A 72,089-nucleotide genomic window follows, 5' to 3' on the forward strand; every position below is an offset into this window, starting at 1 on the left:
GCGTTTTGCTACCCTCCTTAGTCTTTTCTTGATTCTGCGGTATTGTTGGATCGAAGCGGCTCGGACCGACATTACTCGTACGCTTACGAGAGACTGGTTTCATAAAGATGACTGGTGGGTGTCAGTTTCTCCAACTTTAGTTGAATCGTAATTGACCGAGGAGGTCCTTGGATGAGGTTAAATAGCAACTCATATATCTCCGTTGTGGTGTTTGCGTAAGTAAGATGCGATCCTACTAGATACCCATGGTCACCACGTAAAACATGCAACAACAAAATTAGAGGACGTCTAACTTGTTTTTGCAGGGTATGCTTGTGATGTGATATGGCCAACGATGTGATGTGATATATTGGATGTATGAGATGATCATGTTGTAATAGTTAATATCGACTTGCACGTCGATGGTACGGCAACCGGCAGGAGCCATTGGGTTGTCTTTATACTAACGTTTGTGCTTGCAGATGCGTTTACTATTTTGCTAGGATGTAGCTTTAGTAGTAATAGCATGGGTAGCACGACAACCCCGATGGCGACACGTTGATGGAGATCATGATGATGGAGATCATGGTGTGACGCCGGTGACGAGAAGATCGTGCCGGTGCTTCTGTGATGGAGATCAGGAAGCGCATGATGATGGCCATATCATGTCACTTATGAATTGCATGTGATGTTAATCCTTTATGCACCATATCTTGCTTAGAACGACGGTAGCATTATGCGGTGATCTCTCACAAAAATTACAAGACGAAATTGTGTTCTTCCCGACTGTGCACCGTTGCTACAGTTCGTCATTTCGAGACACCACGTGATGATCGGGTGTGATAGACTCAACGTTCACATACAACGGGTGCAAAACAGTTGCACACACGGAACACTCGGGTTAAGCTTGACGAGCCTAGCATGTGCATACATGGCCTCGGAACACATGAGACCGAAAGGTCGAGCATGAATCGTATAGTTGATGTGATTAGCATAGAGATGCTTACCACTGAAACTATTCTCGACTCATGTGATGATCGCACTTGAGATAGTGGATTTGGATCATGCACCACTTAAATGACTAGAGAGATGTACTTTTTGAGTGGGAGTTCTTAAGTAATATGATTAATTGAACTAATTGTCATGAACATAGTCTAATGGTCTTTGCGAATTACGATGTAGATTGCGCTATAGCTCTACTGTTTTTATATGTTCCTAGAGAAAATTTAATTGAAAGTTGATAGTAGCAAACTTTGCAGACTGAGTATGTAAAACTGAGGATTGTCCTCGTTTCTGCGCAGAAGGCTTATGTCCTTAATGCACCACTCGGTGCGCTGCACCTCGAGCGTCGTCTGTGGATGCTGTGAACATCTGACATACACGTTTCTGATGACTACACGATAGTTCAGTGCAAAATACTTAATGACTTAGAAGCAAGGCGCCGTAGATGTTTTGAAACGTCGCGGAACATAAGTGATGTTCTAAAGAAGATGAAATTGTGATTTCATGCTTGTGCCCTTGTTAAGAGGTACGAGACCTCCGACAAGATTCTTTGTCCACAAAGTAAATGAGAAAAGCTCAATCGTTGAGCGTATGCTCAGATTGTCTGAGTACGACAATCACTTGAATCAAGTGGGAGTTAATCTTCCAGATGAGATAGTGATGGTTCTCCAAAGTCACTGCCACCAAGCTGTGAGAGCTTCGTGATGAACTATAACATATCAAGGATAGATACAATGATTCTTGAGCGATTCGCGATGTTTGACACTCGGAAAGTAGAAATCAAGAAGGAGCATCAATAGTGGATGGTTTGTAAAACCACTAAGTTTCAAGAAAGGCAAGGGCTATAAGGGATACTTCGTGAAACGGCAAAACAGTTGCTGCACTAATGAAGAGACCCAAGATTAAACCCAAACCCGAGACTAAGTGCTTCTGTAATAAGGGGAACAGTCACTGAGGCGGAGCAACTCTAGATACTTGGTAGATAAGAAGGCTGGCAAAAGTCGAAAGAAGTATATTTGATATACATGATGTTGATGTGTACTTTACTAGTACTCCTAGTAGCATGAGGGTATTGGATACCGGTTCGGTTGCTAAGTGATTAGTAACACGAAATGAAAGCTACGGTATAAACGGAGACTAGCTAAAGGCGAGGTGACGATACGTGTTGGAAGTGTTTCCAAGGTTGATACGTTCAAACGTCGCACGCTCCCTCTACCATCGGGATTGGTCTTAAACCTAAATAATTGTTATTTGGTGCTTGCGTTAAGCATGAACATGATTGATTGTGTTTATTGCAATACGATTATTCATTTAAAGAGAATAATGGTTACTCTATTTTCTTGAATAATCACCTTCAATGGTTTATTGAATCTCGATCGTAGTGTTACACATGTTCATGATATTGGTGCCAAAAGATAAGAGGTAATGATGATAGTACCACTTACTTGTGGCACTACCGCTTGAGTCATGTTGGTATAAATTGCATGAAGAGGCTCCATGCTGATGGATCTTTATACTCACTTGATTTTGAATCACTAGTGACATGCAAATCATACCACATGAGCAAGGCCTTGTTTTCATTGAGATGAAATAAGATAGTAACTTGTTGGAAGTGATACATTTTGATGTATGCAGTCCAACGGGTGCTGAGGCACGCAGTGGATATCATTATGTTCTTACTTCACTGACGATTTGAGTTAATACAGGAGTATTTACTTAATGAATCACAAATCTGAAATATTGCAAAGTTCAATTCTGTTTCAGAGTGAAGTTCGTCATAACAAGAGGATAAATTGTCTATGATATGATCATAGAAATGAATATCTGAGTTACGAGTTTTGGCACGCAGTTAAGACAATGTCGAAATTGTTTCGCAGTTCATGCCACCTGGAACATCATAGTGTGATGATGTGTCTGAACATTATAGCCACGCACTATTTGGTATGGTGCATGCTATGATGTCTCTTATCGAATTACCACTATCGTTTATGGGTTAAGCATTAGAGACAACCGCATTCACTTTAAATAGGGCACCACGTATTTCCGTTGAGATGACACAGTATAGACTGAGGTTTAGAGAAATCTAAACTGTCATTTCTTGAAAGTTTGGGGTTTCGACACTTATGTGAAAAAGTTTCAGTCTGATAAGCTCGAACCCAAAGCGGATAAATGCATCTTCATAGGATATCCAAAACAGTTGGGTACATCTCCTATCTCAGATCCGAAAGCAAAGTGTTTGTTTCTAGAAACGGATCCTTTCGCGAGGAAAGGTTTCTATCGAAAGAATTGAGTGGGAGGGTGGTAGAACTTGATGAGGTTATTGAACCATCACTTCGACCAGTGTGTAGCAGGGCGCAGGAAGTTGTTCCTGTGGCGCATACACCAATTGAAGTGAAAGCTGATGATGGTGATCATCGAGCATCGGATCAAGTTAGTACAAGCCTCGTAGGTTGACAAGGTCGCGTACTACTACAGAGTGGTACGGTAACCCTGTCTTGGAGGTCATGTTGTTGAGCAACAGTGAACCTACGAGTTATGGAGAAAGAAATGGTGGGCCCAGTTTCCGACAAATGGCTGGAAGCCATGAAATCCAACAGAGGATCCATGTATGAAAAAAAAGTGTAGACTTTGGAAGAACTACTTGATGGTCATAGGATTATTGAGTAAAGATGGATCTTTAAAAGGAAGACAGACGATGATAGTGATAAGTCACTATTAAGAAAAGCTCGACTTGTCGCAAAGATGTTTCCGACAAGATCAAACAATTGACTATGATGAGACTTTCTCACTCGTAGCGATGCTAAAAGTCTGTTAGAATTATGTTAGTAGTTGTTGCATTATTTATGAAATATTGCATGTAGGATGTCAAAAAATTGTTTCCTCGATGGTTTCCTTGAGCAAACATTCTATGAGATACAAACATGAGGTTTTGTCGATCCTAAAGATACTAGCAAGTATGCAAGCTCGAGCGATCCTTAAATGGACTGGTGCAAGCATCTCGGAGTTGGAATATACACTTTGATGAGATGATCAAGGATTTTGGGTTTGTACAAGGTTTATGAGAAACTTGTATTTCCAAAGAAGTGAGTGGGAGCATTATATAATTTCTGATAAGTATATGTGGTTGACATATTGTGGATCAGTAGTAATGTAGAATTTCTGTAAAGCGTACAAGGTTGTTTGAAAGGAGTTTTCAAAGGAATACCTGGATTGAGCTACTTGAACGTTGAGCATCAAAGATCTATGGAGATAGATCGAAAGCGCTTAATGGAAGTTTCAACAAGATGCATGCCTTGACAAAGTTTTGAAGGAGTTCAAAATAGATCAGCAAAGAAGAAGTTCTTGGTTGCGTTGTAAGGTGTGAATTTGAGTAAGACTCAAAACCCGACCACGGCAGAATAAAGAGAATAGACGAAGGTTGTCTTCTATGCCTTAGCCGTAGACTCTAAAGTATGCCATGCTAAGTACCGCACCTGATGTGTGCCTTGCAGCAAGTCTGTTGAGAGGTACAGAGAGTGATCCATGATTGAATCACTAGCAGCGGTCAAAATTTATCCTTAGTAACTGATGGACTAAGGAATTTTTCTCGATTATGGAGGTGGTTGAAGAGTTCATCGTAAAGGGTTACATCGATGCAAGCTTTGACACTAATCCGAATAACTATGGGTAGTGAAACGGATTCGTATAGTAGAGTAGATATTTGGAGTATTTCCGAATAGCACGTAGTAGCGGCATCTATAAGATGACATAAAGATTTGTAAAGAACGCACGGATCTGAAAGTTTCAGAACCGTTGACTAAAACCTCTCTCATGACCAAGACGTGGTCAGACCCCATAACTATATGGGTGTTGGATTCATTGGAATCACATGGTGATGTGAAATAGATTATTGACTCTAGTGCAAGTGGGAGACTGTTGGAAATATGCCCTAGAGGCAATAATAAATTAGTTATTATTTTATTTCTTAGTTCATGATAATCGTTTATTATCCATGCTATAATTGTATTGATTGGAAACACAATACTTGTGTGGATACATAGACAAAACACTGTCCCTAGTAAGTCTCTAGTTGACTAGCTCGTTGATCAAAGATGGCCAAGGTTTCCTGGCCATGGGCAAGTGTTGTCACTTGATAACGGGATCACATCATTAGGAGAATCATGTGATGGACTAGACCCAAACTAATAGACGTAGCATGTTGATCGTGTCATTTTGTTGCTACTGTTTTCTGCGTGTCAAGTATTTGTTCCTATGACCATGAGATCATATAACTCACGGACACCGGAGGAATGCTTTGTGTGTATCAAACGTCGCAACGTAACTGGGTGACTATAAAGATGCTGTACAGGTATCTCCGAAGGTCTTCGTTGAGTTAGTATGGATCAAGACTGGGATTTGTCAGTCCGTGTGACGGAGAGGTATCTCGGGGCCCACTCGGTAATACAACATCACACACAAGCCTTGCAAGCAATGTGACTTAGTGTAAGATACGGGATCTTGTATTACGGAACGAGTAAAGAGACTTGCCGGTAGACGAGATTGAAATAGGTATGTAGATACTGACGATTGAATCTCGGGCAAGTAACATACCAAAGGACAAAGGGAATGACATACGGGATTATATGAATCCTTGGCACTGAGGTTCAAACGATAAGATCTTCGTAGAATATGTAGGATCCAATATGGGCATCCAGGTCCCGCTATTGGATATTGACCGAGGAGTCTCTCGGGTCATGTCTACATAGTTCTCGAACCCGCAGGGTCAGCACACTTAAGGTTCGACGTTGTTTTATGCGTATTTGAGTTATATGGTTGGTTACCGAATGTTGTTCGGAGTCCCGGATGAGATCACGGACGTCACGAGGGTTTCCGGAATGGTCCGGAAACGAAGATTGATATATAGGATGACCTCATTTGATTATCGAAAGGTTTTCAGATTTACCGGGAATGTACCGGGAATGACGAATGGGTTCCGGGAGTTCACCTGGGGGGCCACCCACCCCGGGGAAGCCCATAGGTATTGGGGGTGCCGCACCAGCCCTTCGTGGGCTGGTGGGACAGCCCAAAAGGGGCCTATGCGCATTGGGAAGAAAATCAAAGAGAAAAAGAAAAAAAGGAGGAGGTAGGAAAGGGAAGAAGGACTCCACCTTCCAAACCAAGTAGGACTCGGTTTGGGTGGGGAATCCTTCCCCCCTTGGCTCGGCCGACCCCTTGGGGGTTCTTGGACCCCAAGGCAAGGCTCCCCTCTCCCTCCTATATATAGTGGGGTTTTAGGGCTGATTTGAGACGACTTTTCCACGGCAGCCCGACCACATACCTCCACGGTTTTTCCTCTAGATCGCGTTTCTGCAGAGCTCGGGCGGAGCCCTGCTGATACAAAATCATCACCAACCTCCGGAGCGTCGTCACGCTGCCGGAGAACTCTTCTACCTCTCCGTCTCTCTTGCTGGATCAAGAAGGCCGAAATCATCGTCGAGCTGTACGCGTGCTGAACGCGGAGGTGTCGTCTGTTCGACACTAGATCGTGGGACTGATTGTGGGATTGTTCGCGGGGCGGATCGAGGGACTTGAGGACGTTCCACTACATCAACCGCGTTCACTAACGCTTCTGCTGTACGGTCTACAAGGGTACATAGATCACACATCCCCTCTCGTAGATGGACATCACCATGATAGGTCTTCGTGCGCGTAGGAAAATTTTTGTTTCCCATGCGACGTTCTCCAACAATTTCTCGTCCTCCGAAGGCCATCATTTTAGAAGATTCTTCGTTCTCAGCTTTCAGCTTTCATCCTCAATTCTTCTCAATTGTTGTCTCTTCGTTCGTCTCTCGATTATCCGGTGCTTTGTTAAAGTTTTCTTTCAGGTGGATCATGATCTCTGCGTTCTCATGTTTCTCCATTGATTCTTGGTTTTCCATTCAACTGTGAATTCTTACCGGTGCTTCCTTCAATCAAGCCTCAAGTGATGCTTATCTCTCTCCTCAATCATTTGTAGAAGAATAAGTTGTATGCTATATCCGTTGATTGTCATCAGTTTAACTTGATGAAGGATAAGCATAACATAATTCTTATTTTTGTTCATAGTAATCTGAATTCTTCTCCGGAGTGGCTCATTATGTCAATTCCTTTTTCTCAAGTGTTCTTAGCTTTTCTTTTGCGGAGTTCCAAGTTTTCTCAAGTATCTCTTTGTGAAGTTTCATCTAAATCTTGGCTATTCTCTTCTACCTTCATGTCGTTGCATCATTCATTTGTATACGGAGGTCCTTCATGGTGGTTCATCAAGGTTTCAATCCATTCTCAATTGTTCTTCAAGATTCCTGTTGGAGAACGTGAAGTATCCTTTCTCTTGCATTTATAAGTGCATTTGTTCTTCCTTTATCCTTTGAGGTGGTATTACAGCATTCTTGTTAGTGTAGGAGTCTCGAAGAGATTTTATTTCAAGAATGAGATAACTAAACCCACCAATTCTATGGTCATGAGATATTTCAACCCATGATTTCTTCATTGAGCTATCTTGTTTTGGATTCACCTAAAGCTTTTCCTATGGATTGTTGCTATCATGGTGCTTGTCATTAATCCTAGTTCTCAATGTATCCTCTTGGTGTAAGAAATTGTTCATATCTTGTTTCTCCCAATCAATCCTTGTTTCTTTTAGTGGTTGGTTATCACCTCATATTTGTTGAGATGATTTTCATAAGCCCACTACTGTCTTGTTCTTTTCGTTGTTGTTATTCCAACAACTCCATTCAATTCTTCTTGCAAGGGTGCTTGCCAAGTTCATTTGAGATAGTAGTTTCCATTCTTTTATTCATTCTCTTCTTCCGCTTGAGCTAGTTCCTATTCTATTGTTCCGGAGGCTTTGTGATGTTTCTCTTTTGGGTCTATTATGTTGTTCTATCAAGATCATGGTGTTCCCTTGTTCTATTTAGTTGTTTGTAATGAATATTGTCTATTTCTTCCATCTTATCGAATTTTTTTGTCCCATTTTCCTACCGAAGTGCTGCCGAAGTTTTCCGTGAATTCTGGCTTCTTTCTCATGTCAGTCCTCATCTCTTTGCAATTTCAAGGATCATTGGTTTCACTCTTTTGTCAAAGAAGCGACTAAGTTTTTACCTCGTGTTCTTTCTCATCCTCTCCCCCTTTCATTCTTGGATCTCGGGGCGAGATCCTCTTGTAGTGTAGTAGAGTTGTGACAGCCCGATGCCGACGTTCCAGAAGATTCCCCTCTCTTCCCGTTTTCGTCGTGTGTCTATTTTTATTTGTCGCATCATCATTGCATCATGCGCATCATCTGCATTGCATAGGCATCTCCGTTGCCGCCAGTTTTCAAACGTTGCATCCGTTGTTAGCTGCCGGTTATTGTCATTGCTCGTTCCGAGCCTGACCGCACCCGCACGCACCCGCGGCATCGTTCGAATCTGGTTTTTAAAGTGTGCGTAAAACTTTCCCTGATCGGTGTGAAACTTGGCATGCGGTCGTAAGTAGTTATAGCTAGGCCGCCTGTCGAATTTCGTCGCGATCGGAGTCCGTCTGGTACCCGAACGGTCGACCGTAGCGGCACCGTATTCGGTCTACCGTCGGACGTTTGTCGGTGTTTTAAAATACGTTGCCGCGCCGCCCGTTCTCCCTCTCGTCTCTGGTTATCCCCTATACACGGCCGCGTACCCATACCCGCGTTCGGAATCGTTCGAATCCGACCGCATGGTTGGATCCGGAACGCGATTCCGGTTAAGCGAGCCCCTCTTTTCTCTATAAATACCCCCCTCCATCTTATTTTTTTAGACAGCCCACTCTCTCCTCCTCGTTTTCCGTGCAGCCCCCACCAAACCCTAGCCTCCCACCTCTCTCTCCTCAGCCCCAGCCGCCGCCAGCCCGCCAGGCCCAGATCGGGCTCGGCCGAGCCCATCCGGCGAGCCGCCGCCGCAGCAGCGCTCCAGCACGCCCGACGGAGTTCCCCTGCTCGCGAGGGGTTGCCTCGACCTCGCTAGGCTGCCCTCGTCGCCGGCCTGCCCCGTTACCCGCACCTGAGCCACCGGCCGAGTCCTTCAAGCACGCCGCCATGTCCGCCTTCCTCGCTGGCCAGGAACCCTCGTGGTCGCCGCTCGCTGCCAGCCCCTTGCAGCGCCCGCCTGCCGCCAAATCCGGCGAGCCGCCGCCCGGATCCGGTCGCCGCGCCGCCCCCCCCCCTGCTGGTCCCGCTGCTACCACGCCGGTCTCTTGCGGGAAACTCCTCCCCGTCCAACGATAGGCATGAGCGCCGCCATGTCCCGTGCCCTCGGGCACAACGTGAACGTCGAGGAGCTGCCTCTCCCCGACCGACGCCCCTCGGCCTCGCCGCCCAGGGCCTCGCCCGCGGCCCAGTGTGTCCCTGCAGCCCCGTGGGCCTTCGCCCCAGTCCAGCAGCAGCAGGTGCCAGGTCGCCCCAAGCCAGCCCAGGCCTCGGCCGGCCTCCTCCCAAGCGCCAGGCCAAGAGGCCCAACCAAGGTGAGCCTGAGGCTACTCCCTGCCCAGAACATTTTTTCTGCTATAATGCGCCTAAGGTTTCGGCCCAATAGGTTAGTAGGATTTTCGAAATTCATAATAAATTCCAGAAATAGACAGTTATTAAAACGTTCGTATCTTTTTATGCGTAAATTGGATCGCGACATGTAGCATATGGATTTCGCGTAGTTTTACGCGTAGATTACGTTTTTGCAACATGCATAATTGTTCGACGTTGTTTGACGTGTCGTATGCCTAGAATAACGTGCTGTTTTAATAGGTTTCATCCCGCATTTATATTCTCGTGCAAGACCACATTTATAAATGTCCATGTTTTAGGAATCATTTTTGCATGTATTTTAGACCAGTCATTTCTATTTTTTACGTGTAGGGTTTGCCGGTAGTTTATTTTCCCGTGTATAGGTTATTATCTCGCATTTTAGTGGGGCTTTATATTGTGTTGCAACCCCACATATTTTATATGTTTCCGGGGTAGAAAAATCCATGGGATGGATTTTTCTGTGCAATTAGTTTTAGCATTTGAGTAACTTAGTTCGCGAGATATTTTGCCGTGATGCCCTTTTTGTTCAATTCGTAGGATTTATTCCGTGCGTCGGTTGACGGAGTTGCCAACTAGGAAGTTGTTCTTGGGTGTTTAGACTAGCCTTTGGTATTTTTAGTTGCAATAGAAATGCATGTTTAGATGTGTTTTGATTTCCCTCAAGTTGCTAAAAAATAGTGCTGATTTGCACGAGCTAAAATATTTCTAAGTCTGGAATCTGTTATATTTTGTTGTTGTTTTGCTTTGCTTCTATCTTTAGATCTGTAGCTCTTTTGAGGTTGGTCCAATGGAGTTAGTTGTACCCCTTGTGTTTCTCTAGCATGCTGTAAAGTTTCATGCCATTTGGAGTCCTGTAGCTATAGGTTTTCCTGCTGTCAATATAGCTTCAGATCGAAACCTGCACTTTCATTAGGTGTAATTTTCACTAAGTCTGAAATAGTGAGTGGGATGCCCTTTTGTTACTTCTTTCCCTAGTGATCCATGATGCCATGCTAGTTGTTGTTAGTTGTTTGTAGTAGTGCTTCTTGCCCTCTTCCGTGTCATGCCTTGCTTGACTTTATCGGAGTTGTGTAGCCCGTAGTTGTGGGGCGTAGAATATGCTATGTGGCTGATTTTGGCAGATTGTAGTGTTTTCTTGTTTTGCTCGTAGATGTTGAACCGTAGCTCCGATTTGATCATGTCCTACATGGAACTTGCTTAGAATCTCGTGTAGTTTCATTTTCTCTTGCTGGTTGTAAGTTTTGAAGTGCTCGTGACCGTCGTTGCACACATTTTGCATTCATGCCATCATATCTTGCGGTGCTTGTATCTTTTGAACTGTAGCTCCGTTGGAGATGTTCTTTATGTGTAGGTTGCTTGAAATGACGCGTAGAATCACGTAAACCTATTTGTTTTGCTGTTTAACAAACAATGAAATGCATTAGTTCAGATCTGGACAGAATTGTAAATTAACATGTGAGGTCGTCTCAGAGGTGCTATATGTCATTTCCGACCTCATTTAAAATGCCTAGATAGGTAGTCTAATTACGCTTCACCTCTTGCCATGTTTAACCATATTTAATATTGTCGTGTATCTAATCAGGATAGAACTAAATAATTAACGTGGAATTTCGTCAATATGCAACTCGTTGCATATTGAACTTCAGTTAATGTGTAGTGTTTGATTGTGTGAATTGTCATGCCGTGACTTGCATGTATCCAGCTGCTTATGCATCATTTGTGTTGTGCATCCTGTGGTGAATTCCGTGTGATGATTTGTGTTTCTGGTTTGCTTCGTCTCGATAGAGCTCCGCACGCTTGCCGGATTGTGAGGACCCGTTCGACTACGTCGGTTCGTCTGCTTCACGGAGGCGTTCTTCTTCCAAGCGGGATCTCAGGCAAGATGATCATTTCCCCAGATATCATTGCCATGCTAGTTATTTCGATGCTACCGATTATGTCTCGTTGCCTACCACATGTTAAATATCAGCCTCTCACAATGCCATGATCACGTTCTACCTGTTCGACCTAGCAAACCACTGATTGGCTATGTTACTGCTTGCTTAACCCTGTGTAGCGTTGCTAGTTGCAGGTGCAGATGCTTCCATGTGAAAACATGGGTTCCTTGTTATATCAACATATTAATGCTATTTAATTTAATGCACCTATATACTTGGTAAAAGGTGGAAGGCTCGGCCTTTCTAGCCTGGTGTTTTGTTCCACCTTTGCCCCCTTAGTTTCGGTTACCGGTGTTATGTTCCATAAATGAGCGCTCCTAACACGATCGGGGTTGTTATGGGGACCCCCTTGATAATTCGTTTTAGATTAAAGCTGGTCTGGCAAGGCCCAACTTTGGTACTACATTTGCCTAATAACCTAATAATAATGCATAGGGACCCGCCCGCACCCGCGGAGTAATTTAATCAACCCCCGGGCCAGTGCTCCTCATGAGTGTTGGTCCTACCTGAGCTATGTCCGGCGCCCCTCTGGTCACCCGGAGGTTTAGCGATCCCGACGTCTAGCTCATCCGCCGTGTCATGAGAACGAGGTACGCGACTCCTATCGGGATCGTCGACACGTCAGGCGGCCTTGCTGGATTAGTTTTACCTTTGACGGAATATCTTGTGCATGAGGATTCCGGTGATGCTTTGGGTAATCTCAGAGTTAAGGTTTTCCACTAGGGAATCCGACGAGGTCGCGAGCTTCGTGATTGAGGATTTCTATGCGGTTTGTGGTAATTTGTGATGGACTAGTTGGAGCACCCCTGCAGGGTTAAATCTTTCGGAAAGCCGTGCCCGCGGTTATGTGGCAACGTGGAAACTTTGTTTAACATTGGTTCTAGATAACTTGAAGTTAATTTAATTAAAACTTGCCAACTATGTGCCGAACCGTGACTGTCTCTTTCGTGAGCCCCTGCTCCGGTCGAGGACAGGGTGGGGTTATGTCTGACGTAGGTAGGTGTTCAGGATCACTCATTTGATCATTTGTAGTTCACGTCCGCTATGCGTAGTTCTTCCCCCTCTTATTTCTGGTACTCGTAAGTTTAGCCACCAAATATATGCTTAGCCGCTGCTGCAACCTTACCACTTAACCATGCCTCACCCATTAAGCTTTGCTAGTCCTGATACCTTTGGAAATGAGATTGCTGAGTCCCCTGTGGCTCACAGATTACTACAACACCAGTTGCAGGTACATGTAAAGGTTACTTGACGCGAGCGTGTTTATTTTACATTTGGAGTTGCTGCTTCTTCTTCTTCTTCATCGATCTAGGATGGGTTCCAGGCCGGCAGCCTGGGATAGCAAGGATGGACGTCGTTCTTATTTTTCTCGTTTGTTTTCGTCCGTAGTCGGACCCTGCTCTTACTCTTGATGATTATGTAATGTACTAATGTGACTCTGATGTAGCTTGTGGTGAGTGTAAGCCAACTCTATATATATCTCTTCTTTCAGTACATGTACTTGTGACGATATCCATTCGTGCGACACGACGAGATGCGCTTCTATCCCTGACGAGGCCCTCGTGCCAAATTGAGGATAGGGTCGCATCCTGGGCGTGACATCCTCCTCCTCCTCTTCTAACAGTAACTTAATTAACACTAAACTAATAGTAACCTAATTAACCTAAACTAACAATAACCTAATTAACATTAAACTAATAGTAACCTAATTAACCTAAACTAACATTAACCTAATTAACACTTAGAGTAACCTAAACTAACAGATGCAGTGAAATGAAAAAAAGAAAAAAAGAAAGAAAATGAACTCACCAGGGAAGTTGCCGTGGGAGGGGTGTGGCCGCGGGGAGGGGGTGGCCGCATGGGAGGGGTTTGGCCGCCGGGAGGGGTGTGGCCGCGGGGAGGGGGTGGCCGCAGGGAGGGGTCGCCGCGGGGAGGGGTGTGGCCGCAGGGAGGGGGTGGTCGCGGGGAGGGTCCGGGGTGGCTGCGGGGAGGGGCCGGGGTGGCCGCGGGGAGGGGGTCGCCGCGGAGAGGGGAGCGCCGCGGGGAGGGGGTCGCCGGTGGGAGCGGGGGCGAGTGACAGTGAGCACGAGGAGAGAGAGACAGTACTGTGTGGGGGAGAGAGAGACAGTGAGTGCGAGGGGGAGAAGACGTCCGTTACACGGTCGGCCCCTTTGTCGTCCGCCCCCCCAACAGCAAAGGGCCCCACGGCAGACGGCAAAGGCCGACCCATGGCAAAGTTAGCCTTCCGTCGGACACGGCACGCATGGGACCCACCTGTGCTCTTTGCCGTTTGCCCTTGATCCCTTTGTCGTCCGCTGGCAGACGACAAAGGCCCGACAAATAGTATTTTTGCCATCAGTCAGCCCTTTGCCGTCCGCCTTGTGTTAACTGACGGCAAAGAGGTTCTTTGCCATCAGCCAGCAGACGGCAAATACACGGCTGACGGCAAAGAACTGGATTCCAGTAGTGTGGGTTTCAGGCCTCTAGGAGAAATCAGTTGGACCGACTTTCCCATGTCAGTGAGATCGAGTTGCTATGATAATTAACTCCTTAACAGAAAATCGAGAGAATTTCAAGATCCCAATTGTACAAGATACCAATTGAGAAAGAAAACAAAAGTAAAAGAGAAACATTAGGTAGCAAATTTTTCATTTTTTAATTTATACATATATTTAGATGAGAGTTGAATGGTTCCAATGGAATATAAAGGTCAAATGTGAACCATACAACAATCTCTATCTAGATGTGCGGCGATGACTAGCTCACCTACATTAGAGTATTTGACTTGAGAGGAGTCAAGGAAGGATGTTTGATCGTAGGTCATACTCATCGTCAAGCGCGAAATGGGGTTACCATTTTTTGATTAAGCATATCAATGTCTTGATATCACTTGAGTTTCTTTACCTCGTGAATTGGTGTAAATCTTTATCAAGGATATGATTACATATCTTCAAATGACGTTGATGACATGGCATGTAGGTGAACTTGTTGTGGATGCTCAAAGTTGATGAAGATCATCTTGAGTTGGGAGCTATCCATGTCGTTTTGGTTCACTTTTCACCTACTATGGTTAGTCGCGCAAGGTAGAACATAATATATTCAAATGACATAAGTGAAATTCAATATCATAGAATTATCAATGATATGATTTTGTTATTTTATTCCTCCATCTCCGAAGAAAAGGTTGTTGATACTTGGCCATGTCAAGATAGCTTTTGATGTGAGTTGATTGCAATATTGTGGAGTGTATTTCTTCCAAGTACATACAAAAGGTTAGATCAATACAAGGGAGCATAGTTTCCAAGATATAAGATAGTCATATCAATGGCATCATGGAATGGGCAGTCAAGCTCATGTCCCTGCATGCACCCGAGTGAGTCTAGCTTAGTTTTGAAGCATCAATCATGTTCCCTTGTATATCGCACAGTCGGAAGCGTTAAGAAACGCGGTTGATGTATTGGAACGTCTTCACATCCCTTGATTCTCCCACGATCAGTTCCGATCTAGTGTCGAACGGATGGCACCTCCGCGTTCAGCACACGTACAGCTCGACGATGATCTCGGCCTTCTTGATCCAGCAAGCAAGATGGAGAAGTAGGTGAGTTCTCCGGCAGCATGACGGCGCTCCGGTGGTGGTGATGATCTACTCCTACAGGGCTCAGCCCGAGCTCCACAAAAATCCGATCTAGAGGTAGAACTGTGTGGTCTAGGGCTGAGTTGCATGTGGCAAAAGTTGTCTCAAATCAACCCTAAATCATCACTATATATAGGAGGGAGGGAGGGGAGGAGGAAGCCTCAAACTCTCAAGGATTGGCCGAAAATGGAGGTGGAGGAGTCCTACTCCAATCCTACTAGGAGTAGGATTCGTCCTTTCCACTTAGAAACCGTTTCACTACAGGAATCAGCTATTTTGGCGACATGTATAAGCTTTGCCGTCAGCAAATCATCGGGGCAGACGGCAAACAGGAAGTTTGCCGTCATGGGCAAACAGCAAAGCGATACTATCGCCAAAAATCATGAAAAGCAGACGGCAAAAAAAACCACACGGCAAAAAATAATTATGCCGTCAACTATATGGGCAGATGACGGCAAAGAGACGATTTTTGCCATCTACTTACGCTACAGATGACGGCAAAATAGATATCTACAACTACGTCTAACCGGTCTAAACGACACGCAGTTTTGCCGTCTTGAATTAGCAAGGGCAGAAGGCAAAATTTAACGTTGCCGTGAGGTATGGGTACAGAATAGGGAAAAAAACCCAAGTGGCGCACCGGATAAAAAAACACACCAGCTAAAAAAACAAAGCCCTCCCTCTCGCGACTGGCTCCTCTGGTGAAAACAATAGCTAGGTTTCCCTCACCGGCCGCCGCCTCCACAGGTGCCACAGATGCTGCCACCGGTGCCCTCCCCGGCCGCCGTCGTTCGTCTCACAGCCGCTCTATTCTCACCGGTGCCCAGCCCGCCGCTCCATTCTCACTGGTCGGGCCTCCCTCCGTCGCCGCCAGTGCCCTCCCTGGCTGACGCCGCCGGTGCCCAGCCGCCGGCGTCCCTCTGCGTGACATGGCGGGAGGGTGGGCCACCCCACCGCTCCATTCTCGCCCCACCGCCGGTCGGGCCTCCCTGTCTGCCTCCAGTCAACACCAGCGCCCTCCTTCCATTGTTAACGCTCAGACTTGGCCTCCCTCCTCCCTTACACAATCAGATGGTACAAACTAAGGTTCAGCAAATTAGTGGAGTACCTTTACTTTTCTTGTCCTTGTTCCTTTGAGTGATTAGGATGGTTTGCCGCAAACTAAGGTTCAGCAAAATAAGGTTCAGCAAACTAAGGTTCAGCAAATTAGTGGTTTTACAATGTTCGGCAGAAGTCATTTGGGGTGAATGGTGGTCTGCCTCCTCTGGATTGCTTACATCGTTGTACAAAGAGTCATTTCATTTATCTTTATATGTAGGAGTTTTTTTATGACTGGAAGTTTCTGTTTGCATGTACGAGTTTCTCTTCTAGGCTATATACGTGACCTTGATATGCCATTTCTCCCAATACTTTTCTGAAATAGCGAAAAAGTAAAACTACTTACTCTGAGGATGACAGGTTCTCTATTACTAGCAGGTTGCGTATTGTTCTCGTATTGCCATCATAGTGTTGCGATTTTTGTGATAGTCTAGTTTCTGATTATTTCACTTATAATTTTAAGACTTTTTAGGCGCATGCTATTTTAATTCTCATAATATATCATCGTGTTCTTCTACATTCCCATAGGGACGTGTTCCTGAAAATCCCAATTAAAAGCAACCCAAGGTCCTGGTGTTCCATTAAATATGTTGAATTTGAACATTTATAAATGGTGTACTAAATGTAAACTTATTTCTTATGTAGGATAGGACTTGAATTTTGTAGTTGATTGCCAATAGACTGCCAAACATGGTGATGTCTCTCGACAATTTAAGGGGCTTCTCCTTAGCCACGTCATCGAGTGCTTTTATTGGATCTAGCTTTGTGATCAAGAAGATTGGCCTGAAGAAAGCTCGGGACGTTGGGGTAAGAGCAGGTTGTGCCTCTCTCCTATATCTATTTCAATGTTTTTTTCATCGCAGACAAGGTTAAAGATAAAGTTTAAATATTTCTACTGCTTTTATCCATTAATAATTAATCTACGCTTTTTACCCTCATGATTTATAGGTTCTGGAGGCTAATCATACTTATATGAACCGTTATGGTGGATAGGAATGGTAACTAGTAAGTATCACTTACACTGAGTTGTTTCTTTATGTGGTGGCGTTAGAACAAAGGCACTCAGTAGAGATAGTAACCCAATTTTCTTTTCTTTGTGGTGCAACACCCCACAAAAAAACTGAGTTTTGTTGCCACACAAATATCTTCGAATAGATGTATATTTTGGTAGTTTTTACGTCGGGCATTAGATGTCAGGTGAGGATAGTGTCTGTGCTTGTACCATTGATTAGAAGAAGGATGGATCACCTCCTTACAATACTAGAACACAGGAGCCTAGTTTCACTATGGTTTTATTTGGAATGAACAACATTTTCTCATGATATTATGTAGGCTTGAAGTAATGTTTATCGCTCTCTATTATTTCTTGAAGTGATTCTGGGTGAGGTGGCCAATTTTGCAGCATATGCATTTGCTCCAGCAATACTTGTTACTCCTCTTGGAGCATTGAGCATCATATTTAGGTTTTCCACATGCCATCCTTCCTAAGCCATAATTCTGGTGAATTGATAATAGAATGTTTCCTTAATTCTCTTTCGTTCATGCAACACAGTGCTAGCACACTTCATTTTGAATGAGAGGTTGCATATGTTTGGCGTGGTTGGTTGTGCATTGTGTGTTGTTGGTTCAGTTGATATAGTGTTGCATGCCCCAATGGAAAGAACGATTGATTCAGTTAGCGAAATATGGCAACTCGCAACTGAACCAGGTATCTCTTTTCAAGTCCTTAAATAGTTCTTGCTGCCGTTTCTCATAGTTTTCCCTTTGAACGAATGTTCATTGTGACCATGTGTCCTTAATAATATACTTTGCTTTATAACCAATTTACCATCAGTAGTTGTTTGAAACGCATTGTTCGGTAAACAATAGATGCAGTAATATTTTCTAATTCTCACCAGAGTTTTCCAGTTAGTTTCATATTTTTCCCAAGTAGGGCTCAGAAATATCTTGGCTACATTATTCGACAAAAAATATATCCTTCTGTTAGCCGCTCCTTCTATCCTTGTTCCCTTATAGTGTTTGCTATTGTTCATCTTTTAATGGATGACAGTGCTGCAGTGCTACTGATTTGGCTTTAAAAACATAAAATGCTACATACAGGAATCAGTTCCAAAGTTAATAGTTCAATTTCTTTGCTTGTTTTGTGGACAAGACATGTTGTGTCATTCTACTGCAGTTAATACCTAAAAAGCACGGACACGGCCAGCCTCGCCGAAACCCCGTGCTGACACGGCTGGACACGGTGGAACGGCTGGACAACGCCTGGATCTGAACGCTGCCGTCCCCGAACTGCAGCAGCCTCTCCTCCCAACGACGACCAAGCTGGAACAGGTAACCTAGACCTCTTTCATCTATTTTGCTTCGATTTATTGTTGAGTTGCTGGCCTGTTGCTGATTGCTTATTGCTGCTGCTACTGCTGAAGTGCTGAACTGCTGATTGCTTATTTATGCTGCTGCTGCCGACTACTGTTTGCTTATTGCTGCTGCTGCTGATTGCTTATTGCTGCTGCTGCTGACTGCTGTAGTGTTGTACTGTTGTTTGCTTATTGCTGCTGGCCTGCTGCTACTGATTGCTTATTGCTGCTGCTCCTGCTGATTGCTTATTGCTGCTGCTGATTGACTGATGTTGATTGAATGATTGGTTGGTGCTCCTGCTGATTGACTGATTCACTTGATTGGATGCTAGGGAACATTTCATCTGGGAGCCATGGAGCTACATCTGGGAGCCAATCATCAGTGGGTGAGTGAGGGAGGGCAACATGGACCTGGTGGGGTGGATCCAAAATATCCTCTCTGGGCTTATGTTCACAGGGTTGTCAATGAAACCGGTGCTGTTTCTCAAGTACCATTTCAGATTATTATGATCTATCTCTCTCTAATACTAATAGACTGTTGTTTGTTGTGTTTTGCAAGATGCAATGACATGGATTTGGTTTGGATGGTCAATCAATCACTTGAATTAAAATAGGAGACAACAGACAACAAATGGGGCAGTATTTCTTTCTCTTTTCTGTCTTTAACTGTATATTACATGTACATTTATATTTATTTTTTATATATACTTGTCGTGTCCTCGATGGGCTGTTTTTGGAAAAAGCCGTATCCCGTGTCCCCGTATGCGTGTCGTCGTGTCCGTGTAGCCGTGTCGGTGCTTTTTAGGTTAATACCATCTATGTTTATATGCACTCTATCTGTGTGATACTTCCATAAAAAGTATATGGTGTTACACCACCAAGAAAGTATCTGAGGGAAGTTGTTTCCCTTTGTGCAACATTCTTTATGTTTGTGGTTATGTTTTCTATCTCACTTTTTCAGTAAAATATTTATGTTATCAAATCCATTTTTGACATGCAACTATAATCTGTGCTGGCAGGTTTCATAGTCTATTCTTGCTTGGCTGTAGCTCTTGCACTTGGTTTAGTGTTCTGGGTTGTTCACCATACCGAGAAAATGAAAATGCTTGCATATGTTGCAATATGTTCACTATTTGGGTCTCTTACTATAGGTTTGCAATACATCATACCAGGAATGAGTTGTTCAAATTGATTGTGTGCCAAAATCTGACATATCTGCATGACTTCATCTTGTAGGTTGTCATACGGATGTTCTTTGGACTATGATATTGACATGAAGACATTTATCGTAATGCCAAATTTTATCTAGTAATGCCAAATATTATGACATGGATTATATATATGATGTTATATATATGATGTATATATATGTAGTAATAACAAATATTATGACATGGATTATGGATGTTATATATATGATGTATGGATTATGGATGTGTTATATGTTGTATGGATTAAGGATGTTATATATATGATGTATGGATTATGGATGTTATATATATGATGTATGGATTATGGATGTTATATATATGATGTATGGATTATGTTATATATATATATATGTTGTATGGATTATGTTATATATATACATATGCTGTATGGATTATGTTATATATATATATATATATATATATGCTGTATGAATTATGTCTATTTATGCTCTTTGCTGTCATGTTCATGACAGCACACAAAATGTCATATTTTGTTGTCATGTACACGCTAGGAAGATGGCAAACAATAGACCATATTTTGCTGTCATGTATAGGTTAGGAAGACGGCAAAAAAATGCCATATTTTGCTGTCATGTACGGGGTGAGGAAGACGACAAAAAAGGCTAACGTCGTCCGTTAGATAGGCCATTCCGTCTTCTGACCATTTTTTTGCCATCTACCAAAGTAGGCAACATAATTCCACTTACGGCAAACATTTTGCCGTCTGCAGTCCCGGCCGCTGACGGCAAAGACGCCCTTTGCGGGCACATGGTTTGACGACATTATTTGCCGTCATGGGCTGACGGCAAAATTTTGCCGACTATAATTCGCCCTTTGCCGTCTGTAGCGTCCTGACGGCAAAATGCTCGATTCCTCTAGTGTTTGCACCTTTTCCACATTTGGGTTTTTGCCTCTCAAATCTTATTTGCCTTAGTGGGAGCTTATATCAGCCCACTAGGGGCTGGTTTGTCTCCTCCCACAGCCCATAAGGCCCCTCGGGGCATGACACCCCTCCCGATGGTCCCCGGTACCCTCCCGGCACTCACGGTACACTATCGATGAGCCCGAAACTTTTCCGGTGACCAAAACAGGACTTCCTATATATCAATCTTTACGTCCAGACCATTCCCGAGCTCCTCGTGACGTCAGGAATCTCATCCGGGACTCCGAACAACTTTCGGTTACCACACATATAACTCAACTATACTAAAACATCATCGAACCTTAAGTATGCAAACCTTGCGGGTTCGAGAACTATGTAGACATGCCCCGAGGCACTCCTCGGTCAATATCCAATAGCGCGACCTGGATGCCCATATTGCATCCTACATATTCTCCGAAGATCTTATCGGTTGATCCTCGGGGTCAAGGATTCATATAATCTCGTATGTCATTCCCTTTGTCCTTCGGTATGTTACTTGCCCGAGATTCGAGCGTCGGTATCCGCATACCTATTTCAATCTCGTTACCGGCAAGTCTCTTTACTCGTTTCATAATACAAGATCACGTGACTTACACTTAGTCACATTGCTTGCAAGGCTTTTGTGTGATGCTGTATTACTGAGTGGGCCCCGAGATACCTCTCCGTCACACGGAGTGAAAAAACCCAGTCTTGATCCATACTAACTCAACGGATACCTTCGGAGATACCTGTAGAGCACCTTTATAGTCACCCAGTTACGTTGCGACGTTTGATGTACACAAGGTATTCCTCCGGTGCCAGTGAGTTATATGATCTCATGGTCATAGGAATAAATACTTGACACGCAAAAATAAATAGCAATAAAATGACACGATCAATATGCTACGTTCATAGTTTGGGTCTTGTCCATCACATGACTCTCCTAATGATGTGATCTCATTATCAAGTGACAACACTTGTCTATGGTTAGGAAACCTTGACCATCTTTCATCAACGAGCTAGTCAACTAGAGGCTTACTAGGGACAGTGTTTTGTCTATGTATCCACACATGTATTTGAGTTTCCAATCAATACAATTATAGCATGGATAATAAACGATTATCATGAACAAAGAAATATAACAATAACTAATTTATTATTGCCTCTAGGGCATATTTCCAACAGTCTCCCACTTGCACTAGAGTCAATAATCTAGTTCACATCACCATGTGATTTTAACGAATCCAACACCCATATAGTTCTGGGGTTTGATCACGTCTTGCTCCTGAGAGAGGTTTTAGTCAACGGTTCTGAATCTTTCAGATCCGTGTGTGCTTTACAAATCTTTATGTCATCTTATAGATGCTGCTACTACGTGCTATTCGGAAATACTCCAAATATCTACTCTACTACACGAATCTTTTTCACTACTCAGAGTTATTCTGGTTAGTGTTAAAGCTTGCATCGACGTAACCCTTTACGACGAACTGTTTAATCTCCTCTGAAATTGAGAAAAATTTCTTAGTCCACTAGTTACTAAGGATAACTTTGACTGATGTTTTAGTGATTCAATCCTGGATCACCTTTTGTACCCCTTGTCAGAGTCATGGCAAGGCACACATCAGGTGCGGTACACAACTTGGCATACTTCAGAACCTACATCTAAGGCCTAGGGCACGACCTTCATCCTTTCTCTTTCTTCTGCCGTGGTCGGGCTTTTGAGTCTTACTCATATTCATAACTTACAACACACTCAAGAACTCCTTCTTTGCCGATCTATTTTGAACTCCTTCAAAAACTTGTCAAGGCATGCATTTAATTTGAAAGTTCTATTAAGCGTTTTGATCTATCTCTATAGATCTTGATGCTCAATGTTCAAATAGATCAATAGATGTCTTCCTTTGAAAAACTCCTTTCAAACAACCTTTTATACTTCACAGAAATTCTACATTACTTCCGATCAACAATATGTCAACCACATATACTTATCAGAAATTCTATAGTGCTCCCACTCACTTCTTTGGAAATACAAGTTTCTCATAAACCTTGTACAAACCCAAAAGCTTTGATTATATCATCAAAGCGTATATTCCAACTCCGAGATGCTTGCACTAGTCCATAAAAGGATCGTTGGAGCTTGCATACTTGTTAGCATCCTTAGGATCGACAAAACCTTCTGGTTGTATCACATACAACCTTTCCTCAAGGAAACCGTCAAGGAAACAATGTTTTGACATCTTATGTGCAATATTTCATAAATAATGCAGCAACTACTAACATATTTCCAACAGACTTTTAGCATCACTACGAGTGAGAAAGTCACATCATAGTCAACTCTTTGAACTTTGTTAGAAACATCTTTGCGACAAGTTGAGCTTTTCTTAATGGTGACTTTTAACCATCATTGTTTGTCTTTATTTTAAATATCCATCTTTACTTAACAGTCCTACGACCATCAAGTAGTTCTTCCAAAGTCTACACTTAGCTTTCATACATGGATCCTCTCTCGGATTTCTTGGCCTCCGGCCATTTGTCGGAACCAGGGCCCACGATCGCTTCTCCATAGCTCGTAGGTTCATTGTTATTCAACAACATGACCTCCAAGACAGGGTTACTGTACCACTCGGTAGTAGTACGCGACCTTGTCGACCTACGAGGTCTATAGTAACTTGATCCGAAGCACAATGATCACCATCATCGATTTCCACTTCAATTGGTGTAGGCGCCACACGAACATCTTCATGTGCCCTACTACACACTGGTTGAAGTGACGGTTCACTAACCTCATCATGTTACACCACCCTCCCACTCAAATATTTTGAGAGAAACCTTTCCTCGAGAAAGGACCCATTATTAGAAACAAAACACTTTGCTTCCGGATCTGAGATAGGAGATGTACCCAACTGTTTTGGATATCCTATGAAGATGCATTTATCCGCTTTGGGTTCGAGCATATGAGACTGAATTTTTTTCACATAAGCATCGCAGCACCAAACTTTTAAGAAACGACATCATAGGTTTCTCCAAACCATAGTCTATACTGTGTCATCTCGACGGAAATACGCGGTGCCCTATTTAAAGTGAATGCGGTTGTCTCTAATGCATAACCCATAGACGATAGTGGTAATTGGATAAGAGACATCATAGTATGCACCATATCAAATAGGGTGTGGCTATGACGGTCGGACAGATCATCACACTATGGCGTTCCAAGTGGCATGAATTGCGAAACAATTTCCACATTGTCTCAACTGTGTACCAAAACTCGCAACTCAGATATTCATCTCTATGATCATATCGTAGATAGTTTATCCTATTTTCACGACGATGTGCACACTGAAATAGCTTTGAACCTTTCAATATTTCAGACTTGTGATTCATCAAGTAAATACTCCTGTATCTACTCAAATCATGAGTGAAGTAAGAACATAACGATATCCACTGCATGCCTCAGCACTCATTGGACTGCACACATCAAAAATGTATTGCATCCAACAAGTTACTTTCTTGTTCCATGTGGTATGATTTTGCATGTCTCAAGTGATTCATAATCAAGTGAGTCTAAACGATCCATCTGCATGGAGTTTCTTCATGCGTTTATACCAAGATGCATGGTTTGCATGCCTCAAACGTTTCAAAAATGAGTGAGTAGAAAGATCCTTCAACATCGAGCTTCTTCATGCATTTTATACCATCATGACTCTAGCGGCAGTGCCACAAGTAAGTGGTACTATCATTATTACTTTGTAACTTTTGGCACTAATATTATGAACATGTGTAGCACTACGATCGAGATGCAATAAACCATTGAAGGTAATTATTCAAGCAAATAGAATAACCATTATTCTCTTTAAATGAATAATCGTATTGCAATAAACATGATCCAATCATCTTCATGCTCAATGCAAACACCAAATAACAATTATTTAGTTTTAACACCAATCCCGGTGGTAGAGGGAGCGTGCGATGTTTGATGATATCAACCTTGGAAACACTTCCAACACTTATCAGCACCTCGCCTTTAGCTAGTCTCTGTTTATTCCGTAGCTTTCATTTCGAATTATTAATCACTTAGCAACCAAACCAGTATCCAATACCCTCGTGCTACTAGGAGTACTAGTAAAGTACACATCAATATCATGTATATCAAATATACTTCTGTCGACTTTGTCAGCCTTCTTATCTACCAAGCATCTAGGTTAGCTCCGCCTCAGTGACGACTCCCCTCATAACAGAAGCACTTAGTCTCGGGTTTAGGTTCAATCTTGGGTTTCTTCATTAGAGCAGCAACTGGTTTGCCGTTTTGAAGTATCCCTTCTCGCTCTTGCCCTTCATGAAACTAGAGGTTTTACTAACCATCAACAATTGATGCTCCTTCTTGATTTCTACTTTCGCACTATCAAACATTGTGAATCACTCAAGGATCATCCTATCTATCCTTGATATGTTATAGTTCATCACGAGCCTCTAGCAGCTTAGTGGCAGTGACTTTGGAGAACCATCACTATCTCATCTGGAAGATTAACTCCCACTTGATTCAAGCAATTGTTGTACTCAGACAATCAGAGAACATGCTCAACGATTGAGCTTTTCTCCTTTATTTGTAGACAAAGAATCTTGTCGGAGGTCTCATACCTCTCAACAAGAGCATGAGCATGAAATCTCAATTTCATCTCTTAGAACATCTCTTATGTTCCGTGACATTTCAAAACGTCTTCGGCGCCTTGCTTCTAAGCCATTAAGTACTACGCACTGAACTATCACGTAGTCATCAAAAACGTGTATGTCGGATGTTCGTAACATCCACAGACGACGCTCGAGGTGCAGCAAAAAGAGTGGTGCATTAAGGACATAAGCCTTCTACCCAGCAATGAGGATGATCCTTAGTTTTACATACTCAGTCCGCAAAGTTGCTACTATCAAGTTTCAACTAAATTTTCTCTAGGAATATATAAAAACAGTAGAGCTATAGCGCAAGCTACATCGTAATTTGCAAAGACCATTAGACTATGTTTATGATAATTAGTTCAATTAATCATATTACTTAAGAACTCCCACTCAAAAAGTGCATCTCTCTAGTCATTTGAGTGGTACATGATCCAAGTCCACTAACTCAAGTCTGATCATCACGTGAGTTGAGAATAGTTACAGTGGTAAGCATCTCTATGCTAATCGTATCATGTATACAATTCATACTCGACCTTTCGGTCTCATGTGTTCTGAGGCCATATCTGCACATGCTAGGCTCGTCAAGCTTAACCCGAGTGTTCCGCGTGTGCAACTGTTTTGCACCCGTTGTATGTGAATGTTGAGTCTATAACACCCGATCGTCACATGGTGTCTCGAAACGAAGAACTATCGCAACGGTGCACAGTCGGGGGGAACACAATTTCATCTTGAAATTTTAGTGAGAGATCTCCTCATAATGCTACCGTCATTCTAAGCAAAATAAGGTGCATAAAAGGATTAACATCACATGCAATTCATAAGTGACATGATATGGCCATCATCATGTGCTTCTTGATCTCCATCACTAAAGCTCCGGCACGATCTTCTTGTCACCGGCGCCACACCATGATCTCCATCAACGTGTCGCCATCGGGGTTGTCGTGCTACTTATGTTGTTATTACTAAAGCTACGTCCTAGCAATATAGGAAATGCATCTGCAAACACAAACGTTAGTTTAAAGACAACCCTATGGCTCGTGCCGGTTGCCGTACCATCAACGTGCAAGTCGATATTAACTATTACAACATGATCATCTCATACATCCAATATATCACATCACGTCATTGGCCATATCATATCACAAGCATTCCCTGCAAAAACAAGTTAGACGTCCTCTAATATGTTGTTGCATGTTTTACGTGGTTGCTATGGGTATCTAGTATGATCGCATCTTACTTACGCAAAAACCACAACGGAGATGTGCAAATTGCTATTTAACCTCTCCAAGGACCGCCTCGGTCAAAACCAATTCAACTAAAGTTGAAGAAACCGACACCCGCCAGTCATCTTTATGCAACGAGGTTGCATGTCAATCGATGAAACCAGTCTTTCGTAAGCGTGCGAATAATGTCGGTCCGGGCCGCTTCAATCCAACAATACCGCTGAATCGAGAAAAGACTAAGGAGGGCAGAAAATTGAACATCACGGTCCACAAAACCCTTTGTGTTCTAATCGAGATAACATCTACGCATGAACCTAGCTCATGATGCCACTGTTGGGGAACGTTTAATGGGAAACATAAATTTTCCTACGCCCATGAAGACCTATCATGGTGATGTCCATCTACGGGAGGAGATTTGGATCTACGTACCCTTGTAGATCGCACAGCAGGAAGCGTTAAGAAATGCGGTTGATTTAGTGGAACGTCTTCACGTCCCTCGATCTGCCCCACGAACCATCCCACGAACCGTCCCGCGATCCGTCCCATGATCCGTTCCGATCTAGTGCCGAATGGCCGACACCTCCACGTTCAGCACACGTACAGCTCGACGATGATCTTGGCCTTCTTGATCCATCAAGCAAGACGGAGAAGTAGATGAGTTCTCCGGCAGCGTGACGGCGCTCCGGTGGTGGTGATGATCTACTCCTGCAGGGCTCCGCCCAAGCTCCGCAGAAATCCGATCTGGAGGTAGAACTATGTGGTCTAGGGTTGAGTTGCACGTGGTAAAACTTGTCTCAAATCAGCCCTAAATCACCACTATATATAGGAGGGAGGGAGGGGAGGAGGCAGCCTCAAACCCTCAAGGTTTGGCCAAAATTGGAGATGGAGGAGTCCTACTCCAATCCTACTAGGAGTAGGATTGCTCCCTTCCACTTGGAAAACATTTCCACCTTTTCAACCTTTGGGTTTTTGCCTCTCAAACCTCATGGTCCGTAGTGGGAGTTTATGTCAGCCCACTAGGGGCTGGTTTGTATCCTCCCACAGCCCATAAGGCCCCTCAGGGCGTGACACCCATCCCGATGGTCCCCGGTACCCTCCCGGCACTCCCGGTACACTACCGATGAGGCTGGAACTTTTCCGGTGACCAAAACAGGACTTTCTATATATCAATCTTTACCTCCGGACCATTCCGGAGCTCCTCGTGATGTCCGGGATCTCATCCAGGACTCCAAACAACTTTCGGTTACCACACATATAACTCAACTATACTAAAACATCATCGAACCTTAAGTGTGCACACCCTGCGGGACCTGGATGACCATATTGGATCCTACATATTGCCCGAAGATCTTATCAGTTGAACCTCAGTGTCAAGGATTCATATAATCTCGTATATCATTCCCTTTGTCATTCGGTATGTTACTTGCCCGAGCTTCGTTCGTTGGTATCCGCATACCTATTTCAATCTCGTTACCGGCAAGTCTATTTACTCGTTCCGTAATACAAGATCCCGTGACTTACACTTAGTCATATTGCTTGCCAGGCTTGTGTGTGATGTTGTATTACCGAGTGGGCCCCGAGATACCTCTCCGTCACACGGAGTGACAAATCCCAGTCTTGATCCATACTAACTCAACGGATACCTTCGGAGATACCTGTAGAGCACCTTTATAGTCACCCAGTTATGTTGCGACGTTTGATGCACACAAGGTATTCCTCCGGTGCCAGTGAGTTATATGATCTCATAGTCATAGGAATAAATACTTGACACGCAAAAAATAATAGCAATAAAATAACACGATCAATATGCTACGTTCATAGTTTGTGTCTTGTCCATCACATGATTCTACTAATGATTTGATCCCGTTATCAAGTGACAACACTTGTCTATGGTTAAGAAACCTTGACCATCTTTCTATGTATCCACTCGAGGCCTACTAGGGACAGGGTTTTTCTATGTATCCACACATGTATTTGAGTTTCCAATCAATACAATTATAGCATTGATAATAAACGATTATCACGAACAAAGAAATATAATAATAAATAATTTATTATTGCCTCTAGGGCATATTTCCAACAGTGGCTTGGTAAAGATATCAGCTAATTGTTTGTTAGTACGAACATGCTTGCGATCTATATCTCCTTTTCCAACATGATCACGAATGAAATGATGTCGCACATGGATGTATTTTGTTCTACAATGTTGCACATGATTATATGCAATCTTAATAGCACTTCCATTGTCACATAACAATGGAACTTTTCTAACATTAATGCCATAATCCTTAAGCATTTGTGTCATCCAAAGTAATCGTGCACAACATGATCGAGCGGCTATGTATTCAGCTTCGACAGTGGACAAGGATACCGAGTTTTGTTTCTTTGATGTACAAGAGACAAGAGATCTCCCAAGAAATTGGCATGTACCCGCGGTGGATTTTCTGTCAACCTTGTCTCCGGCATAGTCCGAGTCGGAATAGCCAACAAGATTAAAAGAAGATCCCTTGGGATACCATATGCCAAAGTTTGGTGTATGTATAAAGTATCTCACTATCTTTTTCCTTGCCAATAGATGACACTCTTTTGGTGCTGCTTGGTATCAGGCACATATGTAAACGCTCAACATGAAGTCAGGACGGGAAGCACATAAATATATCAATGAACCAATCATTGAGCGATAAACCTTTTGATCAACTGGTTTGTCCTCCTTAGTGAGGTCAAGATCTCCACTAGTAGACATGGGGGTTCTCATACCTTTGCATTCTTGCATGTTGAACTTTCTGATTAAGTCCTTGGTGTACTTGGTTTGAGAGATAAATGTACCTTCTCTCGATTCCTTGATTTGCAATCCAAGGATGATATTCAGTTCACTCATCATGGACATCTCAGACTTGTGTGACATCAACTTTCCAAACTTTTCACTAAAATGTGGGTTAGTAGAACCAAAGATAATATCATCCACATATATTTCGCAGACAAATGGTTCACCATTAACTCTTTTAGTGAATAAGGTTGCATCAATCTTACCAATCTCAAAACCCTTTCAATGAGAAACTTCGTTAGGCATTTGTACCAAGCTCTAGGGGCTTTATTTAAGACCATATAAATCTTTACAAAGTTTGTAGACATGATCAGGTTTCCTAGTGTTCACAAATCTAGGGGGTCGTTTAACATAAACTTCCTCCTCAATTTCTCCATTGAGAAAGGCACTTTTGGTATCCATTTGGTAAAGAGTTATACCATGGTGATTGGCATAAGCTAGGAGAATGTGAATGGCTTCAAGTCTAGCGACAGGAGAATAAGTCCTGGCTTCCATACCTTCGACTTGCATGTATCATTGGGCTACGAGACGTGCCTTGTTGCGTACAACTTGTATGTATTCATCTTCCTTGTTCCTAAACACCCATATTTTATAAATGATATTTTGCTCTCCTTCAGGCTTTTCAACAAGTGTCCATACTTGGTTCCTCTCGAAATTGTGTAGCTCTTCGTACATGGCATTCACCCAATCCGCATCTTGAAGGGTTTCTTTAGCCTTCAAAGGTTCAATGATAGAGATGAAAGAATAATGCCCACAAAAGTTAGCTAAACTAGATTTAGTGTGAGTGATTCTCCCAGTTTTTATGTCACAGTAGCTTTGATTCAACACATGATCTCAGTCCACTCTTGCTCTAACTCTTGACAGCTTCTTCTTGTTGGATGGAGGATCTTTTTCTTCATCATGATCATCTTGCATGTTGTCATTGTCGTTGTCATCTCCTTGAGGTGGTGGTGAGGAAGGTTGAGGTGGATCATCATGATGTTATTCTTCCTCTTCTTCATCATGTCGTGTACCGCTTGTGGATGCTTCCATGTCGTTTTGTGGTTCGCCTTGAGGTGAAGTAGGAGCTTTGACATGAATTGATGAAGTGCTTTCCTTCACCTCTATGGGACGAATCTTTCCAATGGAAAAGTCTTTGGTAGCTTCCGAAGGTTCCTTATCTCCTACATCATTTGGCAATTGTTCAACTTACGAACCGTTAGTCTCATCAAACTTCACATCTACTGTCTCTTCAACTTTTCGATTGAAGTTGTTGTAGACACGTTAAGTGTGACAGTTTGATCGGTAATCGACTAGGAAACCTTCATAAAATTTAAGTGAAAATTTAGATAGACGATGCTTATGAAGAATATAGCACTTACAGCCAAATACCAGAAAGTATCCAACATGGGGTTTGTTACCGGTGAGTAGCTCGTATGCAATTTTACCGAGAAGCTTGTGAAGGTAGAGTCGGTTTATAGCATGGAAAGCTGTTTCCATGGCTTCTGCCCAAAAGTGTCTTGGAGTCTTGTATTCGTCAAGTATGATGAATATCCCTATGCTCCTCCGATTGATCCCATACATCATTCTCATGACGATGAAATTGATATGCTTGGTAATCTTAACACTGTCAATCTAATCATTAGAGGATTACTAAGGAATGTGCTTAATCAGTTGCAAAACTTTGAGTGTGCTCATACCTTGTGGAAAGACTTGGAGAAAAGATATCGAAATTATTCCTTGAAAAATCTTGATATCCTTATCCACAAATGCATTTCTTTTCACAAAATGAAGCCAACCGATCCTAACTTTGATAAAAGCCTATTTGAGCTTCGCGACCTCATGCGTGCCAAAGGTGATGTCATTACTATTAACAATATCTTTTTTGAAACCATTCATATGCATAAACATGAACATTGTCATAGTCAAAATTCTGATGAAACTCTTGTTTCGTATGACGGAAGTTCATCAGATGATGATTATGTGGAACATCGCTATTTTCGATGTGCTATTTTTTTATGTGAGATACCTTCTTGGGGAGATCGAAACCAAAGTCTGCTAGTATAGATATGGAAAGAAGATTGTAGCCAAGGGATTCAACAAGCATGGAATTTTGAATGGAACTATCATGAGATACGACCACCTTACCAAGACCAAGTACCTTACCCTTGGAGTTATCTCCCAAATTCACATACCTTCGAGGTCCACGGTTTGGTGTGATCTCATGCAACATGTCTTTATCTCCGGTCATGTGATCGGTGCATCCACTGTCGAGAACCCGTTCCTTTCCACTGGCCATGTAGTCTCTAAGGTTCCCCATAAGACTAAGATTCCTGTGGGGACCACGACTTACGAGTCGAGATCGCAGAATGAACGTGCCCAGTGATCCCAGAGATCAATGCTCATCAAAGACGGAGAAACAGAATAATAAGAGTCTTACATCCATACATACCGTTTCATACAATAAATGACCATTGCGGTCGAGTCTTACATATATAGGGCCTTGAAGGCCAACACACCAAACTGGACCAATAGCAGAATTATTGGTTGAAAGCGTGAACCCATGCCATCAGCCTTAACCTATAGGCATTCTGACTGGGAAGCGTCATAGCTCGCAAGAACGTCACCGAGTTACTCTTCACCAAATCCTGTTCTCTCATACCTGGTCAATGAAATAACCAGTGGCAAACCAATGACTACTTTTTATTGTAATCACAAACAGCCCATGATGCAAACAATGCATATGAAGGATAAGAATAACATGCTTCTTTGGTGGATATCTCTTGGTGGTCAATAAACATGATCACAGGTATTCATCATAAGTTAAGAACTACTTTTGAAGAACATGTTACATATATCAATATATCTACCACGGGCTGAACCATCCGGGTCCACCCTATATGCCAAGTCACCAAACTTGGTCATATCATTACTTTCTTAATAACTCCTTTTTATCACAACTCACACAGACTTGGTTTATGCGGAAACAACTGGACGTAGTTTAAGCAGCACCACCCAAATCTCCTTGACCGTGGACACAACTATTCGAATAGTTTTACACTCGGCAAAGGTAGTACGCTGGACCCATGAGATTCGGGAAACTTCCATGTCCTCCATGACTCGCGATATATAACATACCCGAGGTAAGTACCCGATCAATGCCTTTCCCCTGACAATACTAGCCAAAGAGGTCCACTTGATTGGTACCCAGCCCACATGTTGTACGTCTTACGGGCACCGACTCTGGACAGTACCAACCATGCGGGGACCGACGGTGTGCCTGGAACACGTAAAAACGGCATAGTCGGCCTACCTGGCATGACCCCATCACAATAGTGACCACACGTCACTCCCGCCACTAGTAATGTGGCTCTTTGCTAGCACCGACTAGAGTAATCAACACAGCCCCGTCCCATAAGGGGTAACGTGGTCGTACATGTATGGTTGGGCCGGTCCACACATCATAAATCTAATCCCATTTCCGAAACCATTTTCACACAAATACCCGGTGCACCACCTCACCAAAAGTGGCCACCTAACTCATCGTCTCCCTCGGGCATTAGTGGCACCCAACGGGGTTTTCACAAATCTTTGATTTATACCAACAACATGCTCATGCTACTGTTACTCTAGCTTTACTTTTCAACATGATACTAGCATGATCCTCATAGGTGGTAGGTTCAAGCTCAATGCATGTGCTCCGGAGGAGCCATCAGTAACATCACTTCAATGATTTACCGGCAATTGCGATCATATGCAACGAAAATACTTGCTCTACTAACATGCAATATAACATATGCTCAATCATGGTCATAGGTATGCTTGCCTTTGCTCTCATAAGTCCTTGGGGTCTTCGAGGTCTTCCGATCCAACTCCGAGAACTCCGTCAACTCATCAACTATCGTCGGAACAGTCATAGTCACCCACACAACTAGCAGAACAAAAGTGTTATATAAAATTGAAGTTATATTTTTCTTGGACATTTCTAGTCATAAGAAAAATACCTGATGCTTTCCATAGGAGGTTTGGATCATCAGGGATTTCTGAATGGACGAAAGGGGGAGAAGGGGATTCTTTATGAAGCCAACAGAAAATATTATGATAAAAATGAGTGGAGGCACTCATTTAAGAGAGAACAATTCTAGAAATATTTAGGAAGTTGTTTCACTGGATTTGGAGTTGAAATGAATATCCTAGGAATTTTCTAATATGGAATAAAGAGCAATAGGAAGCTATTTATTTAATACAACATAATAAAGTCAGATAAAAATGTTGACCAAGGCTGCAAAAATAGGGTATGATATTAGAAGGCTCTGGAAATTGGAATCACTCCATTTGGAGTTCATTTGAACCCTACAACATTTTTTAAAGGGGAGCTAGAAGCATTTAAATATTCATTTGAATAATAATGCAACAGAAATGTTGCTTGGAAAAATGTGCAAGGAATATTTTTGGATAGGCCTGAATTTTATGAACCTGCAGGAGTTTGAATCAAACAATTTGGAGCTAGAATGATTTTTCTAAGGATTTTTGAATCTTGTGATAAAAGAATAATGGAAAAGGTTTTCTTCCTATGGCTATACTGTGCGCGCATGCGCTAGATAGGCAAATGGGCCGGCCCAACGGCTCCAGCCATGAGCACTGACTACGCCGAAGGTGTATTCCTTTGCCTGCGCCTCCACGTGAGGGAAACGTTTGCCAGCCGGGGCGCGACCACTTAACACAGCAGGGCCGGCTGGTGTGTGGATGACTAGGGGGCCCACCTGCAAGTCTTCCCCTACCTCCCGCTGATCTGAGGGCAAGCGCGGGAGGTGGAGCCGAACAGCGCCGAAGCCTGACCCGGCGGTACTCGCCTCCTCCGGCGATGTCTGAGCCACCCTCGGGCGCAGGAGGGCGCGAGGCTTCCATTCCCGCACCCAACGGTCACCGGGGCCTATCGACACAACACCAGGGACGACAGCAGTTGGCAGCGATGGCAATCTTGAGCAGGCAGGAGATGCAGCAGATGGGGAGGACCTACGCGACTATGGAGGGACTCCGGCGTGGAAAAGAGGGGAAAGGGAGCAACCATGGCCTCGAACTATAGCTATGGCCGACAAAGAAGATGCATGCACGAGGATGGATGCACAACTCGGGAGGGAGAATGGGGAGGTCCAAGAAATTTCTAGCGAGAGAGGGGAGTGGATCCGACGCTCTGGGTGCTCGAGGAGGCCATATGGAGAGGGGGAGGCGAGAAAGATCTCGGATGCTCCCTGGTTCTCACTGGGCACGGTCACCACGCGTGCCTGAGTCACCTTGACTGCATCCTTTCATCGGAGAAGGCTTGAACGGTCAAAGGGGAGTGCACTGGCGCGCTAGGACATGTGCACGTTGAGGGACCCGAGCTACAGGAAGAAGAAACGGTGTAGAACACCGTTTCTGCATGCTGCCAGCGTGGTCACCTTGCCTACTCGTGTCCACGGGTTTGCAATGACCGGTCAAATATGTTTAGCACGCAAGGCACACATGCAGGAGGATAACTCTGGAGTTTGGTAGCTAGTGGAGGAGGTTTGAATGGGTTTGGACTCCAATTAAGTTTGCAGCAGCAAACTTGGGGTTCGCATAGGTGGTTTTGACACGAAGGGATGGGAGGTGAAACCATGTCTTGGAGCATCTGGTATGGGAAGACTACACCACCGCAAAGTTTCAGCTTAAGTAAAGAAGGGTAGCTAGTACTTGTTGTACAAAGCTACATTTCAGCCACAATTCAACTTGAGGATATGCTGCTCATTTTGCCTACATGAGCATGCCATCTACTAGTGTGAAATGATGCCTTGGGATGCTAGGGGTCTTTGGGAAAGAGATGGGGGCTTTGTCCTAAGGAGAAGTGGGGGTAAGTGGGGTAAAAATGGTGATTCCAAGGGTAAAATGAGGAATAGTTACGTGGAGCCTCTCTCCAATAATTGACCAGTGGCCATGAAATGTTACTGGAGGTAGAATGTAACTATGTGAAGTTGTGGTAGAAAGTTGAGCTCAAGGGTTAACGTGGAAGGGGCCAAAGTTGCCAATAAAGTGAATGCACACAAGGTATTTGATGAGTGGCAGAGTAACCAGATGGACCTCAATGGATATGAAACTTAACAGGATCAAATAATAGATAAAAATAAGCTTGGACACCAAATTTGGCATTTGGTGGACAAGGTTTCCAATGTAGACTTGGAAAACCCATGAAATGGGCACAAATAGCTTTGTGCTTACAAAACTATTGAAATCAATTCCCACAAATCCAATATTTGGTGTGGGGGCATTATTTGAGCATTAAGGTATGCCCAAAAATTTTGGGGTCAAATGGAGAAACTTTATAATGTAAAGTTTCCCAAACTCAAAAATCAACAGAGAGGGTTTTGAGTGGCTTGGAACAAGTTCTTCTATTCTCCTTGATGCACCACTTGGTGTGGATGCATTATTGGAGTATCAGAACATGTCCACCAAATTTGAGAACAATTGGAGATACTTGACAATGAAGAGTTGCTCTAATTTGGATCTGAACAGATAGGGTTTTATAATAATTAGGGGAGTCAAATCAACTTGGATTGAGATGAAACTTTTCAAGATCATCAAACATATCATACGTTACATGCTGGAATTTTACTGGAATTTATTAATAATATTTCTTATAGAAATATTCCAAAAGATTGAAATAGGCAGGAAGTGTGTTGGAGGGGTTTGCCCAATATTTTGAACATGACCATTGATACGTCTCCAACGTATCTATAATTTTTGATGGTTACATGCTATTATCTTGTCAACTTTGGATATTTTGTATGCATTTTTTTATATTTTTGGGACTAACCTATTCACTCAGTGCCAAGTGCCAGTTTCTGTTTTTTCCGTGTTTTTGACCTTTTTCAGAGGAGAATATTAAACGGAGACCAAACGGAATAAAATCTTCGGAATGATTTTTGTCGTAACAGAAGATAAGCACGGAACTTGAGAACCAAGGCAAAGGATCCCGGGGGAGGCCACAAGCCCCCTAGCCACGGCCTCGGGGCGCTTACCAGGCTTGTGGGCCCCCCGTGGCTCCTTTGCCCTACTTCTTCCGCCTATAAATTCCCTAAAAATCTAAAACTGCCAGAGAGAGCCACGAAAATACTTTTCCGCCGCCGCAAGCTTCTGTCTCCACAAGATTCCATCTGGGACACATTCTGGTGTCCTGTCGGAGGGAGGATTTGGACACGGAGGGCTTCTTCATCAACACCATTGCCTCTCCAATGATGCGTGAGTAGTTCACCACAGACCTTCGGGTCCATAGCTAGTAGCTAGATGGCTTCTTCTCTCTCCTGGTTCTTCAATACAAAGTTCTCCATGATCTTCATGGAGATCTATCCGATGTAATCTTGTTTTGCGATGTGTTTGTCGAGATCCGATTAATTGTGGATTTATGATCAGATTATCTATGATTATTATTTGAGTTCCCTCTCATCTCTTATATGCATGATTTCGTATCCTTGTAATTCTCTTCGAGTTGTGGGTTTTGTTTGGCCAACTTGATCTAGAATTCTGGCAATGGGAGAAGTGCTTGGTTTTGGGTTCGTACCGTGTGGTGTCCTCACCTAGCGACAGAAGGGGTAGCGAGGCACACATCATGTTATTGCCATCAAGGGTACAAAGATGGGGTTTATATCTATTGCATGAATTTGTCCCTCTACGTCATGTCATCTTGCTTAAGGTGTTACACTAGATGCATGCTGGATAGCGGTCGATGTGTGAAGTAATAGTAGTAGATGGAGAAAGTATCGGTCTACTTGATTCGGACGTGATGCCTATATGTATGATCATTGCCTTAGATATCATCATGACTTTGCGCGATTCTATCAATTGCTCGACAGTAATCCGTTCACCCACCGTAATACTTGTTTCACGAGAGAAGCCTCTAGTGAACACTATGGCCCCCGAGTCTACTTCACATCATATTTTCAGCTCTACACTTTTACTTCGTTGCACTTTCCACCTTCAGATCTCAACTTGCAATTATAGTGTTGGGTGCAAGTTTGTTTGTTTTTGCGTAGGTACATTGGTGACTTGCCTTGATAGTCCTACTGGATTGATACATTGGTTCTCAAACTGAGGGAAATACTTACTGCTACTTTGCTGCATCACCCTTTCCTTTTCAAGGGAAAAACAAACGCAAGCTCAAGAGGTAGCAAGAAGAATTTCTGGCGCCGTTGCTGGGGAGTATAAAGTCAAGAATAGTCTTCCTTCAATGTGTCAATTTTTGGCGCCGGGGACTATTGTAAGTGAAGCTTATCCAAGTAACTTCCGCAAACTCAGATCTTGCATTTACTTTTTTTCCTTTTGCCTCTCGTTTTCCTCTCCCCCACTTCTGAAAAACAAAAATTTACAAAAATATTTTTCTTTTTCGTTCGCCCTTTTCTTTCGCTTGCTTTATGTTCGCTTGTGTTCTTGCTGAAGTCACCATGACTGAAAACACCAAATTGTGTGACTTCTTGAGTACTAATAATAATGATTTTATTAGTACTCTGATTGCTCCCGCCACAAGTGCGAATCATATGAAATCAATGCTGCTTTGTTGAATCTTGTTATGGAAGAGCAATTTTCCGGCCTTCCTAGTGAAGATGCCGCATCCCATCTGAATACCTTCATTGAGTTATGCGATATGCAAAAGAAGAAATATGTGGATAATGATGTGATTAAATTTGAAGCTATTTCCACTCTCATTACGAGATCGAGCAAAAACTTGGTTTTCATCTTTGCCCAAAAATAGTATTGATTCTTGGAACAAGTGTAAAGATGCTTATATATCTAAGTATTTTCCACCGGCTAAGATTATCTCTCACCGTAATGATATCATGAATTTTAAGCAACTAGATCATGAACATGTTGCACAATCTTGGGAGAGAATGAAATTGATGATTAGAAATTGTCCTGCTCATGGCTTGAGTCTTTGGATGATTATACAAATCTTCTATGTTGGTTTGAATTTTGCTTCTAGAAATATCTTGGATTCCGCTTCCGGTGGAACTTTCATGGAAAACACATTAGGAGAAGCCACAAAAATCCTAGACAATATCATGACAAACTATTCTCAATGGCACACTGAAAGGTCACCTACTAGTAAAAAAGTGCATGCCATAGAAGAAATTAACTCTTTGAGTGCTAAGATGGATGAGTTAATGAAATTGTTTGCTAGTAAAGGTGCTCCTTTAGATCCAAATGATATGCCCTTGTCTTCCTTGATTGATAATAGCAATGAGAGCTTGGATGTTCATTTTGTTGGTAGGAATAATTTTGGCAAAAACAATGCTTATAGAGGTAACTTTATTCCTAGGCCTTTTCCTAGTAATCCCTATAATAACTTTTGCAATTCCTACAACAATGCTCATGGAAATTACAATAAATTACCCTCTTATCTTGAGAGTAATATTGAAGAGTTTAGCAACACGCAAAATATTTTCAAGGAGTCCAGAGGACAAAAACTGCTCAAAATAATTACTTGGCTAGGACCGTTGATAGAATATCTCTTGATATTGATGCTTTGAAATTGATATGTGCTCCTCCCAAGATTAATATGGATGAAACTTTGAAAGCTATGCGTGTTTCCATGAATGAGGGTAAAGAAAGAACCGCCCAAATTCGTGCTAGACATGAATGGCTTAAAAAGGCGTGTTCTCGTGATGAGAATCACGAAGATCTTAAAGTGCTTGGTGTGACTCCCATTGAATCCTCGTTTTCTAATGTCAAACCTAATTATGATGGGGCTGGATATGAATCCACTTTGGTTGAGAAACGCCCCAATGATTCGGAGTATATTTATCTTGATGCTAAAAGCACTGTAAGTGGAGTGGAGGATATCAAAACTTTGAGTAGTAATGAAATTACTACTTTGGATTTCAAGGGATTCAATTATTATAGTTGCTCTTTGATTGAATGTATTTCCTTGATGCAATCCATGCTAAACTCTCCACACACTTATAGCCAAAACAAGGCTTTTACCGATCATATCGTTGATGCTATCATGAAATCTCTTGAAGAGAAACTTGAGTGGGAGATCTCTATTCCTAGAAAACTTCATGATGAGTGGGAACCTACTATCAAAATCAAGATTAAAAACTATGAATGCAATGCTTTGTGTGATTTGTGTGCTAGTGCTTCCGCTATTCCAAAGTCTTTATGTGATGTTCTAGGCTTCAATGAGATTGATGAGTGCTCTCTTAATTTGCATCTCGCGGATTCTACTGTTAAGAAACCTATGGGAAGGATCAATGATGTTCTTATTATTGCAAATAGGAACTATGTACCCGTAGATTTCATTGTGCTTGATATTGATTGCAATCCGACATGTCCCGTCATTCTTGGTAGACCTTTCCTTAGGACTATTGGTGCTATCATCGATATGAAGGAAGGGAATATTAGATTTCAATTTCCATTAAAGAAGGGAATGGAACATTTTCCTAGAAAGAAAATAAGATTGCCTTATGAATCCATGATGAGGGCTACTTATGGTTTGAGCACCAAAGACGACGATACTTTATTCTATCGCCTTATGCCTAGCTAAGGCCGTTAAACAATAGCGCTTGTTGGGAGGCAACCCAATGAATTTATCTTTGATTTTTGCTTTATGTTTTGCTGTGTCCACACCATCATAATTATTTTATGATTGTGTTTTTTGTGTTTCTTTTTGTTTTTGAGCCAAGTAAAACCTTTATGACTAGTTTTGGTGATGGTTGTTTGATCTTGCTGAAAAAGACAGAAACTTTACGCTCACGAAATTATTTTTAATTCCTATCCAGAAAGGGATTTTGAGTTGATTCTTTTTTCTGCTGGTTGATATGCCAATTGCCCTAATTTTCATAATTGTGCAGAATTTTTGAGATACCACAAGTATACGAAGTATACAGACTGCTACACACTGGCCTGTTTTTGACTTATTCTGTTTTTTGTTGTGTTGATTGCTTATTTTGATGAAACTATGGATAGTATCGGGGGATACTAGCCATGGAATAGTGATAATACATTAATATAACATCACTCTAAATAGAAATCTAGTTTACTAAAATACCTAAAGAGTTGGTAGTTTGTTTTCTTGTGCTAATGATATCACGAGTTTCTGTTTAAGTTTTGTGTTGTGAACTTTTCAAGTTTTGGGTGATGTTCTCATGGACAATGGGAAAAAGAGTGGAAAGAGCACAAGCTTGGGGATGCCCAAGGCATCCCAAGCCAAATTCAAGGACGCCCAAAATCCTAAGCTTGGGGATGCCCCGGGAAGGCATCCCCTCTTTCGTCTTCAATCCATCGGTAAGATTACTTGGAGCTATATTTTTATTCACCACATCATATGTGTTTTGCTTGGAGCGTCGTGTATTATAGGAGTCTTTTCTTTTAGTTGTGTAACAATTATCCTTGCTGTACACCTTTTTTAGAGAGACATGAACTCATCGTGAATTTGCTAGAATACTCATTGAGCTTCTCTTATATCTTTTGAGTTAGGCAATTTAGCTCACATGTGCCACACTTATATCTTTTGAGCTAGGTAATTTTGCTCTAGTGCTTCACTTAAATCTTTTTATAGCACGGCGGTGTCATATTTTGGAGAAATAAGAACTCTCGATCTTCACTTATACCTTTTTGAGAGTGCTCTCTCTAAGTAACTTGGTAATTGGCGTGTGCTATGAAAGTAGTCCTAAAGATGATAGGCATCCAAAGAGGATATAATAAAAACTTCCATATTCAAGTGCATTGATTAGTAAGATAAGTTTGATTCCTAACAATTAGTTTTGAGATATGGATTTGGTAATACTAGAGTTATGTTAGTAGGGTGTTGTGAATCTAGAAATACTTGTGTTGAAGTTAGTGATTCCCGTAGCATGCACGTATGGTGAGCCGCTATGTTAGGAAGTCGGAGCATAATTGATTTATTTATTGTTATCCTTTGTGTGGCGGTCGGGATCACACGATGGTTAACACCTACCAACCCTTCCCCTAGGAGTATGCGTTTCGCACTGTGTTTTGATTACTAATAAAACTTTCGCAATTAGTATATGAGTTCTTCATGACTAATGTGAGTCCATGGTATAAATGCACTTTCACCTTCCACCGTTGATAGCCTCTCTAGTACCGCACAACTTTCGCCGTTGCACAAACCCACCATATACCTTCCTCAAAACAGCCACCATACCTACCTATTATGGTATATTCATAGGCATTCCGAGATATATTGCCATGCAACTCCCACCGTTCCGTCTTATGACTTGTGCCTTCACTTACATATTGCCATTGCAAGATCGTAAGATAGCTAGGGAGATGTTTCAATGTCATACGCCAAGCTAGATCGTTGCCATCCTGGTACACTACCGGAGGCATCTCCTATAGAGTCATCATTGCTCTAGGCATTGAGCTGTGAGTAAATAGCACCATATTCTTCATGATAGAGAGTCTCTCGTTTTGAAAATTCCATATACTAGTGGGAATTTTCGTTATATAACCTGGCTTGTATATTCCAATGATGGGCTTCCTCAAAATTTCCCTAGGTCTTTGTGAGCAAGCAAGTTGGGTGCACACCCACTAGTTCTCCTTTTGAGCTTTCACACACTTGTAGCTCTAAGTGCATCGGTTGCATGGAAATCCCTACTCATTCACATTGATATCAATTGATGGGCATATCCATAGCCCTTTGATACGCCGAGTCGATGTGACCATCTCCTCCTTTTTGCCTCACAACCTCCACCACACTCTATTCCACCTAGAGTGCTATATCCATGGCTCACGCTCATGTATTGCGTGAGAGTTGAAAAAGTTTGAGAAAGTAAGAGTGCGAAAATAATTACTTGGCCAATACCGGGGTTGTGCATGATTTAAATTCGTTGTGTGGGGATGATAGAGCATACCAGACTATATGATTTTGTAGGGATAACGTTCTTTGGCCTTGTTATTTCAAAAGTTCATGATCACTTTGCTAGTATGCTTGAAGTATTTTTTTTTAATGTCAATAGTAAACTATTGTTTTGAATCTTACGGATCTGAACATTCATGTCACAAGAAAGAAGTTACAAAGGACAAATATGTTAGGTAGCATTCCTCATCAAAAATTCAGTCTTAATCACTTCCCTACTCGAGGACGAGCACGAGTTAAGGTTGGGGATGCTTGATACGTCTCCAACGTATCTATAATTTTTTATGGTTCCATGCTATTATCTTATCAACTTTGGATGTTTTGTATGCATTTTATATCTTTTTTCGGACTAACCTATTAACTCAGTGCCATGTGCCAGTTTCTGTTTTTTCCGTGTTTTTGACCTTTTTCAGAGGAGAATATTGAACGGAGTCCAAACGGAATAAAATCTTCACAATGATTTTTTTCGTAACAGAAGATACGCAGGGAACTTGAGAACCAAGGCAAAGGATCCTAGGAGGGCCACAAGCCCCTAGCCGTGGCCTGGGGGGCGCCTACCAGGCTTGTGGGCCCCCCATGGCTCCATTGCCCTAGATCTTCCGCCTATGAATTCCCTAAAAATCCAAAACTGCCAAACAGAGCCACGAAAATACTTTTCTGCTGCTGCAAGCTTGTCTCCGCAAGATCCCATCTGGGGCACGTTCTGGTGCCCTGCCGGAGGGGGATTCGGACACGGAGGGCTTCTTCATCAACACCATTGCCTCTTTGATGATGCGTGAGTAGTTCACCACAGACCTTCGGGTCCATAGCTAGTAGCTAGATGGCTTCTTCTCGCTCCTGGATATTCAATACAAAGTTCTCCATGATCTTCATGGAGATCTATCCGATGTAATCTTCTTTTGCGGTGTGTTTGTCGAGATCCGATGAATTGTGGATTTCTGATCAGATTATCTATGATTATTATTTGAGTTTCCTCTTATCTCTTATATGCGTGATTTCGTATCCTTGTAATTCTCTTCGAGTTGTGGGTTTTGTTTGGCCAAGTTGATCTATAATTCTTGCAATGGGAGAAGTGCTTGGTTTTGGGATCATACCGTGCGGTGTCCTCACCTAGTGACAGAAGGGGTAGCAAGGCACACATCGTGTTGTTGCCATCAAGGGTAAAAAGATTGGGTTTATATCTATTGCATGAATTTATCCCTCTACACCATGTCATATTTCGTAAGACGTTACTCCGTTTGTTATGAACTTAATACACTAGATGCATGCTGGATAGCGGTCGACGTGTGGAGTAATAGTAGTAGATGCAGAAAGTATCGGTCTACTTGTTTCGGACGTGATGCCTATATGTATGATCAATGCCTTAGATGTCATTATGACTTTGCGCGATTCTATCAATTGCTCGATTGTAATTCATTCACCCACCGTAATAGTTGCTTTCATGAGAGAAGCCTCTAGTGAACACTATGGCCCCCGGGTCTACTTCACATCATATTTGAAGCTCTACAGTTTTACTTTGTAGCACTTTCCACCTTCACATCTCACCTTGCAATTAATCGAGAAGGGATTGACAACCCCTTTATAGCGTTGGGTGCAAGTTTTTTTGTTTTTGCGCAGGTACATTGGTGACTTGCTTTGATACTCCTTCTGCATTGATACCTTGGTTCTCAAAGTGAGAGAAATACTTACTCCTACTGTGCTGCATCACCCTTTCCTCTTCAAGGGAAAAACCAACGCAAGCTCAAGAGGTAGCAACCATGTGATGAAACTCATATATATGGAATAAATATATCCACTGACTTTCCCTAAATTTTCTTACATATTTTGAAAGCAATAAAAATAGCTTTCCTTCATAAACACCATTTCTAGCCTCACAGTAAGCCATTTAAATAAATTAGTAAAATAACTGTTAAAATAATAATATGTTGGTTTTGGGAAGTCATTTTGATAATGGTTTTTAAATAACATAATTGGTGCAAAATAAATTCCCTATTTTGAGGACTTGTAGCACAAATCCCATCTCATGGGTTTTGAAAGCTTAATTCAACGAAATGCTTTTTGGTGAAAACAATATTTGGTAAAAATGATTTCTGGTCCTAAACACATGACATGATCATTAGGCAGGAATGCTTGGGCTAAGGAGGTGAGTCTGGAGAATAGCAAGAATTATTGAGAATCAGCACAAACTTGCGAGCAAGCAAGCAAACAACAGTCACTTCAAGCATCACAAACATTCACAAAAATTTTAATTGGTCCTAAATTTTGAAATAAGTTAATTTGTCAAGAAAGCTAAACACAGGGTGTTACATATCTTACCCCCTTAAGGAAATCTCGTCCCCGAGATTTCTCGGCTAGGGGTTGGAGAGATACAAAATCTTGAGTCGAAGGTAGTCTTCATGTTCCCATTTTGTTGTTGTGGGTCTTGAGGTGCTTGATGATACAAATTTGAATGCTTCGCATGTCCTTGCCTGATTGAGCGGTTTCTGGTAATAATTTAGGCTTCACCGAGGGTTGGGGCTTGGTGAACTAAGTCCATGCAAGGTTTTGGCTTGCAAGTATATTCCAAGGTCGGAATACGTGGCAAGATAGTGCGTCTGGGTTCTGGTCCCGGGGCTTCGCATGCCGGTTAGTGACATCTTGATGTCTTGAGGTGCTTGATGATACAACTTTGAATGATTCAGGAAGTCCTTGACTCCCTTAAGGCAGGCAGGCTATGGTCGCAGGTCGTCTTCATCCTCGAGGGTGCTCCAGTGGTCTTCGAAGGCTCCTCGCGAAAGGTCTGGGTTGGGTCTCACCCATGAGTCTAAGCCTGGAGACTCAGAGTCCAGAACAGGTCGTGTCATCTCGGAGGCTTTGCGAGGGGTTCTAGATAAGCTGGCTACCCAAGAGTATAGACCAGTCGTCCACTCTCAAGGTATGCGGCTCGGCAAGCAGGTGAATGACCTTTAGCAGGCTTCCACCATAATCCAGTTGAGAATCTCGTCATTGATTTGGACCGAGAAGAAGCCGTCTGATTCTCTCGCTTGTCCAAAGGCTTCATCGTCTTGAATCGTCGAGGCTTCTTGACGTTGTTGATGTAGTTGGTGCACGATCGGTAGTTGGCTTCTATTGCTTTTTCGTCATTGTCGTGGCTTCCCAACCATGGCGGTTCTTCGTCTTGACTTGATTAGGATAGACTTTCGCTGTCTTGGGGTTGCTTCGAGAAGCCCACCTTCTCGAGATAACACTGTACCCTCGAGAGGCATAGCGATCGGCGTTCCTGGGGCTCGTCCAAACAGGACTAAGGTGTTCTTCCTCTTACCGGGCGAATAAGTATGTTATCCGCGAGGACAACAACATAGTTTCCCCAAGCATCACATAAGCACAGTGCTCATGAGACAGGTGAAGGAAATGGGATCTGACTATGGACGGGGTACTAGCCATATTCCAATGACTTAGAGTCGTTTTGTATGGTCGTAATCCGTCCATCTTGTGGTTTGGTGAAGCTTAGGGTCTCAAGGAACTTAGTATGTGGGTGAAGAATTATCATCCTATCTCTAAGCACATTTCCTTGGATGCCAATAGTCCGACCTCTAAATCTGGACAAAATCACCCTATTCTTTAAAGATACCATCTCACATAAGTCAACTCCACACTGCTCATGCTAGTCAGCTCCAGGGTTGTGGGGAGGACTAAACCCAAACACTACAAGTAGGTTGTAGCTACGATGCACATGCATTCTTATGCAAGAACCTTGGGAAGGCATACAAGCTCCTAAGATTGAATTTAAGACACCACAATCTAGATGTCTTGCCAGGTCGTCCAATCGACAGGGTACTAAATTACTATAATAAGGAAACACATAGTTTACCAGTCCAATATTTTGTTTCCTTTCTACGAATCCGATCAAGTGATCCATCAGTCTAATCAATCGTGACTGGACCCATCACTCCTATGAATCCAATATTGATGGGGTTCTACATAATCTCTTAGAGTCCTCATACTTCCCATATTATCGCAAGGGGTACGTTATAGTATATCCACCCAGTTCAATAGCATGGCCATCTAATCTCCAAGGCAAAATCACCTAGGCTCGAAAATCAAGTCGATGACTCCAAGTGTACGCACTTATTATCCACCGAAAAACATGGTATCACGATTAGGATCGTCGGGCTAAATCCAATTTACTCTGAACCATGTGGCCTCGTATATCATCAACGGTCTACTGGGACTGCCTATTTAATCCCAACTCAAGTCCAATAAAAACTCTTGCTCGATACTCCAAGTCATTATGGTAAAATCATTAAGCCACGTCAGCTACTTGACAAAGTCAATTATACCACCAAGAATTGTTGTTCACGATCATAATCGTCCTACTAAATCCAATCTTACTCCAGGAACATCTAGGTTATGCTACTTTATCAATTTGTTCCACCAAGTTCACCTACCTTTATAAGGGTCTTGCGATCCGCCAAGATAGTCTATCTATAACCTCAAGACAACTATCATCATCACAATAATCTTTAGTCTAATACTCTTATATCAGAGAATGGTCCTTCTTATGGCATTAGGGTTAAGGTGCTAGCTTAAGAATGAAGGAAACTTGTTCACTGTGATCACTTGCTACATCAAGAACTTGGTGCTAAGCGGGGTTCGTCGGGGATCTACGGGTGTTCCGGAAAATCCGTGTACTAGACACGTGACCAGAAAATTTGAGCCGGAAAGGCTTGCGGAGGTTAGTCTGGTCTAGAATGGTTTTTCAATCTTGAGGGAAAAGCATAACTAAGGGTTGCGTGTGTTAAGAATAGTACAATCAGTGTCTTTAGTGTTAACCGTCCGTCGAAGTAGATCCTTGGTGCATCTTGTCTTGCTGGTCTTCAGCTGTCGAGAGGGGTGAAAGGGAGAGAGAGAGCAGCATAGAGGGGAGTGTCTAAGGGGTTTTAGTGTAATCAAACAAGCACAGGAAAGTCAACTCAAACAAGTGCCAAAAATCATTTCGAACATCAAAATAAGACAGGTGATATAACTGCATGCTTGTTGCTTAAGCAAAGGTGTGACTTATATCAAGGCACAAACAACAGAAACAAACAACACCCAACATGGTCCATCCGAACCATTTCACGGACTCGACTTCGCATAGGGGATTTACGACTCATCCTACCCTAGGGTTCTCGGACTTGATAGTCGTTCTTGCTTCATGCTCCTGGGAGGTGTCCGCTAAATCTTCTGGACCTTCTGACGTTGTTGCCACATTTCTTGTCGTTGCTCGCCGAATGTCTCGGGTTGAGTTGAAAGGATTCTTGATGACCTCTCGTGTGGCGAGTTGCCGATGAAGGTGGTTCTTCATGGCTGTCGTATGATAGGGTCTTCCATTGTCTTCCTAATCATGTCATTGTCTTCTCGTCTTCTGAGACTTTGGGAGTCTTAAGTGGACAACTTTATGCATTGATGTTTGCAAGACATGATAGATTTCTGATTTATCAGTCATACTAATTGTGATACCGACACCTAGAGAGGGGATGAAGAGAACCATTTTCCTGCTCACTAAGGTGAAGCAGACCAAATGTTGAGGTTCTCATCCACTGGTGGTGGTCGGCACAATCCTTATTGTTGACAGGGTCGCTCTATTAGTGACGCAGATCATGGCTTGCATATATTACGTCCAGATTATCGTAGGTGTAAGTGGAATCACTCTGGAAAAGTGCCGAGGGTGTTGCCATCTTCCAAGCCTCGATGTCCTTGTTCCTCATGGTGGTACTTCTATTGGTGCCGCCTTATCATAGCCTAACATCCTGGTCCTTCAGCACAAGGGTGGTCGCTTGGAAAGATTGCTTCCTTCTGAGTTGCCCATGAGGATTTCAAGTAATCTCGTGGTCAGAGGGAATAAGGTGCTAGCGACCATTTGCAAGTTTTGAAAGAGTAGGCGAGGAGTGTCAGAGAATAGTGGTGGAAGGCTAAAGTATAACCTTCATTTTCTTTGAAGATTTAGAAGAGGCGAGAAAATATATCAGTTTTGCAAGTACTTCTGAAGGGTCTGGATAGCAGTTTTATCTTAACTAACGTGCATGCTAACTAAGGGCTTCCTACAGTCAGGATGGCTCTGATATGAGCTCTGTGGGGACCCCGACTTATGAGTCGAGATCGCCGAATGAACGTGCTCAGTGATCCCAGAGATCAATGCTCACTGAACACACAAAAACTGAATAATAAGAGTCTTACATCCATACATACCGATTGATACAATAAATGACCATGGCAGTCGAGTCTTACATATATAGGGCCTTGAAGGCTAACACACCAAACTGGACCAATAGCAGAATTATTGGTTGAAAGTGTGATCCAATGCCATCAGCCTTAACCTACAAGCATTTTGACTGGGAAGCATCCTAGCTCGCAAGAACGTCACCGATTTACTCTTCACTGAATCCTGTTCTCTCATACCTGGTCAATGAAATAACTAGTGGCAAGACAATGAGTACTTTTGATTGTACTCGCAAACAACCCATGATGCGAACAATGCAAGTGAGGGATAACAATAACATGCTTCTTTGGTGGATATCTCTTGGTGGTAAATAAACATGATCACAAGTATACATCATAAGTTAAGAACGACTTTTGAAGAACATGTTATAGATATCAATATATCTTCCACGGGCTGAACCATCTGGGTCCACCCTATATGCCAAGTCACCAAACTTGGTCATATCATTACTTTCTTAATAACTCCTTTTTATCACCACTCACACACACTTGGTTTATGTGGAAATAACTGGACGTAGTTTAAGCAGTACCACCCAACTGTCCTTGACCGTGGACATGACTATTCAACTAGTTTTACACTCCACGGAGGTAGTATGCTGGACCCACGAGATCCGAGAAACTTCTGTGTCCTCGACGACTCGCGGTATATAACATACCCGAGGTAAGTACCCGATCAATGCATTCCCCCCTGACGATACTAGCCAAAGAGGTCCACTCGATTGGTACCCAGCAAACATGTTGTACGTCTTACGAGCACCGACTCTGGACAGTACCAACCATGCGGGGACCAATGGTGTGCCTGGAACACATAAAAACGACATAGTCGCCCTACCTGGTACGACCCCATCACGAGAGTGACCACACATCACTCCTGCCGCTAGTAATGTGGCTCTTTGCTAGCACCGACCAGAGTAATTAACACAGCCCCGTCCCATAACAGGTAACGTGGCCGTACATGTACGGTTAGGACGGTCGAAATATCATAATTCTAATCCCATTTCCGAAACCATATTCACACAAATACCCGGTGCACCACTTCACCAAAAGTGGCCACCTAACTCATCATCGCCCTCGGGCATTAGTGGCACATGACGGGGTTTTCATAAATCTTATATTTATACCAACAACATGCTCATGCTACTGTTACTCTAGCTTTACTTGTTAACATGATACTAGAATGATCCTCATAGGTGGTAGGTTCAAGCTCAATGCATTTGCTCCGGAGGAGCCATCGATAACATCACTTCAATGACTTACCGGCACTTATGATCATATGCCACAGAAATACATGTTATACTAACATGCAATGTAACATATGCTCAGTCATGGTCAAAGGGTTGCTTGCCTTTGCTCTCATAAGTTCTCGGGGTCTTCGAGGTCTTTTGATCCAACTCCAAGAACTCCGTCCACTCATCAACTATCGTCGAAACAATCATAGTCAGCCACACAACTAGCAGAACAAAAGTCTTATATAAAATAGAAGTTATATTTTTCTTGCACCTCTCTGGTCATAAGAAAAATACCTGAAGCTTCCCGTAGGAGGTTTGGATCATCAGGGTTTTCTAAATAGAGGAAAGGAGGAGTAGGGGATTCTTTATGAAGCAGACAAAAAATATTATGATAAAGATGAGTGGAGGCACACATTTAACACAAAACAATTCTAGAAATATTTAGGAAGTTGTTTCACTCGATTTGGAGTTGAAATGAATATCCTACGAATTCTCTAATATGGAATAAATAGCAATAGGAAGATATTTATTTAATACAACAGAATAAAGTCAGATAAAAATGTTGACCACGGCTTCAAAAATAGGGTATGATATTAGAAGGCTCTAGAAATTGGAATCACTCCATTTGGTGTTGCTTTGAACCCTATGGGATTTTTTAAAGGGGAGCTAGAAGCATTTAAATCTTCATTTGGATAATAATGCAACAGAAATGTTGCTTGGAAAAACATGCAAGGCACATATTTTGATAGGCCTGAATTTTATGAACCTGCAGGAGTTTGAATCAAACAATCTGGAGGTAGAATGATTTTTCTAAGGATTTTTGAATCTTCTCATAAAAGAATAATGGAAAAGGTTTTCTTCCTATGGCTATACTGCGGGCACAGGTGCTAGATAGGCAAATGGGCCGGTCCAATGGCTCCAACCACGAGCAGTGACTACGCCGAAGGCGTATTCCTCTGCCTGCGCCTCCGCGTGAGGGAAACGTCCGTCAGCCGGGGCGCGGCCACTTAACACAGCGAGGTCGACTGGTGTGTGGCTGACCAGGGGGGCCCGCGTGCAGGTCTTCCCCTACCTCCCGCCAAACTGAGGGCACGCACGGGAGGAGGAGCCGAACGGCGCCGAAGCCTGCCCTAGCGGTACACGCCTCCTCCAGCGATATCCAAGTCATCCTTGGGCACAAGGCTTCCATTCCCGCACCCAACGGCATAGGGGCCCATTGGCACAACAGCAGCGTCGGCAGCAGTTGGCGGCGACGGCGATCTTGAACAGGTCTGCATAGCCCGAGGGAGAGGAGATGCAACAGATGGGGAGGAGCTACGCGACTAGAGGGACTCCAGCGTGGAAAAGAGGGGAAAGGGAGCAACCGTGGCCTCGAACCGAAGTTGTGGCCGACAGAGAATATGCATGCACGAGGATGGATGCAGGGCTCGGGAGGGAGAACGGGGAGGTCCAGGATATTTTTAGCGAGAGAGGGGAGTGGATCCAAGGCTTTGAGTGCTCAGGGACATCATATGGAGAGGGGGAGACGAGAAAGATCTCGGATGCTCCCCGGTGCTCCCTGGGCACGGTGGCCACGTGTGCCTGAGCCACCTTGACTGCATCCTGGCATTGGAGAGGGCTTGAACGGTCAAAGGGGAGTGCCCTGGCACGCTGGGACACGCGGCCGTTGAGGGATCCGAGCTGCAGGACCAAGAAATGGTGCAGAGCACCGTTTCTGCATGTTGCCAGCATGGTCACCATGCCCACTCGTGTCCACAGGTTTGGAATGACCAGTCAAACATGTCCAGCACGCAAGGCACACATGCAGGAGGGTAACTCTGGAGTTTGGTAGCTAGTGGAGGAGGTTTGAATGGGTTTCGTATATGATTAAGTTTGCAGCAGCAAACTTGGGCCTAGCATAGGTGGTTTTTACAAGAAGGGATGGGAGGTGAAACCATGTCCTGGAGCATCTGGTATGGAAAGACGACACCACCGCAAACTTTCAGCTCAAGCAAAGAAGGTCACTAGTACTTGCTATACAAAGCTACATCTCAGCCACAATTCAACTTGAGGATGTGCTTCTCATTTTTCCTACATGAGCAAGCCATCTACTGGTTTGAAATGATGCCTTTGGATGCTAGGGGTCTTTGGAAAAGATATGGGGGCTTTGGCCTAACAAGAAGTGGGGCAAGAGGGGTAAAAATGGTGATTCCAAGAGTAAAATGAGGAATAGTTACATGAAGCCTCTCTCCAATAATTCACCAGTGGCCATGGAAATGTTACTGGAGGTAGAATGTAACTATATGATGTTGTGCTAGAAAGTTGACCTCAGGGGTTAGAGTGGAAGGGGCCAAAGTAGCCAATAAAGTGAATGCATACAAGGTGTTTGAAGAGTGGCAGAGCAACCAGCTGGAGTTAAATGGATATGAAACTTAACAGGATCAAATAATAGATAAAAAATAAGCTTGGACACCAAATTTGAGATTTGGTGGACAAGGTTTCCAATGTAGACTTGGAAAACCCATGAAATGGGCAGAAATAGCTTTCAGCTTAGAAAACTATTCAAATCAATTCCCACAAATCCAATATTTGGTGTGGGGTCATTATTTGAGCATTAAGGCATGCCCAAAAAGTTTGGGTCCAAATGGAGAAACTTTATAATGTAAAGTTTCCAAAAGTCAAAAATCAACAAAGAGGGTTTTGAGGGGCTTGGAACAAGTTCTTCTATTCTCCTTGATGCACCACCTGGTGTGGATGCATTATTGGAGTATTAGAACATGTCCACCAAATTTGAGCACAATTGGAGATACTTGACAATGAAGAGTTGCTCAAATTTGGATCTGAACAGATAGGGTTTTAGAATAATTAGGGGAGTCAAATCAACTTGGATTGAGATATAACTTCGCAAGATCATCAAACATATCATTGGTGACATGTTGGAATTTTACTCGAATTTATTGAGAATATTTCTTATGGAAATATTCCAAAAGTTCATCAAACGTATCATTGGTTTGCCCGATATTTTGAACATGACCATGTGTTGAAACTCATATATATGGAATAAATATATCTACCGAGTTTCCCTAAATTTTCTTACATATTTTGAAAGCAATAAAAATAACTTTCCTTCATAAAGACCATTTCTGGCCTCACAAGAAGGCATTTGAATAAATTAGTAAAATAACTTTTAAAATACTAATATGGTGGTTCTGGGAAGTCATTTTGATAATGGGTTTTAAATAAAATAATTGGTGCAAAATAAATTCCCTAATTTGAGGACTTGTAGACAAATCCCATCTGAGGGGTTTTGAAAGCTTAATTCAAAGAAATGCTTTTTGGTGAAAACAATATTTGGTAAAAATGATTTCTGGTCCTAAACACATGGCATGATCATTAGGCAGGAATGCTTGGGTTAAGGAGGTGAGTCTGGAGAATAGCAAGAATTGTTGAGAATTAGCACAATCATACCATTAAGCAAGCAAATAACAGTCACTTCAAGCATCACAAACATTCACAAAAATTTTAATTGGTCCTAATTTTTGAAATAAGTTAATTTGTCAGGAAAGCTAAACCTAGGGTGTTACAATTCCTCATGGTCTTCTCATACTCGATGTCAAAGTCCTCATCTTCATCGTAGTAGCCATGTACCACATAATAATCATCGAATGAAGTTCCGTCATAAGAAACAAGAGTTTCATCATAATATATCAATCATTTCATTTTTCAATTGTCTAAAGTACTCGGCATCAAGAATAGGCACTCTATAACTAAAAATCCCAAAACTAGTCACACTCATCTTCCTCCAACGGTGATTAAACCAAGGTTTTGGACACCTTGCTCTGACAACAATTGAGGGATCGATAGAATATGTGTCTAGAGGGGGTTGAATAGACTACTTGTCAAGATAAAATTCCTAACCTAAAACAAGTTCAAGGAAGGTGGAAATTCAGCAATTCTAACAAGTCTAGTGCACCCTACACATCCTAGTCAACATATATGGCTGCGGAAAAGTAAAGACTTTGAACATGTAAAGGAGTAGAGTTTAGGAGATCAAATGCAAAGAGGTTGTTACAACGATTTTTGGCATGGTTCCGATAGGTGGCGTTATCGTACGTCCATGTTAGTGGAGACATCAACCCATGGAGCGTAACGGATGCAAGAGTCCACGGAGGGCTCCACCCACAAGGGGTCCATGAAGAAGCGGCCTTGTCTATTCCACCATGGTTTCCACCCATGAAGGACTAGCCTTACTCACGGTAGATCTTCATGAAGTAGGCGATCTCCTTGCCCTTACAAACATCTTGGTTCAACTCCACAACACAAAGTAGGAGGCTCCCAAGACACACCTAACCAATCTAGGAGGCACCACCTTCCAAAAGGTAATAGATGTGGTAGATCAATGAACTCCTTCCCTTGTGATTCTAAAGATAGTTTCCTCAACACAAAATCACTCTCTCACAGAATATGTGTGGGTAGGAGAATTGATTTGGTCGGAAGCTGTTTGGAGAGGCTAGAGATCAAGTTTCAAATGGTTGGATTGGAATATCTTGGTCTCAACACATTAGTAGGTGGTTCTCTCTCAGAAAATGAATCTAGTAATGAAGTATGTGTTGTGAGTGCTTCTCCCACGAGTGAGAGGTGGGTGAAGGGGTATATATAGGCAGCACACAAAATCCAACAGTTACACCTAAAGTAGCAAACTCGGTGGTACTGATAAGCACAAAAGGAAGAACTTTTGAATCTCGGTGAGACCGATATACACAAGCTGGTGGGACCGAAAAGGTGGATAACGGTCATATGCGCAAACTCGGTTGCACCGATACTCAAACTCGGAAATTCCAATTTTGTGTACTGAGGCAACTGAATGTTTCTCATAGTGAACTCGGTAGGACCAATATGGATTCGCTTGCAGCGATTTGGTGACACCGAATTTGAGTATGTGGAATTGGACACAATGGATATGTGGAAAAATGACTGAGTATTTTGGTGTCTAACTTTGAGCACTTTGAGCAATCAATTCATTTTACCACCTCACCCCCTTGTAATAGTATTGGATTTCCTATGGACTCAAAAGTGATTTCTAAAAAATATAAAATGAAGAGTATTCTAGCTTGAAGCTTGAGCCAGTCCTATTCCTTTGTTGCGTCAAGGGGCATCTCCAGATAAATCTTTGGCCAAAGCTCTCCATGGAGTAAACCTGAAATATCTAGGTAAAAGTATTACTCCAAGAGACAATGTATGTTGTCATGAATTATCAAACTCACAAAGGGAGCATATGTGCTTTCAACACCTCGTTGGTGTTGACAATGAGCCTAAAGAGGTGGAGCACTGAAGAGGTAGTGGAGCCCTTGCTGGGCATAGTGGCTGTCGGGTCTTGTCCACCTCAAGGCGGTTTGATAGTGGCTTGGCCTTGTTGCTTGGCGTTGTGTTTGGCGCATCGTCTCCCGACATGGCTCGCCGGGCAGGGAGCTGCTATCATTTGTGCACAAGTCAGGGTACTAAGGGGCCCATTCTTTAGTACACTAAAAGTAGCCCCCGGGCCGGGGCCATACCAAAGTCCATGATGCCATTGAGCTAGGAACTACTGGAATTCAGAATTTTGCCGTCTGCCTTGCCTTTGCCGTCTGCTGACGCATGGCGAAGGTACTCTTTGCCGTCAGCTGTCGTAGTGCTGACGACAAAGAGGTGGCTGATGGCAAAGGTTTAATTTGCCGTCCGCTGGCGGACGGCAAAGGAGCCCTATGCGGACGACAAAGGGTGGGTAGACGGCAAAGCCCCCCACCGAAACGGCCGAAACCCCACCCCCCCCCCCCACCCGCCCCTTTGTCGTCTGCTTGGGACTCCTTCGCCGTCTGCCTGGGAGCACGGTGGACGGCAAAGGGGACGGAGGCCCACCACACTAACGGCTACCCCCACTACCCGTCGGCCACCCACCCAGCTTCGCCCTCCTCCCGCACACCCGCCCCTCCCCCACCCAGCACCGCCACCACCCTGCGCCGCCACCACCCTGCGCCGCCCGCACCCGGCACCGCCACCACCCTGCGGCGCCACCACCCGGCGCCACCCCCACCCGGCGCCGCCACCACCCTGCGCCGCCCCTCCCTGCTCCGCCACCATCCTGTGCCGCCACCACCCTACACAGCCAGCCCCTCCTCCATGCGCCGCCCCTCCTCCCTGCGCCACCGGTACGTATTTTTTTTCTTTTTTCTGTTAAATTATACAGTTAGTTTATTAGGTAGAATAAAGTAGATAGAAAAAATAGACAGAAAATAAAAAACTTAGAAGAAAATAATAGAAGAAAGTTAGTTTTTTTCCTGTTAAATTAGATAGTTAGTTTTTTCTTTTTTTTGTTAAATTATATAGTTAGTTTATTAGGTAGAATAATGTAGATAGAAAAGAAATAATAGAAAAAATACATAGAAAAGAAAAAACTTAGAAGAAAAAAGAAGAAGAAGAAGAAGAAGAAGAAGAAGAAGAAGAAGAAGAAGAAGAAAAAGAAAGAGGAGAGGAGGAGAAAGAGAAAAGAAAGAAGAAATAGAAGAAGAGGAGGAGGAGGAGAAAAAAGAATAATAATAATAATAATAATAATAAGAAGAAGAAGAAGAAGAAAAAGAAGAGAGAGGAGAAGAAGAAAGAAGAGGAAAAAGGAACCCCGACACCCCGGCACTCACCCTCGACCCCCGACCCCTGACGCCCGACGCCACTCACCCTCGTCCCTTGACCCCTGACGCCACTGACCATCGACCCCCAACCCTCGACGCCCGGCGCCAATGACTATCGACCCCCGACCCTCGACCCCCGACCATCGACCCCCGACCATCGACCCCCGACCCTCGACCCCCGACGCCCGACGCCACAGACCCTCGACCCGTGACCCCCGACACCTGTTCGGCATCTTATTGACCGAAAAGACCCCAACCCTCGACGCCAGTGACCCTCGACCCCCGACGACACTGACCCCCGACCACCGACGCAACTAACCAACGACCCCCAACGCCACCGACACCCGACACCACCGGCCTTGTAAATTATGAGTTAGGCCACATATTTTCCGATTATGTTAATTATAAAAACATCATATTTGTGTTGATCGTGTAAGTTTCAATGTGCAGTTGTTCGACGACCTCCATGTGCGTTCGACGAGCTCCTCCCTTGCGTTTGTTGGTGAGCACAAATGACTTCTTCTCCTACCCCCTTAATTTTCTCTGTCCCGGTCTTCGTGCAGATGAAACTTGCTAGCTATAGGTTTCTTCAATCATGAGTATGCGTGACCAGCATGCGTCTCCAGTTCGAAAGGGCGACATCTATAAATATGCATTTATTTGCATATTTATAACCGCCATCCTTTCGAATTGTCCAACATTATCATGGACAGCCCGAGTATGTGTAGATTTGGTTTGTTTTCCCGTATGTTGTGCTCCGGATCTGATGCGGAATTTCGTCAGTGCCTCCCCTGTTGTTCTCCGGGTACACATCCCCTCTGCTTATTGCCGAGACATGTATCAGGAGAACAGCGGGGAGGTGCTGCCGAAATTCTGCGTCGCATCTGGAGCAGAGCATGGGAAAACGAACCCAATCTACACATACTCGGGTGGGATTAGGACATATCTTTACCTATTAGCGTGTAGGTTGCATGGACGTAATAAAACTGACGAACTTTATTAGCGCATGAATATAGATGAGTGATCGTGCTTGGATGTACACTGGTCACCCTAGTCAGAAAGACGTGACCCATGACTGGTTAAAAAAAACCAGGGGGTTTGTGAGAGCCGCATTTGCAAATGGCCAGCAAAAAACATGGTGCCCTGTCCCAACTGCAACAACTGGAAAAAGCAGACAGAGTTTGAAATGGTAAACACCTGCAGAAGTGGGGTTTTACGCCTAATTATATGGTGTGGACTTTTCATGGTGAGTCTGACCAATGTGCCAGAGCTGAGGTGATTCGTCGTCGCACCGAAGAGCATGGTACCGGGATTGAAGACATGGTGCAAGACTTTGATGATGCTCGGGATTTGGACGACGAGATGGAGGAATCTGCAAAGGCCTTCTATGAAATGTTGGAGTCTTCAAAACGTCCTCTCCACGAGAAGACCAAGCTTTGTCAGCTGGATGCCATCGCGCAAGTAATGGCTCTGAAGGCTCAATTCAACCTAGGTAGAGAATGCTACGACGCGATGATGACGATATTTGGATGCTTTCTACCCAAAGGCCATGTACTGCCTGCAAACCTGTACCAGTCAGAGAAAATCCTCCGTGTACTTAAGATGCCCTATGAGAAGATACATGCATGTGAGAATGGATGTGCCTTATTTAGGCTTGAGTATGCGGCCTTGAACTATTGCCCCATTTGCAATTCTTCCAGGTATATTGTGGTAGACAACGGTATGGGTGAAAAGAATCAGACCAAAATCCCCATTAGTGTTCTTCGGTATCTGCAATCGTACCAAGACTTCAACGTCTTTCCATGGTCGAAGAGACGGCCAGACAGATGACATGGCACAAATTGGGCAAAAGAACCGAACTAGATGCGGATGAGAACAAGCTGTTGGTACACACTTCAGATGGTTTTGCGTGGAGGCACTTCGATGCATTACATAAGGATAAATCGGCAGATCCAATGTACCTAGAGTTGCCATCAGCACGGATGGGTTCAATGTGTATGGTATGACGACAGCACAATACAGTTGTTGGCCTGTATTTGTCATTCCACTAAATTTGCCACCCGGAGAGATTATGAAAAGAAAGAACATTTTCCTGACGTTGATAATTCCAGGGCCCAACTATCCGGGGAAGAATATGAATGTGTACATGCAGCCTCTTAAGGATGAGTTGCAAGAAGCCTGGGATAATGGGATCAAGACCTACAACGCGGCTACCAAAACAAATTTCGAAATGCATGTGTGGTACATGTACTCGACGCATGATTATCCGGTGTTTGCACTATTCGTTGGCTGGTCTGTGCATGGAAGGTTCCCGTGCACCACATGCAAGGAAGCTCTTCAGTTCCGTTGGCTGCAGGCTAGTCGCAAGTATTCTTGCTTCGACATGCATAGACAATTCCTGGATCCTGACCATAAGTTCAGAAAAGACAAGAAGAATTTCATCAAAGGTAGAGTTGTCAAAAACACTACACCAGCTACGTTGACAGGCCAACATACCCTTGATCATTTAAACGCTCTCGAGCCTGATCCTTTGCGTCCAGGATACTTCAAAGGGTATAATACGGAACACGCATGGACTCACAAGTCATGCTTATGGGATCCGCCTTACTTCAAAGACCTCCTTTGCCCACACAACATTGACGTGATGCACACTGAAAATAATATTGCGGAGGCCATTTTTGGTACATTGTTCGACGTAGAGGGGAAGTCAAAAGATAATCCTAAGGCTAGAATCGACCTGGAGGCTCTATGTGATAGACCGTTGCAAAACTTGCGACAACGGAAAGGAAAGCAATGCATAGCGAAGCCAAAGGCATGGTTCAATCTTGAAAGGCCAGCTATGAGGGAAATGCTATTGTGGGTGAAAATGCGGTAGATGTTCCCCGATGGGTATGCTGCGAATCTAAAGAGGGGAGCGAGTTTTGAGAAATTGAAAATATTTGGGCTTGAGAGTCATGATTGGCACATATGAATTGAGCGGGTAATGCCGATGATGTTGCGTGGCTTTATCCATGAGGATGAATGGCTAGTACTGGCAGAGCTGAGCTATTTCTTTCGTTCTCTTTGTGCGAAAGAACTATCGCCTGGCGTGCTAGATGAAATGGAAGAGTTGGCGTCAAAGTTGATCTGCAAATCAGAAAAGATCTTTCCACCAGGCTTCCTTAATCCAATGGAACATTTGATTTTGCATCTCCCGACCGAGGCAAGAATGGGGGGGCCCGTTCAAAATCGATGGTGCTACTCAACTGAGAGGATGTAGAAGACACTTCGAGCTAAGTGTAAAAATAAACGTAGAATTGAAGCATCAATGGCCGAGGCATTCATTACTGAGGAGGCGGCAAACTTCGTGACAACACACTACGAAGCCAAAAATCATCATTTGCATAACCCGAAGCCTCGGTACAATGATGGTGATCCAAAAAAACTACGATCCAACCTCAGCCTATTCAAAGGCAAGCTCGCACCATCCGGTGCTTCGAAAGGGAAATCGTTGGATGTCGAAGAATGGCGGACCATTTCTTTGTATATCTTCACCAACCTAACAGAAGTGCGGCCGTACATCGAGTAAGTTCTCGGTAATTTATTGTTCCGCAACTTCTAATTGCTTTGAACTACTCTTATTCCCGGATATTTGATATAGTCGATACGTCGCCGAATTCTCAACTATCTTTCCGCATTATGTTGTGCATTGGAACTAATATGATTACATTGCTAACAATGAGTTGTGTTGCAGGCTGCTATTCAGAAAGAGAGAGAGGCAATGCAGGCGACTATGGCGGAGAAGGATAAGGAAATTAGGGAGCTGGAGGAGAGGACAACTGCATTGGTGGAGGCGGAGAGGGCACGAAATGATGCGTCTAACAGGGCCATATACGAGCTCTTCGTGGTAAGTTTCTTCGTCATGTTATTTCAAATCTTACATTTGAATGTCCATTTCATTAATAAATAAAATGTTTGACTTGTCAAAACCAAATGTACAGTCTATGTGCGAGAAGGGCGGCCAAGTCACTCCGCCGATGCCAGTCATTAACGTGGCGGGGGCGGTGAGTTTCATTTAGTGAAGTGATCTTAAGAGTGTCCTCATGCTAACGACACATTGCAAACGATGTTTGGTGCAGAATATCTCCCGAAACGCATCGCACGACCCTTCTACAGTGGAGCCTTCTCCAGGGTAGCCTTCTCTAGGTGAAACAAGCCAGAGCCACCGTGCTTCTCCGCCGCGATGACGATAATGGTATGTTATTTCTAGTGTTTTAATAAAAAATAGCTAGACTTCCATCTAAATGACATAATTAGCTTAGTTAGCTCCAAAATGGCTAACTTGGCTAATTATCCTACAAAATGACATAATTAGCTTAGTTAGCTCCAAAATGACATATTTAATAAAAAATGACATATAGTTAGCTAAGTTCTCTCCTAAATGACATAATAAGGCTTACGTAGCTGTAAGATGACCTATTCCCCCTAACTTAGGTATTAAATGCCTATAATTAGCCTAGCTAGATCCAAAATGGCTTAATAAGCATAGTTTGCTCCGGAATGACCTATTTTACCCAAGTTAGCTCTGAAACGGCCTATAGTTAGCTAGGGTTCTACCTAAATGACATAATTAGCTTAGTTAGCTCCAAAATGGTCTATTTAATAAAAATGACCTATACTTAGCTAATTATCCTCGAAACGCCATAATTAGCTCCAAAAAGGCATTCTTAGCTAATTTAGCCCGAAGAAGGGGACAAGAGGAGAAGAAAGAGGAAAAATGAAAGGAAGGAAGAAGGCGAAGAAGAGAAGAAGAAGAAGAAGAGAAGGAGGAGGATAAGAAGAAGGAGAAGAAGGAGGAGAAGAAGGAGAAGGAGCTCCTCCTTCTCCTACTTCTTCCTCCTTCTTCCTCCTTCTCCTTCTCCTTCTTCTTATCTTCTTCTTCTCCTCTTCGTTCTCCTTCTCCTCCTCCTCCTCCTCCTACTCCTTCTTTTACTTCTTCTTCTCTTTCTCTTCTTCTACGTAGCTTAGACTCATCTAAGAAAGGCTAAATTTCCTAATTATCCTACAAAATGACATAATTAGCTTAGTTAGCTCCAAAATGACCTATAGTTAGCTAAGTTCTCTCCTAAATGACATAATAAGGCTTTCGTAGCTGTAAGATGACCAATTCCCCCTAACTTATGTATTAAATGGCCTATAATTAACCTAGCTAGATCCAAAATGGCTTAATAACCATAGTCTGCTCCGGAATGACCTATTTTACCCAATTAAGCTTCGAAACGGCCTATAGTTAGCTAGGGTTCCAACTAAATGACATAATTAGCTTTGTTAGCTCCAAAATGATCCATTTAATAAAACATAACCTATACTTAGCTAATTATCCTCGGAATGACATAATTAGCTCCAAAAAGGCATTCTTAGCTAATTTAGCTCGAAGAAGGGGACAAGAGGAGAAGAAAGAGGAAAAATGAAAGGAAGGAAGAAGAAGAAGAAGAGAAGAAGAAGAAGAGAAGGAGGAAGATCAGAAGAAGGAGAAGACGGAGGAGAAGAAGGAGAAGGAGCTCCTCCTTCTCCTTCTTCTTCCTCCTTCTTCCTCCTTCTCCTTCACCTTCTTCTTTTCTTCTTCTTCTCCTCTTCCTTATCCTTCTCCTCCTCCTCCTCCTCCTCCTTCTTTTACTTCTTCTTCTCTTTCTCTTCTTCTACGTAGCTTAGACTCATCCAAGAAAGGCTAAATTGGCTAATTATCCTACAAAATGACATAATTAGCTTAGTTAGCTCCAAAATGACCTATTTAATAGAAAAATGACCTATAGTTAGCTAAGTTCTCTCCTAAATGACATAATAAGGCTTACTGTCACATCCCTGGAACCCTAACCGAGGTTTAGCATTGTGCTCATATCTTCGTTGCATTGCATCCAAGAGAATTGCGACAAGAACAAGCAAGTGGTGAAGGAACACTCAAAAACCCTAGCCACTTCTCAAATTCAAAGGAATTATAAACTTGTTCAAATCAATGAACTCAAAATGGCCTCAAGAAAAGTTCAACTTTTTAGATAAATCATGGAAGCAAATAAGCAATGAAGAAAACCATTTTCATAACACTTTTGGCAATTTAAATAAATGCAAAAAGCTACTAGTTTCATGTTTAAAATTTGAATTGAAAAATTTTAAGTTTTCAAAAATGCTGAAAACTCCAGGAGTGGTTGGATATATTCCAACAAATATTCTGGTGTGTTCAAAATAGTTTTACAAACTATTTTGGAGCTGAAATAAATGGCAAATCAAATAGTTAGCAAAACAGAAACAAAACAGAAAAAAAGGAGGAAAGAATTACCTGTCGCTCACCTCAGCCCAGGCCCCGTCGCGCTGTCGTCTTCCTCCTCGCCAGTAGGAGCAGGAGGTGGCCGCCACGATGCCGCGCGCCTCCACGCAGCTCTCTGCCTGCCTGGTGGTCGCCGGACCGTACTGGTGGTCGCCGGAGGCTCCCCGCCGGCGAGGACGACCTCGCCGCCGGTGGATCTCAGGTGGCCTGAGCCACTGACCTGTGGCGCCAGCCTCTGGATAATCTGGAATAATAAAAATAAAATTAAATAATCTAATAAGTCACTAACATGTGGGTCTAGTGAGATTAATTAGCTAATTAAGATTAAAACTAATCTAAAACTGACCAGAGTCAAATACCAGTGTGTCCCAGTGGTCAGGTTTGACTTTCAACGGCCAGTTGGACCTGCTGATGTCATGCTGATGCAGTAAAGAGTTTTCTGATTTAAAAGAATTCCAGAAAAATGCCAAAACTTCTAAAAATCATAGAAATTAATATGTAACTCCAATGAAAATAATTTATATATGAAAAAGTATCAGAAAAATCCAAGGAATCTGAATATGTAATTTTCAAACATGTTTGAAAATGTTACTGAACCCAAACATATAGATTAATGAATAAGTTAACTTTCATAAATATTTTGGAGATCGAATTTGGAAAATATTTAAATTTCACTACAAATGATATGATCAAACAGTGTCCAAATTACAAACCAGCAACCTAACATGTCATTCCATGCATGTTAAAAGCAAGTTGATCTAAGCATCACGTCGAATCAATTAAAATGGTATTCGAGAATACCTCGTTTGAAGTGATATTTGAATTTGATTCGAATCAACTTCAAACCTACTAAATGTTAACTATAATAATATGCCACCTTGCAACCTCATGCCATGCTCATGCATCATCTTGTTGCATATGTTGCTATTGATTGTTGTCATTCCTTTCGGTAGGCTCCGCTCCCCAGAGTCCTCCGAATATCTGACTGACGGATATTGTCCCTCCTCTGAGCAACAAGGCAAGCAACCATTTTGATCATCCCGATAAATCCCATGATCTCTCTCCTGCACTTACTTATTGCATTAGAATCAAATGCTTCAAATGCTTTTGCCACGTTAGTTGAACCCACTTCCTTTGCATGACCTATCCTTGTCACAGTAAATAGCTGAACCTTGCAACCTAGCGTACCTGGTAGTTGCTTGAGCCATGTTGTGCCTTATCCTGCTATGCATGCTATGCTTAGAGTTGTGTATGGTCTGCCATCTGGGAGATGAAAAGAATTGTGAGAATGTGTTTGGTAAGCAAAGGTTGTGTGTTAAACCTGATTTGGTAAAGGTACCGGTGAAAGGATGTGTAGGAGTACATGGCGGGTTGTTTCATTGGAACCGACCTTAGGAACGGAGTTCCATGTATGTAATCCAAGACTAGATACTACCACACGTGGGGATACTTAATTGACCCTCTTGACTTATTAATCGCTTAGCAATCGGTCCAGGAGTTGCAAGTAGTTTCTAGTGTTTATAGTCATGCTGGAGGCCGTGCATAGCGCTGACCTGAGAGGTGGGCTGTGATGCGGTAGGCAGTGGCACCCGAATGGTGGGCTTGGGAACCCTGCGCACATCGTTTGAGGCCGTGGCGGAAACCTCGGTCGGACATCTGTACGGGTTACTCTCAGATAGGCAATAAACCTAGACTAGGTACTAGTGTGGTTAACGGTCATGGCCGACTCCCTCGCTGGGCTTCCGCTTGAAGGTTGCCGAGGTGCATGACGTGCACATGGCGATAAGTGGTGAGAGAGTGCGTGACGAAGTACAGCCCTGCAGGGTTATGATCTATTCGAATAGCCGCATCCGCGGATATGGACTACTTGGAGACATATGTTGTTCATAGACAACTTCAAGGGCTACTCATAAAATTGTCAAGATAAGCGTGAGTGTCGTGGACGGCATTTCCGTATGGAGATGTAATGATTCCACGATGGAGTATTGTGGTGGTGTTAGTGGACTCGTGTGCGAGAAATCAAGTTGTCAAAATTATTTAAAAATGCAAGTTGTCTAGCCACGAGTCAAATGCAGGCTTTCCGCATGAAACCCCACAATTTCTTGTTGATACATTGCATGAGTAGATAGTTGTCCTAAAGTCTTGCTGAGTACCTCCGCACTCATGTTTGCTTAATAAATGTTGCAGAGGTTGCCAATGACCCTAATGGAGGGTTCTTCATAGACATCGACGACGACGAGTAGCTGGTGTCCTAGCTACGATCTGGCCCTAGGTTGGGTTTGTAGTATAGTCAGGCCATGTGCCTTCTAGTTTCACCTGTCCGTACTCAGACAGTTTTAAACACTTCCGATGGCTTGTAACTGAATGACCGCTATTATGGGTCTTGAGACCCTTACTGTGTAATATTATGTGTGTGGCTCTTCCGAGCCTCTTAAATAAAGCTTGTATGTTTATGGTTATGTTGTGATGCCATCGATGTATCTATACATATTGGTATGCCATGCGTACGTGTGTCGTACTTGATATGTGTGGGGTTCGATTACCTAGCCGTAAACTTTAGTAGCAGTCCTTACAGGGAAATGCCCCTTTGTGATCCAACGAGCCATGGTAGCTCGCTACTGCTCTGGACACATTGGTTGACCGGCGTGTGTCCTTCTTAGCTGTTGTGTCTGTCCCCTTTGGGGAAATGTCACACGATGTAATGGAGTCCTTGTAGCTTGCTACGACTTGTCTACATTCGCTGGTGACCGACACCTGCTTTGCTGGGTCATGTATGCATGTCCTTGTGTGGTACTGACCACTTTGGTTTATGATTAGACATGTCGATCCGGGTTCTTTGTCATTGGAATGCTAGCGACACAATTACATACGTGAGTCAAAAGGCGCAAACGGTCTCGGCTAAGGTAAGGCTGCAGCCGTGGGGTTAACCGTGCGTGAGACCGCAAAGGGATGCGATGTGTTACAGGCTGGATTCCTATGGCTTAGGATCGGGGTCCCGACAGCGTTGGTATCAGATCCTGACTGACTGTAGGATTACTAAGCCAAACTGGTCGAAGTTGAGTCTAGAATTGCTTTAGTTATACATAAGGGAATTGTTTGTGGAAGGGAACGTAAGACTCTTGTTCTCTTCTCAAGTTATTCTATTCTGTTCATCCTCGTCTTTTCAGCGGGAATTAAGGACTAGGTTACTCATCTTCTTCTAGGCACGTGTTTCTGATCGGTAGATTATAAGACTACGGGTCGAGAGTTATATTGGGTTTCTTTTATCCCTAAGGAAAAGGAAGTAAGTTTGATGATCAGAGAATTAACTTGATAGTTTAGTGGTTACGCTATTCCATTTTGGGTTGTCTCAAAATTTGTTTTTGAGCAATTACAGCCGTTATGCTGCCCAATTTTGCATTCAGAGCTCTAATGCTTTTGCATTACTCTCTATTTTCAGATGCCTGGTTGTCCTTCTCGTCAGGTGGTACGTCTGACCAGGTGCATTGATGTGCCGGGTCATACGGCCATGCTGGTCAGGGTGATGTCGGTGTGCGGTTACCGCTGGTACCCCGAGTACACAGTGGAGGAACAGTACCGAGACTTCAACCAGAGCCAGTATATCTGCACTGTTAGGGTATTTCCAGACTACCGTGGAGCTGAGGAGCCAATCCATTGGTCCTATGGGTTGGGAGTCACTGTTGACATGGCAGTACAAGATGCTGCCTATTCAATGCTGACCATTATGAGAGCGAGACATGCACTGTTGCAGAATTCAGAGATCCGCTATATTCCTGCCTCTCAGCCTGGTGAAGAGGGATACCTCAGTGGAGTCTATTTTGATTCTTCAATGGAGGATCCACTACTGCAGTCCACTGCTGAGATGCTAGAGAACAGAGAAAGGGATGCTCGTGCTCTCCGCATGGAGCTTTATGCTACCCGTGCCCGTCTGTGGACGGATTTGATGCAGCTGGCACCGGTAGTCCAGACAGGGTACGGAGATATGGAGATGTTGAACCCTGTTAGGACCCATCTTCCGGCTCACGTTGACTGGCCAGCTATAGGAGGAGTCACCCCTCTTCGGGGACCCCTACTACCACCAGTCAGGGGACCGAGGCCACATCCGTGTCCTTATGGATCCCAGGGATCTCAGGCCAGAGTGTTTCCTGATCCGCAGGTTGAGCTTCCAGGCCATGTAGGTAATCTCCATGAGATGTTCTATGCGGATGCCTGAGCTGTGAGCGGAAGGATAGTATGGTAGTAGCCGTACGTTCATAGTCCTGCGTGACTTGTGAAGTATGCGTGTGATGTGAAATGAATTCCGAAGGCCTAGATAAATAATGTATGGGAAGCTTGTAAGCCTCTGATGAGTAGTTTCATAATTTCAATAGTTGCTCTTCGGTTAAGGTTGTACTGAACTATGTAAGGGTGTGTATGAACCATGGTGTATATATAGCAGTTGCTTGTTACCATGTTGTTCGGATATTCATTTCCGCATTCCGTGTGTTCAGTACATTCTTAATCCATAGCTAGTATTGATATGATATTGGTCTAAGCTGTGAGTTTGTTTGCCAGGATGGTGTTCACCAGGTTGAACCGTGACCCTGCTCATGAGCAAGGCGAGGGTAGTCAAGCGTCGCAGGAAGACCTACCTCACCCGCCCTCTCTGGCGGAAGTTATGCTTGAGGCAGAGAGGAACAAAAGGGAGACCAACCGACTGTTGGAGCGTATTGAGCAGAATACCGCTCGTCAGCCTAGGAATGTTGCAGTGTTCCTCAACGACTTTGTGAAGCTGAATCCTCCAAAGTTTCATCACTCCGTCGATCCCCTCGACGCTGATGACTGGATGTGCAACATCTCACGCAAGATTCGCTCTGCGAATGTTTCTGAGGCCGACAAGGTGACCTTGGCGGCGTATTTCCTGGAAGGACCCGCCAACGTGTGGTGGGAGAACTTTGAAGCGATGCATCGTGCTGAACCAGCAGCCACATGGGCACACTTCAGTGCAGCCTTCCGTCTGCACCATATTCTAGAGGTCTTGATGGACAGAAAGAGAGGGGAGTTCTGTGCTTTCACCCAGGGCAAGTTGTCCGTGGATGCCTATAGCCGCGAGTTCGGTACCCTCGCCCGCTATGCAACAGAGGAGGTGTCTACTGACGCCCAGAAGCAAGCAAGATTCCGTAAGGGTCTGAGCCCTGAGCTTCGTCGTGATCTACGCCTCCACAAGTGTGCAAGCTTTCAAGCCCTGGTTAACAAGGCGATCGGTGCCGAGACTAGTCATACCGTCTTTGAAGCCACAAAGAAGCACTCCCGTGACTTTGGCTCGTCATCTGGTTCCGCGTTTCCAAAACGCAGGCTGTGGGTTCGGAAGAGTTCTCTCCCGCCAAGATACACTCCGAGGCCATCCTACGTGGCACCTCAAACGAATCAGACCAACCCTCCAGCAAAAACTTATGGTGGTCCAGCTAGCAATGCTGCACCACGTGCCAACCAAGTGATATCCTACAAGTGTGGAGAACCAGGGCACTATTCCCGTGTGTGTCCTCAAAATGTGGGTGCCAAGCAACCCGGAAAGTCCGTCGGGCAAGGCAAGTCGGGCAAAGCTTACTTTGTGAAGCCAACTCCTGCACGTGGCCGTGTGAACTATGTCTCAGCAGAAGAAGCTGCAGAGGATCCCGACGTCATACTGGGTACGCTTCTTGTTAATCATCACCCAGCGTCTGTTCTCTTTGACACTGGGTCTTCTCATTCCTTCATTTCAGAAAGTTATGCGCAGTTCATAACATGTCTTTTTGTGATATGCCAATTCCATTGGTTGTCCAAACTCCTGGTAGTAAATGGCAAACCTCTAGGATAACCTATGATAATAAAGTTCTAGTAGACATGCTAGTTTTTCTAGCCTCATTGATAGCCTTGAAATGGAGTGGATGTCAGCTCACTATGCCAAGATTGATACTCATTCTAGAAATGTTCAGCTTACCCATCCCTCGGGTGAGATAGTCAATGTTTCTACTCGAGTTTCCAAATGCCAACTCTATTCCCTAAATGCCAACCCTCTTCCGGAACTTGAAGACATTCCGGTAGTCCGTGACTTCCCGGATGTTTTTCCAGAGGAACTGCCAGGAATTCCACCTGACAGAGATGTATAGTTCGTGATAGATCTTGTTCCGGGAACTGTCCCAATAGCCAGAAGACCATATAAGATGGCACCCCTGGAGCTAGCCGAACTTAAGAAGCAACTAGATGAGGCCTTGAATAAAGGTTTCAGTCGTCCTAGCTATTCTCCTTGGGCTTGCCCCGTCCTATTCGTCAAGAAGAAAGACGGAACGGATCGGATGGTTGTAGATTACCGACCAGTTAATCTGGTCACCATAAAGAACAAGTATCCGCTCCCCAGGATCAACGATCTGTACGATCAGCTCACTGGATCCTCAGTCTTCGCCAAAATGGATTTGAGGTTGGGATACCATCAAATCAAGATCAAGAACGGGGACATTCCAAAAACGGCCTTTGTTACTCGTTATGGCCAATACGAGTACACCGTCATGTCCTTCGGTTTAACCAATGCCCCAGCGACCTTCTCTCGTCTGATGAATTCAATCTTCATGGAGTATTTGGATAAATTCGTCGTGGTATACCTCGATGATATTCTCATCTACTCGAAGAACGAACAAGAACATGCCGAGCATCTAAGGCTGGTATTGATGAAACTTCGAGAGCATCGCCGTTATGCCAAATTTTCAAAATGTGAATTTTGGTTACCAGAAGTGACCTATCTAGGTCATGTAATCTCTCGTAAGGGTATTGCTGTCAATCCCGAGAGAGTTCAAGCTTTCCTTGATTGGACTCAACCTGAATCGGTTAAGCAAGTTAGGAGTTTTCTTGGTCTAGCGAGCTATTGTCTCCGCTTTATCGAGAATTTCTCCAAGGTTGCAAAGCCTCTAACTGAACTCCTCAAGAAGGATAAAAAGTTCGAGTGGACACCACAGTGTGAGCATAGTTTTCAGGAACTGAAAAGACGCCTGACTTCCGCACTTGTGTTGCTACCACCAGATTTTTCTAAGGACTTTGTTATCTATTGCGACGCCTAGCGACAAGGATTAGGTTGCATTCTCATGCAAGATCGTCATGTGATCGCATACCCATCTCGACAGTTGCATCCACATGAGGATAATTATCCCACACATGACCTTGAGCTTGCAGCTGTGGTCCATGCACTAAAACCCTGGCGACATTACCTTCTGGGTAATCGTTGCAAAATATTCACTGATCACCAAAGTCTGAAATATATCTTCACCCAGCCGGATTTGAATCTCAGGCAAATACGGTGGGTTGAGTTGATCTCGGATTACGACTTATGGATAACTTACACCCCGGGGAAGACCAATGTTATGGCCGATGCACTAAGTCGTAAATCTTATTGTAACAATTTGATGCTACAACAAGGTCAACCACATCTCTATGAGGACTTTCGGAAGTTGAATCTTCATATTGTTCGTCAAGGATTCCTTTCTACCCTGGTGGCGAAGCCTACTCTTAGGGATCAAATCATAGCCATACAGGCTTATGATAAGGGTATATCCCGGATCTAGGAGAATATTGCTAGCGGTAACGCTAGGGATTTCTCCACCAATGAGAAAGGTCTTGTGTTCTTTCAGAACCGTTTAGTGGTTCCTAAGAGCAAACGTCTGCGGCAATTGATCCTTAAGGAGGCCCAGGATTCTCCTCTCACCATTCATCCCGGTAGTACTAAGATGAATCAGGACCTACGCCAGAGGTTCTCGTGGACTAGGATGAAGAGAGATATTGCTGAGTTCGTTGCTAACTGTGACGTTTGTCGTCGAGTTAAGGCAGAACATCAAAGGCCTGCTGGCACCCTTCAACCTTTAGCTATTCCTGAATGGAAATGGGATAAAGTTAGTATGGATTTCATTACCGGTTTTCCCAAGACCAAGAAAGGAAATAATGCTATATTTGGGGTCATTGACCGCCTTTCCAAAGTAGCTCATTTTCTTCCCGTTCGTGAGAGTATAACGGCTAGCCAGCTAGTGGAGTTATATCTCTCTCGAATAGTGTCTCTTCATGGTGTTCCCCTGGAGATTAACTCGGATCGTGGGAGTATCTTTACTTCTCGCTTCTGGGAAAGTTTTCAGAATGCCATGGGGACTCGCTTATCTTTTAGCACTGCTTTCCATCCCCAATCAAGTGGTCAAGTAGAAAGAGTGAATCAAATCCTAGAAGATATGCTCCGAGCCTGTGTCATATCATTCGGTATGAATTGGGAGAAGTGCCTTCCATTCGCCGAATTCGCTTATAACAATACTTATCAATCAAGCTTGGGCAAAGCTCCTTTTGAAGTTCTCTATGGATGAAGATGTCGAACACCTCTTAATTGGTCAGAAACCGGAGAGAGGCAACTCTTTGGCCCGGATATGATCCAGGATGTAGAAGAGCAGGTTCGCATTATTCGTGAAAAGTTGAAAACAGCCCAGTCTCGTCAAAAGAGCCAATATGATCGTCATCATAAGGCTGTGACCTTTGAAGTTGACGAGAAGGCTTACCTTCGGGTTACACCTTTGAAGGGTACCCATCGATTCGGTATCAAGGGCAAGTTGGCTCCTCGTTACATTGGTCCTTTTCGCATTCTTGCCAAACGAGGAGAAGTTGCCTACCAGTTGGAACTTCCTCCGCATCTTTCCAAGGTTCATGATGTCTTCCACGTCTCGCAACTCACGCGTTGCTTTTCGGATCCTATCCGTGAGGTGGACCACGAATTGCTTGATCTCCAAGATAACCTTTCTTATCGAGAATACCCTGTTCGTATTCTCGACCAAGCTGAGCGTACTACTCAACGTCGAAACCTCAAGTTTCTTAAAGTTCAATGGTCAAATCGTTCTGAAAAGGAGGCAACTTGGGAAAGAGAGGATCGTCTCCGACTTGAGTATCCTGCGTTATTCCCGACGACTTCTAAATCTCGGGACGAGATTTTTTTGAGTGGGGGTGAGTTGTCACATCCCTGGAAACCTAACCATGGTTTAGCATTGTGCTCATATTTTCTTTGCATTGCATCCAAGAGAATTGCAAGAAGAACAAGCAAGTGGTGAAGGAACACTCAAACACCCTAGCCACTTCTCAAATTCAAAGGAATTATAAACTTGTTCAAATCAATGAACTCAAAATGGCCTCAAGAAAAGTTCAACTTTTCTGATAAATCATGGAAGCAAATAAGCAATGAAGAAAACCATTTTCATAACAATTTTGGCAATTTAAATAAATGCAAAAAGCTAGTGGTTTCATGTTTAAAATTTGAATTCAAAAACTTCCTCTCCTCTCGGTTCTTCCGATCCCCACTGCCGCCATTGACAGGAGCTCGAGCTCGAGCCCGTGCCCCTAGCCACAGGATCTTCCTCTCGAGTGTGCCATTAGCTCCGCCTCGACGAGCTCGTCCTCCCTGCAGA

At 43.4% G+C, this 72,089-nt stretch overlaps 1 pseudogene; it reads left to right on the plus strand.

The window, feature by feature from the left end:
• The first annotated feature begins 16,870 nt into the window (after positions 1 to 16,870).
• Positions 16,871 to 50,721, plus strand: LOC123441711 (annotated as a pseudogene).
• The last annotated feature ends 21,368 nt before the right edge of the window (positions 50,722 to 72,089 follow it).

Source organism: Hordeum vulgare, chromosome 3H, assembly GCF_904849725.1.
Source record: "Hordeum vulgare subsp. vulgare chromosome 3H, MorexV3_pseudomolecules_assembly, whole genome shotgun sequence".
Classification (NCBI taxonomy): domain Eukaryota; kingdom Viridiplantae; phylum Streptophyta; class Magnoliopsida; order Poales; family Poaceae; genus Hordeum; species Hordeum vulgare.